The following is a 72,089-nucleotide window of genomic DNA, read 5'->3' as shown; positions in this document are numbered from 1 at the left end:
AATACTGGACCGGCCTGAACCTCCTCGAAGGCCGTCAAGTCATGAAAACTCAAAATTTTTTTTTTTATATTCTGTGACAGTAACGTTACTAACTTCAACCACATGGCGGAGAATGGAAATTTACAGAGACGCTGTACAACGTGTGACCGATTGTGAATTTCCGAGGAACACAAACACAGAACTACACGACGCAGAAATATTAATAACGTACAGAATAGAATTAATATCGAGCTTGAAAAGAAGAAGATGGATGAATAAAAAAAAAAAATTTATTTCTGACCAAAAAGAAAACAATGAGGTGAAATCGAGATTCGCGGCAGCGAATCGCCGCCAAGTTATATATATACTTTAAAGGCGAAAGCTAGCCGAGAATTATTTACCTGGCCTAACTACTTCCCTATCTTCCCGTGTATAAGCATATCGTTATATCGCAGGAACACGTGAATATTTTTGAATGAGATTCACACGGCTGGTACTCCCGGCCGATATAACGTCAGTGTCAGAGTCCGATCGACATCTGTCAAGTGGTTTCCGCAATATCAGCTGTCAAAGATGATGAAAATGAGAATTATTTTTCTTCTTCTTCTTCTTCTTCTCAACGCCAGAGCGCCTTGTAGACACGATTCCGCCCGAACGCATGCATGAATCGAATCTAAATTTTAAACACAGAATTTTGGCATCGAAATCTCGACCCCTATTGATTTTGGTATAGATCTGAATCCGTATTCGGCCGGTATAATATTATAAAGTTGCGAAGTGGGTCGATGACATATGAATAAAATAAAATGGCCGCTGGGTATAGCAGTTATTAATTAATAATGTAACAGCCAGATGGCGCTGCCCGCTCTTAACCAAAATGGCTGCCTCATGCCACTGCCACGCTGTCAATGTGAAATGTTTATGATAACTTATTATTTATTTACATCATCGAAACTTAAAATCAATTTGCAAAGTTCGTGAAAATCGGTTATGCCTATGGTGTTATGAAATAAGTGAGTGAGTGAATCCGTGATCGCGTGTCGTAAGAGGGAAACAGAGTGACGAACTGTGGTTTCAAGCAGATTGTTATCATTGACTTTTGGAGGGCTGGCATTTTTACCTTCAAATTCGATATTTTTTAGAGGTATGATTTGTGTATATAAATAGTCGACACATCTCGTGGAGTTTCCGAGTTATCCACTGACTCCTGAAAGAGCCAGTCCAGCCTTCTAAAGATGTACGTGTCTAAACCACTTCTGCCTGATACAATTTTTACCCATCTGCTGAGGGTTTGTGATGTGACAATTTTATTATGCGGTTTCCTAGTGGAAATGAACAATCTACTGATAGTACCACGGATATTCTCAGTCCTTGAGATATAAGTTTTTAATACGGATGCGACACAAATATTCGGGTTTTTATCAAAATTTGGTAGTTTTAGTACTGGTTGGACCTTATTCAGACCAGATGTCTTTTTTCGTTTCGTAATTCTTATTTCAATCATGTCAGTGAGTATATTGATATTGCTCAACTCTATAAGAGCAAATGTATGCATCCTATGACCGGTGACTAGGGCAAGTAGAGATACTAGTTTGAAGGTCAAATTTTCCAAAGTTAGTTTTTCGTTCGGGTATAGAGTAGAAATATATGTCAATACCACACTTGGGTCCCAAGTCACCTCATATTTTGGTTTACTAGGTTTTATATTGTGTATACCCTTGAAAAATCTCTTAATAAGCTGATTCTGGCCTAGATCTCCATTTCTGATTAGAGATATAGCTGAACGAAAGGAATTCAAAGAACCGTACGACGAGCCCGATTCAAATTGATAGGTGAGAAACTTGATAATGTTTGAAATTGAGCTATTATAGATATCAATTTTCTGCGCGATACAAAATGTATGCCATAGCTTTATCCCAGAATCGTACTGCCTCAGAGTCGATGGGCATATTGAAGCAGGCAAAATCTTGGCTGCCTCTTCGGGAATACCTCTCAATTTGTACGTCTGTTTGACAATATGCCGGCCACCAGGGTAAGTTTTCGATGAAGGGGATGTGGCTCTCTGTCGGAAGAGGAAAGTAAATTGATACCAGGTTTGAAAGTAATTAGTTCAGAATCCAGTAATAGGTTGAATAGCGGAAACCAAGGCTGGGATGGCCAGAAAGGTACAACTAAAATGCCTCTACATTGACTGTTTTGTATCTTTCGGAGAACCCTTAAAATCATTGAAAAGGGTGGAAAGGCGTAAAATAAAAAAGTTTCCCATGAAATGGTGAATGCATCGGCAGTCATAGAGTTTGGATCTCTGAACCACGATACATAAAGGTTGCACTTTTTATTATGTCTGCTAGCAAACAAGTCTATATCTGGGATACTGAATTTATTCAAAATTATTTTGAATGCAAAGTCACTCAGTTCCCATTCAGTTTCTTTCTCTAATCTTCTTGATTCTATATCTGCTTCAAAGTTATCTGATGAGCTAATGTATGATGCAAATACTAAGATGTTTCGCTCTTCGCACCACTGCCATAACCTTTTAGCTGTTTGACTGAGTTCTGAACACTGCATACCACCCATACGATTGATGTATGATATAGCGGTCGTATTATCTATTCTTAAAATAATATCGCAGTTCGATTTATTGGAAGCGAAACACTTCAATCCGAATAAGGCCGCGAATAATTCCAGAATGTTAATGTGTTTTTGTGTTTCTACATCATTCCAATAACCATGGGTCTTGTTATCTCCACACATGGCTCCCCAGCCAGTTACCGATGCGTCTGTGAAGATCTCTAATTCAAATTTGTTTAACCTGTTCAATGAGTTTTTAGCCACCAGTATATTATTTTTCCACCAGTCAAGGTCCTCTCTAATATAACTAGGGATTTTCATTGTGCAATCATAATTCCCCTTAATGATCTAATGCTAATAATTTTACTTTTTCGAAAGACTTCGTGTATGCCCAACCGTAAGTTAGTGCTGGACATGTTGCTGTAATTTTTCCCAAAAAACTTGCAAATTCTCGGATTTTACAGTTTTCAGTAATACTGATCTTTCTTAATTGTTTGATCAAATGAAGCCTTTTATCTGTGGGTATTTCAATAGTCATGTCATTAGAGTTAAAAACAAAACCCAAAAATTTTTTACTGCACGAAGGAATCAGCTGACTTTTTTGTTCGTTAATTAGAAAACCAAGTTTGAGTAGCAAATCTACAGTCTGTGACAGATTATCCTGACAAGACTGATAACTGTTGCCTAATAATAGAAAATCATCTATGTATGCGACTGACATCAGCCCCCTTTTTCTCAATTCGTTGAGGACCGGTCTCATAATCTTTGTGAATACGTAAGGAGCTGTCGAGAGTCCGAAGGGAAAGCAGGTGAACTCGTAAATCTGATTTTCAAACAAAAATCTCAAATATTTTCTATGTTCTGGATGGATAGAAATGAGAAAGTATGCATCTTGCAAATCTATAGTACTCGTGTAACATTTATGAGATATAAGCCTCCTAGCGGTTCTATAATCTTCCATTTTTAAATGTTCTGGAATAAGAAACTTATTTAGTTGTTTCAGATTCAAAATGAATCTATACGAGCCATTCGGTTTTGGAACCAGAAATATACCTGACAAAAACTGTCTAGGATTTGAGCTGCATCGTGTAATGGCTCCTAAGTCTAACAATTTGTTTATAGAAACTGTGATGTTTTGTTTTTCATTCGAAGACCAACGTTGCTCAGAATGTGAAGTTTTTTGAGACGGTAATGTATCAAACGGAATTTTATACCCGTCTATCCAAGATAACAGTTTTTTATCAGTGGATATTTGTTCCCAGGCTAATTTGAAAAACCTCAACCCTCCTGCCGGGTAACTTACGCTAGGAATTACTGTTTCCTGCGATAACTCTGGAATGATTGTTTGACATTGGTGTTGAATCTCTGGCCGCCTTGTGGTTTCGAACTCCTGCGGGTGTCCTGTTGACTGTAGTATGGTTGTTGTCTGCCCGACCTGGGAGTTCTGGTCGCTTGCTGATTCTTGCGATTGAAGTAAGGCAGACTCTTGGAGTTTAAAGAAAATTTCTTCATGTTTTCCGGTTTTTTATAGTCTGGTTTATTATTTTTCAAACCCAATGATATTTTTTCTATGGATTTTGCAGAGTTTACTCGCTCTTCCAAATTATTACCGAATGAAAACTTTCCGATTGGAGCCCCTGTCATTGTTTCCTTAGCTGACGGATTGACACTAGAGGTTATGAATAATCGTCGTGTTTCAGAGTGAGTATGATGTAGATCTGACAACATGCGACCTGCATCACTAACCCATTCAATCAGTTGTACGTTGTCCCCTGTCTAGTTATTTTCGATAAGGTGTGTCAATGCTTGACCCAAAGCTGATAAACAACAAACAATCTGGTTTTGGATTACTGCGAGTCTAACATCTCTCTGAATTGTGTTAGGTAACATCGCCGCCTTCGCTTCTGGGTTTAATACCGGGGCTTCCATAAGGGTGCAATTAGATGGAGCTGTGTACTTCGTATTCAATTCTGATTTTGAATCAGGGGAAAGTCCTTTTGTAAGAATCATTTCCCATCTGCAGGCAATATCTGGATGAACCTCCTTGCTCATAATTTTTTCCTCACTAACCTTGTTGCCCAGTATTTTCAATATGTTTTCACATAGCGGTTGAGTCTCGCTACCGGGTGCACTCGGCTGTTCCGGTTGAATTATTAGAGGTTGTGTTACGGTAGGGAGGTCGTTTTGAATTGGAACAACATCTAATTCTCGAGGTGTTGGTGATTTGGAACTAACTCGATGAGAGGTTGATCTGGATCGGCTCCGTCGCGGGGTTGATCTATACCGGCCTTGTCGTGAAGTTGATCTGGATCGTTCCCGTCGTGAGAAGTGTAACGACGCATCTTCGTAACCTGTTACGAAAATTTTTACTAAAAACAATTTTGACTCTACAGAACTTGTCTTATAAAAATATCGGCTTTATTGGTCAACTCGTGACTAATATCTCCCAAGAACTCGTCGAGGGAGAAACCAAAATGGCATTCGTGATCTTCAGAACTTGTCTGAGAATAGATCGGTTTTATTGGTCAACCAGTGACTAATATCTCCCAAGAACTCGTCTAGGGAGAAACCATACGGAAGACACAACTTGTCATCCAATGCGCCCAGGATTCCTGCAGCGGATCTGGTGTGAGCGTTGGTTTAATACAAATTTCAACCTACGATCATTCCTTGAATGTCGATGATGCCGATGGCGTCTTTGCGTCCGAAGTCGTTTCTCCAACTTCTCGAGACGCTTTAAGAGTTTCACATGTTGGTAATCCCCCCTTTCACTATCCTCTGATCGCGAATCACTATTGTGTCGGGACATAATCCGTTTCATTTATTAATTTTTTTTTTTTTTTTTTTTTGAATTCTCACAAATTCGTGGCGTGTAGCAACGCACCAAGAAAAGGAATGAAGTGAGCAGCCAACGTTACCGCATACATGGTGGCTGCAATTGTCTTTTTGCAGTATAATAACTTTAAAAGTGGTGGCACGTAGCCCATGAGATGGGAAACTACCTGGTGATCTAGAGGACGGGGCGGAAAATATAATTCAGCAAATGCCAAGAAGAAGGTTGTTCATTTGTCATAATTGCCATAAAACAATGCTAATCAAAGCTGTTGGAAGAATACTCACGATGCTTAATTCATATCGGACGGTACGTTACTTCGTTAATTCTCATTGGATTATATTTATACACAGAACATTTAATATATGAACAGCTTAGCCTCAACCTTTTCATCTCTATCAAATGCACAACCTGTTCGTTTATTAATTTTTATGTTTTGTACGTACTTGTTGAATACTTTACTTCAATTCATTGTCGCACGGTGTAGTACTTATCAGTGATAAAATGGAACCTTTTCTTTGCATGATTGTTCTTTCGTTTATTTCACAGTCATTTGGACCATTCCTATCCTGTTACGCATCCATTGGAACCTATAAATGTTACACTTCGGCAACGCAAGCCGACATTCCAAAGAGAAGGTAACCCACAGCTGTACAAAACTCAATATTCTACATATCTTATCGGAACAAAACGATTGTCATCAGACTACTAAGCGCTCACTTCGCTTATCTGTTGTTCAGCATCACTAACTACTCACCAAGAAGACTAATAGATATCTGTCAATACTTAGATCAACGGTATCCAATACATTTTCATATTAACCGAATTACCTAATCTCATATGATATCGACAAACACAATAATAAGATGTGGATGAAGTTAATAACGTTGCTGTAACGATGCATGTTTGAGAAAAATCTTGATTTTGCACCTCCGATAGTGTACGATATTTAATAAACCATGATAACCAAAACGTACTCCCACCTTTAAAAGCCAACTCTTTGAAAAGTCATTTTAAAACTGGGCAATAATAATTTTTCCCCGATGTTTGGTTACAACAACATTACTAACTTCAGTCGCATATACTAAGCTAAAATCAATTCCTTTGGTAAATAAAATCCTGATTGTTTTTCGATTTATGTTTCGCAGTCACCTGGCCCATTCTTATCTGACCGTTGATCTGTTCAACTCACTAACATTGTGCTGCGGCATAACTACGTCTCAACACAAAAGAGCGACGACTTAGAATTTGGCACTCTATGTGTCACTCATTGTCTTGAACCATCTTTCATTGACTTGCCTATCACTTACTTCATCTACCTATCCATCAGCACCATTGACTTTCCAGCAACAAGCGGTATGCACTAACCATAATACTATTACTAATAAACCACCTGTTACAATATGAAACAAACTAAAGACTTTATGAACAATAGTAGTACAAATGCTTGACTAATTGAATGTTTTTCGATTTGTATGTGATTGTTGTTCTGTTTGTTTTTTACGGATACTTCCATTATTCTTATTAACACGTTTGTGACAGAAATTGGGCTCCGTGTTAACGACAGTGAAAATTAGGATGTGAACTAACTGGATGCTTTGAATGAAAGAGTTGAACACCCATGAAATATGGTTAATGCCCCACTAAGAACTTCTGAATTTCTGTGCGGATTAGGAACTCTTGTATAATGATATCTTCCAAGTGTGTGTATCTACTTCGACTGTCAAAGTACACGCCGCTGCAGCTAGCAGCCAAAATTAGCCGCTAAACGTTCTAAGATTTATTCCAATGAGGTAGTGAAGTCCTAAAATCAAAACTTTGTGATATAACTTGAATCCTCAACACTATTATAGAATTATGAGGATAAAACTGAACTGCATCATTCTTCTTTCAGAAAGTTGAACACGTTTGACTGCTAACTTCACCTGATACCCTCAGCTTCATTTGAAGTACAAGTGTTGTATTAGAAAGTACAACACACAATTTGATAATCAGGCTGAAGATAGTAAAGTTATAGTGTAGCAAAATCTCAGACTAAAAAATCATCATTGTTAGACAATTTAAAAACTACTTTTGTGGAGTTAGCTTTTTAAAATTAAAGTTTCTTTTTTTTCATAATGGTTCCCTAAATCTCAGACATTTCTGCTGATGCAAACTGACGAGTTTACTTAAACATTCATTGTTACAGTAACGTCACTAACTTCATCGTCATAGTTGATACACTGGCAAATCAAAGACACAAGGAGTAGGATTTATCTCGTAACTGAACGAATATAAAATAAACTGTTGCGAGATTTAAATCATAAAGATTCTCACAGAATTGTTCGAATTGTTTTAAATATTTAAAACCTTGTCATATTTAGAATCTACCGATGGTTTTTGTATATGAAATAAAATTGTTCTATGAAAATGTTCTACATCACCGACAAACTTGAAAAATCGTTCAAAAATCATTTGAAACATCTGACATCTTTATAGTAGTTCAGCTACCTATGTGATCATTTTACATCAAATCGCTGGAAGTTGTTAAAAGCATTTGAAATAGCTGATATTTGTAAACCTGTGGAACTATTTAAAGAAGTATAATCAAAGCTAGAATCAATTTGAAAATGCTGAAATCATTCAGAGTGGTATGAAATCTTCTAAACTCTATGAAACTTCTCCAACCGGTTGAATTAGGTCCCGCAATACTTGCGAAGTAACACACCACATAGATTATACATATAATACGGACAGTACTCATTGTTATAGTACTTTACACATACATTAAATTGTCGGTTCACCATAGTATCTGGTTAAATATGTATTAGGTACTGTGTTACTTGTAAAGTTATTTTAACACTTGTGGTGTTGTACTTTAGACATACACTATCATGACTATTCACCGTAGTGTTCTAACAGAAAGATGGCAACCTTTACTACGATTTGTTGTTGTTTTATCAGGGCTATAGAAAAATTTATAAATGTAAATAAAAAAAACCTATGCTGCAGCGACATGTATTGTTAATTGGTAAATTAGTGTTAAGAATTTAAAACTGTATAAAACAGAATCATGTACTGAGATTGACAAATTTTAGCTATACTTGTTGTGTTCGGCGATTGAAAATATGAGATCACAAAAAAAAATTGTCATCTATCGTTTTCACTTCGCAGTGTATTCACTACTTATTAGAAAATCGAGGTAGATATTGTCACAGATTATGTCGTTCGGGTGCTGAGTCGAAGAGTTGAGGTTGAGGACTCGGTCTGTCAACAGTTAGGCAAGGATTCCTGTAATTTCCCTTGTTCCCAGTGCGAATATGGGTGTTTTTATTAAACATCTTCGAACGGACTGCAAATGCATAATGGTGGTCACTGAATAATTCGCTCGCTTGCCTCGTACAAGTCTCCGGAAGACTTTTTGGGAACATATCTTACCGGGTATTGGTGGTGGTTATTATTATTATTTACGTAATCATGCGCAAATTGGATCAGCCGCATTACTATTTCGGTTTCTCATGACGGATAAGTCATACAGTTATCAAGTACGAATGCTACATATCACAACAGGTATAAGAATTGAGGTTCGCTCATCATTAGTTCATTGGTTAGTACGGTACAGCAGTATCATTACCGCATACTTACAAAAAGTCATGAAATCTAGGCAAAAACATTTGAAATGTAAAAAAATCCGCCAAGTTACCCAAACCAAATCACAATAAAAATTCAAGAACAACTTAGATATGGCCAGTCTCTGTCGTGAAATCAGGAAAGAACCGCAAGCCCTACGATCTCTCAGTAAGTAGGTATACTTCGTCAAGTCGGACCTCGCTGTTTCGTGTAGTGATATCGAAACATCATTCCAAGCGCTACGTACTTGGCGGGCACATTTTTGTTGAAAATCAATCACGAATGATATAGCGACAAAGTAATCATGTAACTTAATCCATCGTATTGATTCGCGGAATAATTACATGGGGATATAAATTGTACATGATAAAAACTCGATGCGTCTCGATGCTGTATGGAAACAGTTTGCTTAAATACATTACGTGGCACAAGCGACCAAAGCTTCGATATGTACAATTTACCTGCTAATATCTTATTCTTGCTTGCTAGCTAAAAAAAAATTTAATTTTGACTAGCCATGATGCTTATAATAACATGATAAAAAGCAATCTGAGAACTGCATCGAAAGGAATTAATGGGTTTTCTGTGCGTAATGAGTACATGTCGAGTCGAAGAAATCTCACAGCAAAGAATATGTGTGAAAGAAGCGGATATATTTGGAATCGAAGAGCTTTTGTTAGAGTCTAGAGATTCACTACTATTATAATAATATTCACTGACGCCATGACGCGGCAACCTTATTTATTTGTAGACAAATGATTAAACATTTGACGATTGAACGTTATATCGACATCAGCCGTGCGAAGATGTATAAAGGGTGAGAACATAACTTCGTTATAATAACTATGCACTTTTCGAAAATAGTTGCGTACGAGTGTATGCGATCAATACACTGAATCGCATGAAGTCCTCAATTTTATAAAGTATGCAATTAAACTAGAAGTAGTAAAAAAAAGTAACAAATCCAATACGTTAGTAATATTAAACAATGTGTCATTAACCAGTTATTCCGATGCACAATTCCTTTAAAAAACAAAATTCAGTCCATTTATTGTTGGTAATGCATACTCTTCGAGACGGAATTATTGGACGGAATCACACACTTCAGAAACAAGTAGGACCGTTTCGATACGAAAAATGTCAAGCGAATGTGCCCGCCAAGTGCGTAGCGCTTGGAATGATGTTTCGATATCACTACACGAAACAGCGAGGTCCGACTCGACGAAGTATACCTACTTGCTGAGAGATCGTAGGGCTTGCGGTTCTTTCCTGATTTCACGACAGAGACTGGCCATATCTAAGTTGTTCTTGAATTTTTAATGTGATTTGGTTTGGGTAACTTGGCGGATTTTTTTACATTTCAAATGTTTTTGCCTAGATTATATTACCAGCTTCTCAGCAACACGGGAAACTCCGACTCTGCGCGTGGTTGGTGGAAAACGAATAACCGATAAACGTTCGAATTTCGAACTCCCACGCGGAGGGGCGCGGCGGCTGCCTGACGCGCGGGAACCGAGAACGGCGTGTCTTCGAAAACACCGCGTTCTTGCGTACACAAAGGCAGAGAATGAGAATTTACAAGACGCTGCACAACGTGTGACCGATTGTGAATTTCAGAACAAACACACAACTACGCGACGCGGTGATATTGATCACTCACGGAATAGGTTTGATATTGAGCTTAAAGAAAAATAGAATGAATGAGTACATGAAAATTTATGAATGATATAAAAAAAATAAAGGTTGGAATATTATTACCTGCTTCTCGGAAACTCGGGACACATAGAATCTGCGCGTCGTTGATGAGAAACGAATAACCGGTGAACGTTCGAATTACAAACTCCTACGTAAAGGGGTGCGGCGGCTGCCTGGCGCGCAGGAACAGAGAACGGCGTGGCTTTGAAAACACCGCGTTCTCGCGTACACAAAGGCGGGGAATAAAAATTAACAAGGACGCTGTACACTATGTTACCGATTGAGAATTTCAGAACAAACACAAAGATGTAACAACACGACGCGGAAATATTTATAACGCACGGAATAGAATAAATATATAGCATAAAGAAAGATAGGATAAATAAATATAAGAAAAAATTTATAAACGATAAAAAAAAGAAGAATAAGTTGGAATATTATGACCAGCTTTTTGAAAACACGGTAAACTCTGACTCTGCGCGTAGTTGATGAGATTCGAATAACCGGCGAAGGTTCGAATTTCGAACTCCGACGCGGAGGGGTGCGGCGGCTGCCTGACGCGCGGGAACCGTGAACGGCGTGGCTTCAAAAACACCGAGTTCTCGCGTACACGAAGGCGCAGAATGAAAATTCACAAGGACGCTGTACACTGTGTTTCCGATTGTGAATTTCAGAACGGAAACACAACTACGCGACGCGGTGATATTGATCACTCACGAAATAGGTTTGATATTGAGCTTAAAGAAAAATAGAATGAATGAGTATATGAGAATTTAAATGATAAAAAATAAAACAAAAAGTTGAAATATTATTAACTGCTTCTCGGAAACTCGGACACATAGAATCTGCGCGTCGTTGATGAGAAATGAATAACCGGTAAACGTTCGAATTACGAACTCCTTCGTGCAGAGGTGCGGCGGCTGCCTGGCGCGCAGAAATAGAGATCGGCGTGGCCTCAAAAACACCGCGTTATCGCGTGCGCAAAGGCAGAGTATGAAAATTTACGGAGACGCTGTACAATGTGTTACCGATGAGGAATTTCGGAACGGACACAAACAAAGAACAACGCGACACGGAATATTAATAACGCAAGGAATAAATTCAATATACAGCATAAAGAAAAATAGGATTAATGAATATAATATATAAAATTATACATTAAAAATAAGAGAACAATAAGTTGGAATATTATGACCAGCTTTTCAGAAACACGAGAAACTCTAACTCTGCGCGTGGTTGGTGTAAAACGAATAACCGGTAAGCGTTCGAATTTCGAACTCTCACGCGGAGGAATACAGCGGCTGCACGGCGCGGCGGTTGAGAACCGAGAACGGCGTGGCTTCGAAAACACCGCGTTCTCGCGTACGCAAAGGCAGAGTATGAAAATTTACAGAGACACTGTACAATGTGTTACTGATGGGGAATTTCAAAACGATTGGAAACACAGAACAACGCAACGCGAAATATTAATAAAGCACGGAATAAAATTAATAAAGGAATTCTTAAACCAACAGAATAAATTTTGTTGGGGTCCATTCACTTTGTTACGTCCCGACGTACCGCCTCGGCGAACCTTTTTCAAAATTAAAACATAATCACAGAATTGCTTCATCTTACTCAACAGCCACAGCGCTTGAGAGTTTCGTTTCGATGATTTTAACGCAAAATATCATATTGCTTCAACCGACGAGTTCCACCCCTCCTAGAGAAAGTCACGTACAGGCCCGCGTATTAGGTTTAACTTGGTGCCATATTTAACATTACCAAGAACGCAAAGCGTGAAGTGGTGAGATAAACCCCAACGAGTCTCAACCCAAAAGTATCTCTTCTTTTTTAAGTCAAAGTCATCATCAACAATCAGGCTAAACCATGCGTACAATATATACCAAATTAAAATAGGTTGTTCATTAAGATGTATGGATGAATGTGTGAGAATTGCATCTCAATATCTTTTACTCGTAATTATAGTATGTAACCGACGAGATTGAGAATCGTCGGAACACCGTCGGAGCACTCGAGTCAGGCCCGGAGTGACGCTGACCATGCCGATTCTGGCACCGGGAGGTCGCCCTCGCATCTCATTGGCTAATTACCGCTGTAACTTTGTTGCACCGAGGGCTCTTGGACCGTCAGGCCCAAGACGCCATGTCTTTCGTCTGTCAAGTCGCGAGGTGCGTGGACGTCAACCCGTATTAGCCCTTCTGGTCGATAGTAGTGTTCGGAAAATCTTCATTGTGACCGGCCTAAAGTACCGTGCTAATTCGTTAAACTCAAGCTTTCAATTTGTATTGTGAATTGCAAAGACTTACTATCACCTTATTTCAAATTCTTTCCTGTTCTGTACTGACTCTCTTATCTTCGCGAATAGACATTTTTATGACATTCATTTCCTTTAACAAAAATTAAATCAAGTTCTGCCCTGATTCTACCGAGTCAGGTAATTTTAAGTGATCAATGATAATAAGTCAATAACATTCAATTTCTTATTTAATTAGACCTCAACACTACCTAACTAGTAAACGGTGTTAATCAGTAGACTCTTTCGCAACTTAATTGACCAAATTTAACGTACTGCCCGAGTGACGGTAATCCGAATCTACGATCATCAACCCCCGAGTCTGCTTTGGTGGCTGATCTCGAGCTCCAACATCTATACGTAATCCATCTATTCGTACGACTCGAGGTGAGGCTCAGGTCCAGATTACTAAGACCCTGACCGACACGATCCGACGGAACTCAATCTCGACGCACCACTCTACAAAAGCTAAGTCAATTCGAATGTTTCACTCCAACATCAACCGAATCTAGATAATCACCAATTTGATAAATTTATATTCCTATTCAAATATTGCCTATTGGTAATTAACATTCTGTTCATTGGCCAGCATCTCTAGCCAAACGAAAAATCGTCTCTTTCAATAACTCATGTCTTGGTGGCAAGCTTCACTAGCCACTCCTTTAAACCACCACTAATTGTTCACCAATACCTACATTATATAAATTCAATAATTAAATCAAACAATAGAATTGGTGTCTAGCTAGAAGTCAATATCGTTTAGGTATTTCGAGAGGTATTCTCTGGCTTTCAGCTTGGCTCCTATCACCTTAGTTAATTAATTAGGAACTATATATTGTCACCTGTGTTTTTCGCTTAAATCAAAAGTATAAGAATAAGTATATACGTTCAATCCGATCGACGGAACCACACGCACAGGATTTGTCTAAACAAGGTTATCGTTCGTGGATCCTCCTGGACACACTGCAGAGTTACTCTCCTGACGATACCTTGATTATTAAATTTAGACATCGAAGATCCTAGATATCTTTGTCCTGTACGGTTATCGTTCGTGGATCCTCCTGGACACACTGCAGAGTTACTCTCCTGACGATACCATACACAATTAGGACTTTATTAATAGACAAACAAGTGTGTGTGTTTCCGAGATTAGGCGGAACGTAATATATATGTTGTAATTTAACTTGAGGATGCATAAATCTAAGAAGAGAGATACAAATTAATAAAACGACCAGTTATATTTAATGCGCACTCATTATAGATCTTGCGGCCTTAGTTTATCATTTTATGTATAACAACAAATTATATGTAACCTTTTTATAACTTCAACCCTTATCATTTTCTAAATCGTTTGAAGAATATATTCTATATTTTACCAGTTAAATCAAATAACCCGTTTATTTCGAACAACAACCTTTCTCAATTTCAGGATTAAGTTATTACTATTATAAATTAGCCTCAGCCTATTTAAATCAATCTCACAGACCTGTATAGGACTATAGCAACACGATCCTACATATACCGGCGTACCGAAAGGTAGGTCCTTCCTTAGTTTTTAAGTTTTATTCAGCGCTGTTACGTGGGTGCATAATCGATTATTATCCTTAATAGTCGTAAACTCTTACCGCTCTTCTCACGTCCACCCTCCCACGTAACAACTTCAATCAAGTATTCCTCACTTGTTGTAAGTACGGCGACTTCAATTCAACAACTTCGATTTAGTTATTTTGTCAAAATGATTTAGTCAAGCGTATTCTGTGATTCAGCCTTTCTTGTCGCAATCAAGTAAAGTGTTAATTCGAGTAAGCCTTTAGATGCGTTTCCAGAATTCAGTCAACTAAATATCATTTCATTTGAAGTTCAGGTATTATTCATTCAAGTTGCAGATTGGTTAACGGAAACAATTATGTACGTCAAATCAATTAATCACATGAGTCCAGCTAACAAAATTCACATCGATTGAATGCAGTACTTTGTTGATCTAACCGTTGTTTGTTTGGCGTAACTGGTTGAATCAGTAGTCCTTATTTCTTTACGAAGTAAAAGGAACACCACATGCTTTGAAACCGCCTTGGTGATGATCATTTCTACCTACGATGTTCTACGAATTCGTTGCAAATTCCTACAAATTGCAATATTTCGTACAATTTTCTACAAAAAATTGTTTCCGCACAAAATTGTAAATATGCATAGCTTCTCATAAAAACTTGTAAATTTTCATGAAAATTTGTATTTTTTTAGTAAACAATCGACAAGATACTATACAGTTTTTGAAAAAATTTAACGATTCCATATGAAAAATTATACATATTCACAATTTCGGACGAAATAATATGAAATGTCACAATTTCTGTAAAACTACGTAGTACTGAAAATTTTCACTACGGAAGTAAGGAATACATTCATCGTGAAAAAATACACGTCAGTTTAAATATAATCAACGAATACGAATTTTGTTTTGTAATGAACAATAAATTTTGTTTAATATCACTGTCATAAATAAACAACAAATCAACAACCTATATTACCTTGAAAGATAATTCCTTCTATCTTTCCTAAATTGATTCTATAATATTTGCATTATTTTTCATTCCTTCGAGATATCAATAATACCCTGGTGCAAAAAGAATAGATAACTCTTTGAGGCACAGATTTCTAGCTTTGAAGCCACATTTATATCCCTAGTAATTATTAATAAGCAAAATTGTATATTATAATGTATAAGACGGGACGCTGCCACGCGCGATATTATTTTTATTCACTACACTGAGTCTGTTCACTAGAACTCGGTTATCTTTATTTCGAGCCTACGCCCTAGGCATGAAAATTTGAATGAAATACCGCGCCATGAACTTGGTCCGGGTTCAGACTCCGGCACAGCCAATCACGTGCGACGGAAGCACTGCCATATGAAATGCGCGGGGTTTGGCCCGGACTGCGGAATAACTGTAACGAATACGTTGGTGTCGGCGAGCAAGATCCTGCAAGCACATGGCGTAGCACCGAAGCCGGCAGCATAGCGTCATTTGAGAATTCAAGACTGGGTAATTATAAACTAAAAAAAGTGTCGTGGGAGGTATGGCTGACGAAGCAGTTCAAAATCTTTTAAAATCGTGGGATTTAGACGTTCTAATTGACGATTTCAAAGGTAAGTTTATCTTCACTTTATACACTGTAAATATTTCGCGTGAGACCGCAGTTTCAAAGTTACGTAGCCATTCTAGTGAAGGCGTCATCCATGAGTCAATTTTTTTTAAATATTCTTATTTAATATTCACAAATTTGTTCTTCACACAGTAGATCAGTAAATAAAGTTTATGAAAGCGCAGGGGGGGGGGGGGAATATTCATTTGTAGCACAGTAATTTACCAGAACTTGACGAGCACGTGGGGAATGTGAAAAAACTCGTGTATAATTTTTCACAAAAGTCTACTTGCCTATGTGCACTTACACATATTATTCTAAACTAGTCATAAAAATAGTAACCTCAAAGTATTGATGTAAAGCATTTCCTTCTTCTCAAATATTCAACCTCAAATATTATTTTCTAATGCTTACACAGACAATCTAATAGACTCAACAGCATTAGAATGCTTAACGGAGGCCCTCATGAAAGAATTAATTCCGAAAATTGGATTGAGAATAAAGTTCTCGAAAAAATGGAACGAACACTTTCAGGACAAAGGTAGCCCAAATGTGCCGAGGAATGGTGACGACGGAGAGCAGAGTCTAGTATGCGTGCGATATTAATTTTTACACATGTGAAACAACATATTGGTCTCTGTATGTATATGTTTGCCGGACTAATTAGGTACGAGATCCCTGAAATCCCTGAGCCGCTTGTCATGTGGTTTTCTTAATTCTATAACATACACCGTATCTATTTTCAAAAACCTGCTAGTTAGTTACAGGGGAACATACGCAAGTCAGAGTCGCAGGTTGATACTGCAGCACTGTAGCACTACGAGGCAGGGCAGCAGGATGGTCGAGCTCAATCTGTGAGCAACTGTTAGGCTGCCCCAACCTCAAACTATTGAAATAAAAAAAAAAATTGATTATTAGAAGGTGATCAAAATTGAGAAAAATGTTAAGTTGTAAAATTAAATGACTTTCGTTCAGGTAATATGACAGTAAGACTTATTTGTTCATTTAATGCAGCGATTAGACAATGTTTTCTGTAGATCTTCTTAATATTAAGCTAGTCCCAGTTTCAAATTCTTATTGTGCTGATGATGGCCGAGGCTGCATTAAGTTGAAGAAAAATACATTGATTATTGGCAAGATTCTAAAATAGCTTTTTTTCTAAAAAGAACTGGTCGATTCGCTATTAAGCATAGTTCATTACGTCATTCTTCAACGGCAATCAGTACATTCTGTCATAGTTTGAGATGATTTTGATACCTACAATGAATCCCACTGAAAAGCCATCAATGAATTGTATTGCCGAAATTCATTAAGTTTCTTAAAGGGGTTGCAGTATGTTATTCCTATATTTTGATGCCAACATGGTATCTTCATTGGCATTGAATAAATTCGAAATCTGACTAGCATAATAATAATTCATTTATTTACTTCTTTATTGAGAAAATTACATTCCCACATTTTTTAACATTCCCTAGTAATCAGGTTATTTTATTTGGATAGTTTGCGATTGTGGTGAACTAACAATTGTTTAGATGTACAGCTACGACACACCGGATACTCATCAATTCCTGCATCGAATTGGCCTGCTTCCACAAAATTATTATACAGATTCTGGCTTGACTGAGACTACTCTCTGAACCTCGACACTTTTATTTTTATTTTTTTTTTTTACATAATTTTTGTTTATTGTTAAAGGATTTTATCAAGAATAAAAATAACATGATCCGTGGCATCTAAGAATTTTCTATGAATATCATGTCAGAGTTGTAAAATCATATTTAGAAAAATACAGGGGCGAATAGATTTGACGTCAATAATAAAACTTAGAACTAAAATGTACAAAGAAAATACCAATCTGTTGTCAGATATAGTTAATGTTACAATTAAAAAAATCATATGCTTACTGGTTACAACTTTTTTCACTTCAGATTAAAGAAGACGTCTCTACTGAAGTACAAAATATTGATACCACTAGCAGCACGGAGGATGAATGGAGCTCCTCATTCGACGTTGCTTCCCACACGTTAAAAGGACAGGATTATTTCATTGTACAATCTAAATTCAACAAAAAATGTTAAAATACCCGCACCAGCTTGAATGTGAAAGAACTATTGAAGAGTACAACAGCTGGAAGATGTATCTTGAAATACTCCCGCAATCAACTCTTGCCCATGACAGCACAAAAATACTTGTAGATTTAATTATAACGGAAGCTCTGCAAAATTTCAATGGGCATAGGTATGGTCGATACATTATGTTATAATCTCATTGAAAATTTAGCGATATTCATATTAATTTAAATTTGATTGCACTATTTTTTTTTTATCTCCAGGTGTCCAATGCAAGTGGACTTTAACGACATTGCAGACCAAATCACGAAAATATATCCAAAAGAAATTAAAATTACTTACTACATCCCTGCAGTAAGAAAGTGTTCTTCCGGAGTAAAAACGTCTGTTCCTTCCAAAGGGCAGCTGCCAGATAAATACCGGAACAAATTACAAACCTATCGGAGGCTCTCAGGATCCAACATATCTTACGAATCCTGTACTTCTGATAGTACTACGAGTGATGTTCTCTCTGGTTGGTACCACAAATGTAGTTCACTTGAAAAAAAATCTGTGACGTCATAATTCATTTTGTTAAATACAGGGCTGCTATGAAGATGTATATGTGTATATCGCAGTAAATTTGTTTTGGATTTCACTATAATACAGCCTCTAATTTTATATTTGCACCAAAAAGTTTGATTTACAATTTTCAACTATCGATGATTTGCAGTGTCTTTCATAATTAAGTGGTAACAATTGAATGCGAGGAGTACTTGCGAGTCTACGTTTCAAAGTGTTTCTACAATCTAGATTGCTCAACGTATCCTTCTTATTCATATACTAATTCATTATTGTTATTAGATGAAATAAAGAATAGTGAGCTTTGGCTTGAGCACAACGGTGAACCATGGGAGTTAGTTATACAGCATTGGAAAACCACAGCACCTCTTCGACTGGAAAACACGAGTCATATCGGAACAGTTCATAGTTATTTGGAGAAGTGGCCCGTCTTGAAGCAGAGTAATGGATACTCACTTCTTGAACTAGACTACAAGTACCTTCACGCACGTGAAAATAATGCTGTATTTTTGCACTGGGACAAATTCTTTACTCATATACAAAACTCTCGCCGTTTACCTAACGAAAACAACGCGAAATCTCTGTTTAGACTGTTGGAATTGGAAACATTGACTGTTGGTAAGAAAATACTATACGCTTCTCATCTTTTCATGTTATAGTCGTTTATAGACTTATAACCATATGCTTATTCTTAGATTGCAAGGTCGTCGTTCAGATAATGCTTCTCTCTTACTTGGTTGCTCCCCGAGATAGACTTCGTTTTGCAAAGAAACAATCAGGTTCCTCTGATACCCAATCTCAGAGAAGTCGAAAAAAGGAGCAGTGAAAATTTTCAATCATTGAATGTCAGAAAAGTATGATCCTGCATTTTAAGGTGAGTAGTTTGATAGGAATGATAATTTTCATATCATTAGCGTATAACCAATGTTTTAAAATTTGGAAACTTGCAGGTGGCAGGCGATTTACCGACAGCACAACGAAAACGAATTGATGAAGTTGCGGAACTGGGGCTAACAGTGCAACCTTACGTAATTGTTGTGGGACCTACTCTGACTTCGATTGAAACTTTTCATGTCTCACTGGACCGTACACTATATAAGGTATCGACAGCATTGAAAGCTTTTGATTTATGCTTTAAATGTTTCCACGCTGTAAATGCACTGTACCCACCGGAGAGCGAGCACTTATGGTACCTCATTCAGTACGGTTTATACAAAATTAGCACCAAGTGGGATAAGCAAATATCGTACATTGCCAACCTTATGAGCTCGATGCCCGATTTCATAAACTGAAAATTCAAATGCGATTAGCTGTTCCATAGACAATTTCAGAAATATCAACGAAAATGTATTATTGCCCGTTTTGTCAACACGGTTACCCGACTTCTAATCACCTCATGGCACATATGAAGTTGAAGCATAGTGTAAAATGGTGTAAAAAATTTCAATGCCAACAACCAAATTGTTGGAGGACCTTCAGTAATTCATCTTCATATATGAAGCACTTAGCCTTGAAACATCCATTACCCATGCAGTCCTTGACCATACCAAAACACAGAGCACCCGAAAATGTGACTGATTTTTTTTTTCGTGATGTAGACTCATGTGATTCATCTGGCACTTCTCCTGTAAAAGTGGATGTCTGTAATTCTGACAATCTTGAATGCAATATAACTGTTGAAGAGTTTCGGCAATTAGTGAGCGATGGCTGTGCTTCTTCTACAGCTAAACTGTATGCCAATAATACAATTAACCGAAGTGTTGTGCAGGACATTATTGCAAGTGTTGATGAATTATTTTCTTCATCTTGCATTGAATTAATTAGACGAAAATATAATTCCATTCACTCTAGTACCAAAAACAATGACGTGAACGACATGCTAGATATCTTGAGCAACGCCTTTAATAATCTTAAAACCGAGTACCAGAGAATGAAATTCTTTGACAGTTGCAGTACCTTAATAAAACCGATTCCGTTTGTCGTTGGCACCTCTATGGAACTGAAGACAATTAATCGATCTAAAGACCTTGGCATCGTTGATTTAACTGGCCAGTTGATACCGATGGGTGAAATTCTAACAAAGTTTCTCGAATTGCCAAATGTTTTTAATTACATAGTTTCCCATATAAACGAGTTGAAAGAAGATGAATGTTATTCTTTTGTGCACACGAAGCAGTAGATAGAAATCGAGCAGAAATTTAAAATTCACAATAACGTCGTTTTACCTTTGACAATATATTTTGATGATTTTGAAGTGAACAATCCACTGGGATCACACAAATGCATTAATAAACTTGGTGCTGTTTACTTTACTCTGGGCTGTATACCTCCCCAGTACAGCTCATTGCTTGAGAACATATTTTTAGCACAACTACACAACTCACAAGATCATAATACATTTGGCAATAAAGACGTTTTCAGAAAATTAATACTGGAAATTATTAACCTTGAGAAAAACGGTATCATTATTAATACGGGCACTGTAAAAAAGAAGGTATATTTCGTCTTGACCAAAATATTAGATGAAAATCTTGGGCTTCATTCGATTTTAAGCTTTACAGAAAGTTTCAATGCCAATTATGTGTGCAGATTTTGTCGAGTTGATAAGCTCACACTTCAAAGTCAAACATCTGAAGATATAAGTATGTTACGAACAAAAGTTAATTATGCTGATGATTTGTTGCGCTGTAAATATGGTATCAAAGGTAGATGCATTTTCAATGATATTCCAAGTTATGATCTAATAGATAATCCTACATGCGATAGTGCTTATGATATACTAGAGGGAGGTTTTTGGTATACCATGGGTAAAATTTGTCAGGTACTAATAAATGTAGACAAATTATTTTCTCTTGATCAGCTGAATGAAAGAGTCAGATTTTTTAAGTATGGCAGTACTATGGTAGGGAACAGTCCACCAACAATTACACATGATTTTTTAAGGAAACAAGTTATCGTGTTCTCAGCATCCGAAATGTTGTGCTTCGTCTACTACTTCGGTTTAATCATTGGCGATCTTGTTCCTAATGATAATGAAGTCTGGCAGTTATATATTGTCGTTAGAAAAATTCTGTCGGTGGTTATGGCTATATCATTCCGTAAGAAAACAACTGATTTACTTCGCACTTTAGTTAAACAACATCATTCTTTATATCTGCAGCTATTCAGAGAGCCGTTAAAACCCAAGCACCATTTTATGTTACATCACTCAACTTGTATTGAAAAATGTGGGCCTTTATGTGACATGTCGACTATTCGTTTCGAAGGCAACCATCGCGATTTCAAACAGAACGCCAAAGTAGTGACATCACGAATAAATATAGCGTATACCCTCGCTTAAAAAAATCAATTAAAATTAAACTACAGATTTATGGCAAAAAAAGGTTTCGAAAACCAGATCTCTATGGGTAGTGCTTACGAAGTCGATTTAACTAATTTGGACGACTATAACTTTTTCAAAAATAGCTTACCTGTTCATTTCAATTTCACTCAAAACTATCTCTGTGTACCATGGGTAAGTGTAGGTGGAACAACTTACAAAGCAGGCAATATATTGGTGTGGGGTACGGAAAATGAATTATTAAAATTTGTAGCTATCAAATACATCCTAGTTGACGAAGCACTTGAAATACATTTCATATTCTTATGTATACACAATGTGTGTTTTGTCGAACACATTCATGCCTTTGAAGTCGAAATGACAAATAAGTGGAACTACGTGTTGCAAAAAAATTTGTACACATATCTTACGTACAGCATTCATATTATGTCAGACGGAAAGTGGTATGTACCATGCGATTAATGCATTGGGAATTATGTGCAAAAACTCCAACATAAACTGATTACAAAAATATTTGACGGAGCTATTTCATTGATCTCGAAATTGTCTATGGCACGAGAATTAAACTTTAGAACAAGTGATCACACTCAAAGGACAACAACGCACCTCATAATTTTATACGAACCAATATTTGATACCACAGTGTTCACTTATTTTCAATTTATCATGTTTACTCAGTAGTTGTGTTCTATTTTTGAAGTTTACGCCACATTACGTTTTTTTTACTTAATCCTTGTTCGCTTATATATTTTTAAGCGCATTGTTGATCACTGCTATATCAATATTTTGCCAATAACACTATATTAGAGAGATATTGCGTGATTTGCAGGACATTTTAGCATGTATTTAAAAAAAAATCGTATTCTATATTTCTCTACTCTATTACTCGTTGATAAGATTTTATTATTGTTAGGCTGTGCTGACCTATGTATCAAGTTTGGTAGACGAAACCATATGTGAAAGATGCTGAACAATAATCGACATCCTAATTTCTACCATAATCTAACTCCGATGCACAGTTTCTGATAAAGTTTTACCTGTACGTACGGAACGAATTGATTTGATATTATACTTAGTTCTTGAGATTATAACTATATGATTGTATTGATGGTGATAGTTCCTGGATGAATTATCCTATTTTGTTATTCCTTGTGCAATGTGTAGATGTAAGTACAGATTCTGTGAGATAACTACTGTAGTAGGTTTAGTAGACAATACCGTATGTCAAAGATTAGTAAACTAGTCAAAGTACTAGCTCTTAGCTTAACGTATCTTTCGTTTACTTATATAATTTCTTACAATTATACCTGCGACTCGCTAATCAAATTATTTTATTTCAAGCCTCTCTTATCTCTGTGTACCATGCCTATACATCATATTCTAATTTAAATATAATTACCTTGTATGTTTTTGACATGCCGTAAATAAAGTTGATAAATTTCTTAAAATTCACAGGTGTTCCTTCATTGGACGAAACCTCAAAAATACTAGCTACATGTGACAAACTTCAGGCTACACTATATGACGAGACATAGTTTCCGCCGGACAAAATACGAATTTCATTCAATCAAATTATTATCATATCAACCTGGGTATAGTGTGGAAACGACGTAATGAATACTCAATCCTACAAAAGTTTGAGTCAGCTGAATTATCAATGATATTATTCAAAGAATAGGTTTTGTGGGCCTCAATATCTCTAATGTTCATTCAATACAGAAGATTTTTGTAACAACATATTTTATTGCCTATTTTACCCTTTGAACTCTCAACTCAACAAAAACATGAATTCAAAGAAGCTCAATTTGTTTTGATACAACAATTTCATATGATTGAAACAAAATGATCGAGGTCCGTTCAACCAAATTTTTAGTCATTTCAATAACACATTTTCTTGATACAAAATTCACATTATTGCAAGGAACCCGAGCCGTGTTATCTTGACTGAAGTTATAGTCGACATGATCATTCGAAGGGTTGATTCAGTTCTATATTACGTTATCATAAGTATTTCATCTGACAAATCTATTTTGTTGAATTAAGTGAGCATTGTGTTCGCCGTATTTAACTATAGCATTTAGTTGAATCAAACGAATATCAGTTAATTCAAACAATCCTTTCCCTCCGTGTGAGCTTGGAGGAAAATAGAATTAATAAATGAAATAGAATTTATACATGAAAAATAGGAAAACAGTAAGTTGGAATATTATGACAAGCTTCTCAGAAACACGGAAAACTCCGACTCTGCGGGTAGTTGGTGAAAAACGGATAACCGGTGAACGTAACGAAAAAAAAAAACAATTGGAATATCATGACCTGCTTCTCGGAAACTCGGGAAACATGGAATATGCGCGTCGTTGATGAGAAACGAATAACCGGTGAACGTTCGAATAACGAACTCCTCCGTAAAGGGGTGCAGCGGCTGTCTGGCGCGCAGGAACAGAGAACGGCGTGGCTTCGAAAACACCGCATTCTCGCGTACACAAAGGCGGGAAATAGAAATTGGAAAGGACGCTGTACACTGTGTTACCGATTGAGAATTTCAGAACAAATACAAAGATGTAACAACACGACGCGGAAATATTTATGACGCACGGAAAAAAATGAATATATAGCGAAAAAAAAGATAGGATGAATGAATATAGGTAAAAATTTATATACGATGAAAAAAAGACGAAAAAGTTGGAATATTATGACCAGCTTCTTAAAAACACGATGTACTCTGACTCTGTGCGTAGTTGATGAGAATCGAATAACCGGCGAAGGTTCGAATTTCGAACTCCCACGCGGAGAGGTTCGGCGGCTGCCTGACGCGCGGGAACCGAGAACGGCGTGGTTTCAGAATTACCGCGTTCTTGCGTACACAAAGGCAGAGAATGAAGATTCACAGAGGCGCTGTACAACGTGTGACCGATTGTGAATTTCCGAACAAACAAAAACAAAGAACAACACGACGCGGGAATATTAATAACGCACAGAATAGAATTATTATCAAGCTTAAAAAAAAAAGATAAATAGATGAAAAAAAAAAATTCATTTTTTATGAAAAAGATAAAAATGAGGTAAAATATTATTACCAGCTTCTGAGAAACACGAAAAACTCCAACTCTGCGCGTGTTTAATAAGGAACGAATAACCGGCGTACGTTCCAATTCCGAACTCCCACGCGGAGGGGTGCGGCGGCTGCCTGACGCGCGGGAACCGAGAACGGCGTGGTTTCGGAAACACCGCGTTTTTGCGTACACAAAGGCAGAGAATGAAAATTTACAGAGGCGCTGTACAACGTGTGAACGATTGTGAATTTCCGAACAAACACAAATACAGAACTACACGACGCGGGAATATTAATGACAAACAGAATAGAATTGATATCGAGCTCAAAAAAAAAGGATTAATGAATATAAAGAAAAGGTTATCGTCGATGAAAAAAAACAACTGGGTGAAATATTATTACCAGCTTTTCAGAAATACGAAAAACTCTGACTTTGCGCGTGGTTGATGAAATATGAATAACCGGCGAACGTTTGAATTTCGAACTCCCACGCGGAGAAATACAGCGACTGCGTGGCGGTTGAGAACCGAGAACGGCGTGGCTTCGAAAACACCGCGGTATGGCGTACGCAAAGGCGGAGTATTAAATTTACAGAGACGCTGTACAATGTGTGACCGATTGTGAATTTCCGAACAAACACAAACAAAGAACTACACGACGCGGGGATATTAATAACGCACGGAATAGAATTAATATCAAGCTTGAAAAAAAAGGATAGATGAATAATGAAAAAATTATCTATAATGAAACAGAAAACAATACGTTGAAATATTATTACCAGCTCCTCAGAAACACGAGAAACTCTAACTCTGCGCGAGGTTAATCGGAAACGAATAACCGGCGTACGTTCGAATTTCGAACTCCGACGCGGAGGGGTGCGACGGCTGCCTGACGCGCGGGAACCGAAAACGGCGTGGCTTCGTAAACACCGCGTCCTTGCGTACACAAAGGCAGAGAATGAAAATTTACAGAGGCGCTGTACAACGTGTGAACAATTGTGAATTTCCGAACAAACAAAGAACTACACGTCGCGGGAATATCAATAACATACAGAATAGAATTAATATCAAGCTCAAAAAAAAGGATTAATGAATATAAAAGAAAGGATTAATGAACGTAAAAAACAGTTTGTGGTCGATAAAAAAAAAAAACAATGGGTGAAATATTATTACCAGCTTCTCAGGAACACGGAAAACTCTGACTTTGCGCGTGGTTGATGAGAAACGAATAACCGGTAAACGTTTAAATTTCGAACTTCCACGCGGAGGGGTTTGGCGGCTGCCTGACGCGCGGGAACCGAGAACGGCGTGGCCTCGAAAACACCGCGGTATCGCGTACGCGAAGGCAGAGTATGAAAATTTACAGAGACGCTGTACAACGTGTGACCGATTGTGAATTTCAGAACGAGCACACAATTACGAGACGCGGTGATGTTGATCACTCACGAGAAAGGTTTAATATTGAGCTCAGAGAAAAATAGAATGGATAAGTATATGAAAATAAATAAATGATATGAAATGAAACAAAAAGTTGGAATATTATTACCTGCTTCTCAGAAACTCGGAAAACATAGAATCTGCGCGTCGTTGATGAGAAACGAATAACCGGTAAACGTTCGAATTGCCAACTCCGACGTAAAGGAGTGCGTCGGCTGACTGGCGCGCAGGAACAGAGAGCGGCGTGGCCACGAAGACAACGCGTTCTCGCGTACACAAAGGCGGGAAATCAGAATTCACAAAGACAATGTACACTGTGTCACCGATCAAGAATTTCAGAACAAACACGAACACAGAACTACACGACGCGGGAATATTAATAACGCACAAAATAGATTTAATATCGAGCTTGAAAAAAAGGATAAATAAGTTGAAAAGAAAATTTATATATGATGGAAAAAAAAACTACAAGTCGAAATATCATAACCAGCTTCTCAGGAACACGAAAAACTCTAACTCTGCGCGTAGTTATTGAGAAACGAATGACCGGCGTACGTTCGATTTTCGAACTCCCACGCGGAGGGGTGCCGCGGCTGCCTGACGCGCGGGAACCGAGAACGACGTGGTTTCGGAAACACCGCGTTCTTGCGTACACAAAGGCAGCGAATGAAAATTTGAAGAGGCGCTGTACAACGTCTGACCGATTGTGAATTTCAGAACAAGCACACAACTACGCGACGCGGTGATGTTGATCACTCACGAAAAAAGTTTGATATTGAGCTTAGAGAGAAATAGAATAAATGAGTATATAGAAATATATAAATGATATAAAATAAAACAAAAAGTTTGAATATTATTACTTGCTTCTCAGAAACTCGGAAAACATAGAATCTGCGCGTCGTTGATGAGGAACGAATAACCGGTAAACGTTCAAATTTCAAACTCCCGCGCGGAGGGGTTCGGCGGCTGCCTGACGCGCGGGAACCGCGAACGGCGTGGTTTCGGAAACACCGCGTTCATGCGTACACAAAGGTTAGGAATGAAAATTGTTAAAGACGCTGTACAACGTGTGACCGATTGTGCAATTCTGAGCAAACACAAACACAGAACTACACGACGGGGGAATATTGATAACGGACAGGATAGTATTAATATCGAGCTGAAGAAATGGATAAATGAATTAAAAAAAAAAATTTATTCATGATAAAAAAGAGAACTACAAGGTGAAATATTATTACTAGCTCCTGAGAAACACGGAAAACTCTAACTCTGCGCGTGGTTGATGAGAATCGAATAACCGGCGTACGTTCGAATTTCAAACTCCCGCCCGGAGGGGTTCGGCGGCTGCCTGACGCGCGGGAACCGGGAACGGCAAGCTTTCGGAAACACCGCGTTCATGCGTACACAAAAGCAGAGAATGAAGATTCACAGAGGGGCTGTACAACATGTGAACGATTGTGAATTTTCGAACAAACACAGAACTACAGGTCGCGGGAATATCAATAACATACAGAATACAATTATTATCGAGCTCGAAAAAAAAGGATTAATGAATATAAAAAAAAGTTTGTGGTCGATGAAAAAAAAAACTATGAGGTGAAATATTATTACCAGCTTCTCAGGAACACGGAGAACTCTGACTTTGCGCGTGGTTGATGAAAAACGAATGACCGGTAAACGTTCAAATTTCGAACTTCCACGCGGACGGGTTTGGCGGCTGCCTTACGCGCGGGAACCGAGAACGGCGTGGCTTCCGAAACACCGCGTTCTTGCGTACACATAGGCAGAGAATGAAAATCTACAGAGGCGCTGTACAACGTGTGAACGATCGTGAATTTTCGAACATACACAAACACAAAACTACACGACAAGGGAATATTAATAACGCACAGAATAGGATTATGATCGAGCTTAAAAGAATACGGATAAATGAAAGAAAAAAAATTGATCTACTATGAAAAAGAAAACAATAAGGTGAAATATTACGACCAGCTGCTCAGAAACGCGGAATACTCTGACTCTGCGCGTGGTTATTGAGAAACAAAAAACCGGCGATCGTTTGAATTTCTAACTCCCACGCGGAGGGGTGCGGCGGCTGCCTGACGCGCGGGAACCGAGAACGGCGTGGCCTCGAGAACAACGCGTCCTCGCGTACGCAAAGGCGAGGAATGAAAATTCACAAAGACGCTGTATAACGCGGACCGATTGTGAATTTCCGAACAAACACAAACACAGAACTACACGACGCGGGAATATTCATAACGCACAGGATAGAATTGATATCGAGCTCAAAAAAATGAGGATAAATGAATGAAAAAAAAATTATCTATTATGAGAGAGAAAACAATAACGTGAAATATTATTACTAGCTTCTCAGGAACACGGGAATCTCTGACTCTCAGCGTGGTGGGTGAAAAACGAATAACCGGTAAACGTTCGAAGTTCGAACTTACACGCGGAGGAATACATCGGCTACGCGGAGGTTGAGAACCTGTGACCATTGTATATGTATAATTGTATATGTACCCACACATACAGTCTATAAGGCTGAGCTGAGCGGTGAGAACGCTCAGCTGGTCAGTCGGTCATTAAACGTTCCAATATCAGGATCTCAGTCATACGCTTGGCCAAGCACTTCGTTAGTTTTTTAATTGTATTCTGACTGATCATTTATTGATTAACTAATAGATTGACGAACCCCGTTGGAAATTATAAAACAACAGAAAAAAGTAAATGTGAACGTGACCGACTAAACACAACGAAAAGATACGTAATCGACAATTTTATTGTATACCAATTTTTGTTATTCTATTTATTCATTTTTCATCATTTATTATGATCAAACTTTCGTTGTTATTTTCATGTGTATGTGTGAGTGCTTTTATTTTTACAACATATTCTTTTAATTTTGCTGCTCACACAAACTTAATATTGTTCTATCTCTACATACAACTATCTGCCTATTTTTATTCATTTATCGTTTCATTTATTCATTTTTTGTTTTGTCCTTGGTTGTGATTTGATATTTTATTATTCAAATTTTATGCAATAAATCCATTACATTGGCGCCCGAACAAAAGAGTAAAAAAAAAAAAGTGTATATAATTTCAAATTGAGTGAATGTATTATTATGTATATATGTGAATATTTTTTTTTTTTTTTTTCTATGAGCTTTTACATTCGCCTTTTTTCAATAGATCCAAAGACGAAAAGATCCAAGCAGAAGACAAAATTTCTGAGACGAACGACAAACAAAAACTAAGACTATCAAAGGAACTACAATGGAGGAAGAGGTAAAACAGTTAAAAAAAGAATTGGAAAAAATGAAACCGTTGGAGAGGATGATGGAGTAGATAGCTGCGCGGCGGCAACAAACGGAAAATGTTTCTGCGGAATTACAGGAATTACGTAAGCAGAATGATTTGCAAAAAAGAGAAATAGAAAATTTAAAATCGAATAATAGTCATAGTCAAATGAGTAATGAAAGTAGTATAATTAGCGGTTTACTAACAAATTTACAACAAATGCGCGTTGATATAAAGATACCTGAATTTTCTGAAGACTGTAAAATAAATCCAAAAGAGTTCATTGAAGATGTAAAAAATTATTTAAAATTCAAAAATATTCCATCTGAAGGCCAAATGTTTGTTGTAGAAGGCACATTAAAAGGTCGAGCGAAAGTGTGGCTTGAATCTTGTCGAGGACGATTTTCAGAATTTAAAGATTTTGAGAAAGCGTTTTTAGAAAAGTTTTATTCGGTACCTTTGCAAATTAAAGCAGAAGAAACTCGGAGATCACGTAGATATGGATCACATGATGGCACGTTACAAAATTATTATTATCAACAAATTAAACAATCCAGGTTTTGTCTTACGAACGTAGATCCTTATAGATTAAATTTTACAAGTATCCAACAAATGCCGATTAGAGTTAGAGAGACGCTTGCCTTAGCAAATTTCAATAATGAAAACGAAATTGTTCAAGCATTATCTATATTGGATGCGGGTTATGAAGCGAGGCATAAGGAAGACCAGAGGAGTAAAAAAAAATTTAGCGACAATACTAATCATGTAAACACGGGTCAAAGCATAGGATTTCAGACTAATCTTCTTCGAGTTAACGGTAACGGTTACCAAGCTAGAACATACCGGGACCATCTCTAGAAACTAAACAGAAACTGCGCATGCGCAAATTTAAATCCGCCGTCCGTGCAGTCTGGCCACCCCGAGACCTTGCTGTCAAACTCTGTTTCTGTCGGCGATGTAGTTCACATGCATTTTGGAGGTTAGAATCTCAAGTCATTGAGATAGTCACTCGGAAAGGCTTGGGAAGCATTTGTTATTGAAAATTGATTGTTCAAAGAACGGTCGGAATTTAATGCTGATGCTCTTTGAAAATTCGTCCTATTCGATTGAAACAAGAAATCTGTTTAAATGTTGGGCGCTTGGAAGAAACGAAGCAGGTAGGTGGGGACAATTTATTCAATCATTTTCATTACTTCGTACATTAGGAATAACAATGAAATTTTTTTCTTTCAACAGAAAATACAGCCAAAATAATAGCATCTCTGCTGTTCGCTGATGTCTTCTCTTCCCATTCAATTCATGACACATGCAGAGATCATCGGCCACTTTTGTTGGTTGGAAAAGGAAGTTGTAGATCTTACGGTTTCTTTCAATTTCAAATCTAATCTAAAAAAATCTAATCCGAAGAGTAAAACTCAGAAAAATTCTGTGACACAAGTTAAAAATCAACATTTTCAAAATGTGCCTCAGTGTCACAATTAACTTTGAGGATAATCATGTTTTAGAGTAATGTTCGGAACATTCATATGAAAATATTGACTTATCGGGTTCAACATTGTACCCCTTGTTCCTTTGAAACAAATGAATATCTAATTTTCACTGAGGTTCATAAAAATACTTACTTAAACCTAAATCCAATACAATATCTTGTTCATAGTGCTCCGAACATCATCCAGTAACATGAATATCCGGAAGGAATCCCTCTGTTGCAGAAACCGTTATAAGGTTCTTTGTTTTTAACTTGTGCCACTAGATAACTTTTGCATTGCAGATTCCATTTCCAATTTTAGGATGAGATTTTTTGTTTCGAATAGTGTTAACATGGGATGCAGAATTAATTGTAATAAATGGAGATTCACAAACTCTCAGTTTCAATGAAGGACCATTGTAAGAGTATAAAATTGAATCTGGTTTCAAGCTTTCAATAAGTTACCGGATAACTCCCTGATAAAGATTCATCATAAAAAAGTTAGCCAGCAAGTAAGTCCTATTGTAGACAAAGTGATCATTTGTAACGTGTACTAGTAAGTGAATGCATTCCTCAGACCTTGCTGGGGTTGAACGAGGCTCAAGCACGGATGATAGCTGCAACTAGCTAGTCAGATGATACTGTCGAATAATATTGACTTTAAAGACATTTTCAACTGAAGTTATCCAACATTTTTAGATTGAGATTGGTTCAGTTTACACATCAAAATTCATCCTTGGAATCTTATTTTAACACTTGAAACACTATTCATCTGAATTGAATACCAAGAGAGTGAAAAATAAAATATCAAAACTGCCGAAAATAAAATTTGAAAAATAATTCGGGCCAATAATACTGCTTGGATGACAATGGTGCACGGAATGATTGCTCTGTAAAATTAGTTAGCAGCAATTGTTGAATAACAAACTTATTACTATTGGCTCGATAGATCTAAAATGATGGAATATTCAAACACCATGATCTGTAGCGTGTCGTGCTCTTCAATTTTGCCACGACTGATGTTCAGAAGGTGGCGATGACCAGAAGAAATTCCTTCGGATACCTGTTGTCTAATGGAACAACGGAACAACCAGGTTCGATGGTTGGAACGGTGGCACCAATCGAGAAACTAGGGTCCTAGCCACCAAAACGTTTTGACCATCAGGTAAGGTATGATTTTCATCCTATTATCCAAATTTGAAACTTTAAATCTGTCAGAACAAACGAATTTTATCATTGAATACATGTGAAAATATTGTAATATGCAAATATCATAGTATCAGAAATTTACTCACACGCTTCGACGCCTGACAACTTTAGTCTCGCTTCGATGATGGTTGTTTCCCACCTGAAAATATTAAAAGATATTATCATCAGACAAGAGCTTCTAATTGTTCTGGATACCACTAACTATCAATAAATTGCGACAGAAAAACGAATTGCTACTTTTTGTACTCCTAAGCTTTGTGTTTCAAGATACACTATTTCTTTTATTCCTTGTTACTGATTTTATTTTAATATTTTATGTTCATCGGCACTGATTACTGGCTTCCGGAGCACTGCACTGTAACAAATCTACTCTGGAGCAACCTTCTGCTGGGTTTCAACAATCCATTTATTTTTAATTTCATGTAAATAAAGAATCTGTTTAAAATAAACAATATTTTTACTTACCTGCCTCAGTTTGCCTAGACTCCCACTCGTTGATGACGTTCCACATTTAATTTCAGATTTCTTCTTTCAATAAATAACTGATCCAATTTCTGTAGCTTTTGATATTTGTTTCTCCATTGACGCCTTTATTGTGTCGATTAAATATCTTCTAATATCAACTACGGTATTGCTGAATGACACTTTTCTTAGAAAATTCACGATAAGTAGGAATAAATATCAACATAACCTCAATACGCTACTTTACGCGCGAGATATTCAGAGCCTTGTCACATTTCGTGTACGTTGGTCGCCTTGGTTAGCTGACGAAAATTACTCCGCGGGGCAATTTCGCTGACCAATGAAATTGAATCATTTGGCGCATGCGCAGTTCCTGTTTAGTTTCTAGAGATGGTCCCGGTATAATAGTGGTGAGAGTTCAAGCGCGTATTCTAGTCAAAGTCAAAATAACGGTCTTCAATATATGTCAACAAATCAACGAAATGTTGTTACACAACCTTATGAAGAATGTCGATCGAGTCAAGTTTTTAGCCCAAATAGTCAAAATAGTTCAGTAAATAGTTATCCATACAATAATCAAATTGTTTTTCCAAATATGCAATATCCATCACCCCTAATTGTAGGTAATAATAATATGATACCAAATAATCAAAACAATAGACAAAATTTAAACCTATAAGCAACGCGATGAATATCGGTCCATCGTCGGGTTGCTGTTTGCAAGATTATAATTTGGACCTGATTCCAGACGTGGAAATGCAAAAAAGAAACACAATAGAAAATCCAAATCCTACGTATAGTTGTCCGTATATTTTAGCTACAGTAGAAGGTATTTCAGTTTCAATATTGGTTGACACAGGAAGTCAAATAACGTGTATATCTGAAAAATTGTTCAAATGCCTAGAAAGTCAGTGTAAAATTAGTGTTTCACCTGTAAGTAATATTTCAGTACTAACTGCAATAACAAAAAAATCAACTCCGGTTAAAAAACAAATACTCGTAGATGTCAAAATAGATGATATTGTTAATAAGTGTGCATTTTTAGTTGTACCAGGATTAACGAACGATTTAATATTTGGAAATGATTGGCTGTCAAAAAATAGGGTGGTGTTAGACTACAATAGTAAATCTATTGCGATTGGTGAGCGTTTGCTTTGTGCGTCATCAGTGTCGTACGGTTGGGCTTGCTCTGAAAGATTGCTGTCTTATTTAATGTACGGTCAAGATGAAAAGTTAACGATCGATAAAAATATCGAAAAACAGAGAAAAAATAATTGTCGTATAAATTCAAATGAAATAATCTCTACTAATAGTATAATTAATTGTAATGTTGTTGATCATAATTTTCGTATAAATTCAAATGAAATAATCTCTAATAATAGTATAATTAATTGTCATGTTGTTCATCATGATATTACGAAAGATAACGATGAGGTATGTATTGATAGAAATGATTGTGATGAAAATTCGAATGGTATAATCGCTAATAATAATATAATTGATGGTAGTGATATTGATAATGATGTTATGAGTGAAAAAAATTATGATAGTATTATTTGTGTTAATGATTTTATGGAAACTGTAAATGTTCGATCTGAAGATGATCAAAGACAAAATGTTTTGGAGATAAAAAACAAAGAAGATTTTTATGAAAGACATGATATGGGAGAAGACCATGACTTATGTAACGAAATGTTTGACAGCGTACCTTTAATGAATTTAAATGTAGACAACGAGACTGATAATTTTTTAGAACGGATTCAAACGATCGCGGGTAACATTACGACAATTGATGACAAACAAAAGCGATCACTTATTAATTTGCTCGTGAGTTATGAATCACTTTTCTCTAATAAAACAGGATGACTTTCAATATATGAACATGTTATTAGAGTTAAACGTGATAAGCCACACATAAAAAGATCATATCCGATTCCTTCAAAACTTAAAGATGCTGTATCAAAAGAAATCAAACTAATGTTAGATGCCGATATAATTGAAAGATCTCAGAGTCCTTTTTGCAACCCACTGAGAGTGGTACAAAAAAAGGATGGAAATGTTAGAATCTGTTTAGATGCCAGATTTTTTAATCAAATAATTGAATCTGATAACGAAACTCCACCTCAAATTGAAGAATTAATTCATAAACATCATGGAGTTAAATTCATGTCAACATCTGATTTAACTCAAGGCTACTGGCAGATACCATCGTCCCCAGAATCTCGAAAATATACAGCGTTTCTTCACAATACATCATTATACCAATTTAAAAGGATACCATTTGGTTTAAAAACTGCAGGAAGTGGTTTTATTCGAGCATTAAATTTAGCATTAGGTGAAGAATATTCAAAATTTTTAATTACACATATTGATGATCTTTTGATTACATCAACAAGTTTTCAAGACCATTTGAATCATTTAAAAAAAGTATTTGATCGTTTGTTAATGCATGGTTTTACATTACGGCTTGACAAATCATTGTTTCGTAGAGAATCTGTTCCTTTTCTCGGATTTATTTTATCGCCAAATGGAATCAAACCTAACCCAAAAAAACTTGAGGTAATACGTGATTTTCCTGAACCTACAAATATTCGACAATTGCAACAATTTTTCGGAGTGTGTAATTATTATCGACAGTTTGCAATTCAGCATGCAAATTTTGTTGATCCTTTCCGTAATTTACTCAGTAATCAAACATCTTGGGACTGGAAACCTATGCATTCAATAGCCTTCGAAAAGTTAAAAAGTAATTTTATGAATTGTGTAACGCTGCATCATTATTCACCGGATAAAAAATTTCAACTACAAACGGATGCAAGTAATGTAGGAATTAGTGGTGTACTATTTCAAACTGATGATGATAATAACCAGAAAATAATATCTTTAGTTAGTAGATGTTTGACGAAAGCGGAGCAAAAGTATTTTACTTGAGAGAAGGAGCTTTTAGCTATAATTTACTCCATAAACAAATTTAGAATATACCTGATAGGTGCAGAATTTGATATTTTTACTGACCATAAAGCATTAGAGTTCTTACAGACGACAACATGTAAAAATGAAAGATTAACGCGTTGGAGCTTGTTTTTGCAGCAATACTCGTTCCAAATAAAACACTGCAGAGGACAGAATAATATGGTGGCAGATTTTTTAAGTCGAAATATACAAGGATATTCGTTACCTCCTGAACCTAAAAACTTAGTTACTTCTTTTCTTACTGATATATGTGACAATCAAAATCTTATAAATAGCATATCGGTTTCTTCACTTAATCTAGAACCTGACCTTATTAAAAAAATTTTAAATTTAGAGCGACTACAAATTGAAGATCCCGAATTGAATAGTATTAAAAATGCAAGTAATTTTGACAAACAAAAATATAACATTTATCATGGTGTATTATTTCATAGAAGTCCAAAAAGTAAAGATTGGAGAGTAATTTTACCTATAGAAATCGTGCCTTAGTAGTCGAAGAATTGATCAAAAAACTAGGTCATGTAGGAGTTTTTAAAACATACTTATATTTCGCAGTTTTATTATTGGAAAAATATGCGAAAATACATAAAGAAGTATGTGATATCATGTGATCTATGTCAACGGGTGAAACCATTAACTTACAGTAGGTATGCAAGGAGAGTTTTGCCAAATATCAGCAGAAAAACCGAATCAACTTTTAACTATAGATTTTTATGGACCTTTGCCTAAGTCAATAGGGGGGGTACAGTACTTCTTAGTAATCATAGATGTATTTTCAAAATATGTCAAGTTATATGCATTAAAAAAAATTACCGCACAAATAACATTAAAGAAATTAATTGAGGATTATTTTGTCACAGTAGCAAAACCTAAAAAAAATTTATCTGACAATGGGAGTCAATTTACATCCGACAAATGGAGAACAGCTCTAGAAAAAGAAGGTGTGCAAGTAGGTTTTTCATCGATTAGACACCCTCAATCTAACCCGACCGAACGCGTAATGAAAGTGTTAGGTCGCTTTTTTAGAACTTTCTGTGCAGAGAAACACACAAAATGGGCCAAATATGTTAAAACAATAGAACAACTTTTAAATATGACGACACACCAAAGTACCAATTTTCCTGCAATTAAGTTACATTTTAATAAGAAAGTTGACGATAAAATTAAACAGCTAATCAAATTTCCTATGGCTGAAGACCAACCTATTGACATAAAAATAACGCTAGCAAAGGAAGCTTTGAGGAAGAATCTCAATAATCGTAAAAAAGAACAAAAAATTAAATCTAAAATGGTACTCGACAAAGACGACTTAGTTTTGATAAAAATCCCACACCAGTCAAGTGCTTTCGACAAAGTAACAAGCAAGTTTTTTCACATCTACCACGGGCCTTACATGATAGTTAAAAAAAATTGGTGACAACGCATTTCAACTTTCTGACGCGAATGAACCAAATAAAATTATAGGTGTGAATAATCGTTATAATCTGAGAAAATATCATCTGCCTGCTGAATCCCTGTAAGGTAAAAATACGAAAAAATCTGTTTTATCTCATACTCCATTGATGTTCTTTTGTGACAAATGATGATGAACTGTGAATTTCTTAGTTGTAATACTGTCATGCACATAATTAGTAAAACAAATAACTATGACAAATGTTTGAAAGACTAACAAAAGTACAAATTTAAGTAAACTGTGTAAATAAGACAATTGACATGTACACGACTTGACGTACAGTAAGCATACTGAAAGCAAAAAATGATTGTAACGTTTAGGTTAAGAATTAATGAATCGTGTGAATGAGAAGCGTGAAGTTAATATTACAAATGTCGATTCACCAATTTGAAAAATTATGTGTCTCAAAATTTGGGGGGGGGGGGGGGGATTGTGACGATTGTATATGTATAATTGTATATGTACCTACACATACAGTGTATAAGGCTGAGCTGAGCAGTGAGAACGCTCAGCTAGTCAGTCGGTCATTAAACGTTCCAATACCAGGATCTAAGTCATCCGCTTGGCCAAGCACTTCGTTTGTTATTTGATTGTATTCTGACTGATCATTTATTGATTAACTATTTGATTGACGAACCCCGTTGGGGATTATGAAACGACAGAAAGAAGTGAATGTGAACGTGACGGACTAAACACAACGAAAAGATACGTAATCGACAATTTTATTTCATACCAATTTTTGTTATTCTATTGATTTATTTTTGATTATTTATTATGATCAAACTTTTGTTGTTATTTTAATGACTATGTGTGAGTGCTTTTATTTTTACAACACATTCCTTTAATTTTGCGGCTTACACAAACTTATTATTGTTTTATCTCTACATACATCTATCTGGATATTGTTGTTCATTTATTCTTTGAATTATTTATTTTTTGATTTGTCCTTAGTGGTGATTTGATATTTTATTATTCAAATTTTATGCAATGAATCCATTACAAACCGAGAACAACGTGGTTTCAGAAACACCGCGTTCTTGCGTACACAAAGGCAGAGAATAAAAATTCACAGAGGCGCTGTGCAACGTGCGAACGATTGTGAATTTTCGAACAAACACAGAACCACACGTCGCGGGAATATTAATAACATACGGAATAGAATTAATATCAAGCTCGAAAAAAAAGGATTAATGAATATGAAAAAAAGAATGAATGAACGTGAAAAAAAGTTTGTGGTCGATGAAAAAAAAAACAATGAGGTGAAATATCATTACCAGCTTCTCAGAAACACGAGGAACTCAGACTCTGCGCGTGGTTGATGAAAAACAAATAACCGACGAACGTTCGAATTTCGAACTCCGTCGCGAAGGGGTTCGGCGGCTGCCTGACGCGCGGGAACCGCGAACGGCGTGGTTTCGGAAACACCGCGTTCATGCGTACACAAAGGCTAGGAATGAAAATTGTTAGAGACGCTGTACAACGTGTGACCGATTGTGCAATTCGGAGCAAACACAAACACCGAACTACACGACGGGGGAATATTATCAACGGACAGGATAGTATTAATATCGAGCTGAAGAAAAGGATGAATAAATAAGAAAAAAAAAATTTATCTATGATAAAAAAGAAAACTACAAGGTGAATTATCATTACTAGCTCCTGAGAAACACGGAAAACTCCAACTCTGCGCGTGGTTGATGAGAAACGAGTAACCGGCGTACGTTCGAATTTCAAACTCCCGCGCGGAGGGGTTCGGCGGCTGCCTGACGCGCGGGAACCGAGAACGGCAAGCTTTCGGAAACACCGCGTTCATGCGTACACAAAAGCAGAGAATGAAAATTCACAGAGGCGCTGTACAACGTGTGAACGATTGTGAATTTTCGAACAAACACAGAACCACACGTCGCGGGAATATTAATAACATACGGAATAGAATTAATATCAAGCTCGAAAAAAAAGGATCAATGAATATAAAAAAAAGTTTGTGGTCGATGAAAAAAAAAACAATGAGGTGAAATATCATTACCAGCTTCTCAGGAACACGGAAAACTCTGACTTTGCGCGTAGTTGATGAGAAACGAATAACCGGCAAACGTTCAAATTTCGAACTTCCACGCGGAGGGGTTTGGCGGCTGCCTTACGCGCGGGAACCAAGAACGGCGTGGCTTCCGAAACACCGCGTTCTTGCGTACACAAAGGCAGAGAATAAAAATTCACAGAGACGCTGTACAACGTCTGACCGATTGTGAATTTCAGAACAAGCACACAACTACGCGACGCGGTGATGTTGATCACTCACGAAAAAAGTTTGATATTGAGCTCAGAGAAAAATAGAATGAATAAGTATATGGAAATATATAAATGATACAAAATAAAACAAAAAGTTAGAATATTATTACCTGCTTCTCAGAAACTCGGAAAACATAGAATCTGCGCGTCGTTGATAAGGAACGAATAACCGGTAAACGTTCAAATTTCAAACTCCCGCGCGGTGGGGTTCGGCGGCTGCCTGACGCGCGGGAACCGAGAACGGCGTGGTTTCGAAAACACCGCGTTCTTGCGTACACAAAGGCAGAGAATGGAAATTTACAGAGGCGCCGTACAACGTGTGACCGATTGTGGATTCTCAAACAAACACAAACACAGAACTACACGAAGCGGGAATATTATTGACGCACAATATAGAATTGATATCAAGCTTAAAAAAAAAAGATAAATGGATGAAAAAAAAAAATTCAATTTTTATGAAAAAGATGAAAATGAGGTAAAATATTATTACCAGCTTCTGAGAAACACGGAAAACTCTAACTCTGCGCGTGTTTAATAAGGAACGAATAACCGGCGTACGTTCCAATTCCGAACTCCCACGCGGAGGGGTGCGGCGGCTGCCTGACGCGCGGGAACCGAGAACGGCGTGGTTTCGGAAACACCGCGTTCATGCGTACACAAAGGCTAGGAATGAAAATTGTTAGAGACGCTGTACAACGTGTGACCGATTGTGCAATTCTGAGCAAACACAAACACCGAACTACACGACGGGGGAATATTAATAACATACAGAATGGAATTATCAATGATCTCAAAAAAAAAAGGATTAATGAATATTAAAAAAAGTTTATCGTCGATGGAAAAAAAAACAACGAGGTGAAACATTATTACCGTCTTTTCAGAAACACGGAAAACTCTCACTTTGCGCGTAATTGATGAAAAATGAATGACCGGCGATCGTTTGAATTTCGAACTCCCACGCGGAGCAATACAGCGGCTGCGCGGCGGTTGAGAACCGAGAACGGCGTGGCTTTGAAAACGCCGCGGTATTGCGTACGCGAAGGCAAAGTAGGAAATTTACAGAGACACTGCACAACGTGTGACCGATTGTGAATCTCCGAACAAACACAAACAAAGAACTACACGACGCGGGGATATCAATAACGCACAGTATAGAATTCGTATCGAGGTTAAAAAAAAAAGGATGGATGAATGAAAAAAAAAATATCTATAATGAAAAAGATAACAATACCGTGAAATATTATTGCCAGCTTCTCAGAAACACGGAAAACTCTAACGGTACGCGTGGTTAATGAGAAACGAATAACCGGTAAACGTTCAAATTTCAAACTGCCGCGCGGAGGGGTTCGGCGGCTGCCTGACGCGCGGGAACCGAGAACGGCAAGCTTTCGGAAACACCGCGTTCATGCGTACACAAAAGCAGAGAATGAAAATTCACAGAGGCGCTGTACAACGTGTAAACGATTGTGAATTTTCGAACAAACACAGAACCACACGTCGCGGGAATATTAATAACATACGGAATAGAATTAATATCAAGCTCGAAAAAAAAGGATCAATGAATATAAAAAAAAGTTTGTGGTCGATGAAAAAAAAAACAATGAGGTGAAATATCATTACCAGCTTCTCAGAAACACGGGAAACTCGGTCTCTGCGCGTAATTGATGAGAAACAAATAACCGACGAACGTTCGAATTTCGAACTCCGTCGCGAAGGGGTTCGGCGGCTGCCTGACGCGCGGGAACCGCGAACGGCGTGGTTTCGGAAACACCGCGTTCATGCGTACACAAAGGCTAGGAATGAAAATTGTTAGAGACGCTGTACAACGTGTGACCGATTGTGCAATTCTGAGCAAACACAAACACCAAACTACACGACGGGGGAATATTAATAACATACAGAATGGAATTAATAATGATCTCAAAAAAAAAAGGATTGATGAATATTAAAAAAAGTTTATCGTCGATGGAAAAAAAAACAACGAGGTGAAACATTATTACCGTCTTTCAGAAACACGGAAAACTCTGACTTTGCGCGTAATTAATGGAAAATGAATGACCGGCGATCGTTTGAATTTCGAACTCCCACGCGGAGGGGTGCGGCGGCTGCCTGACGCGCGGGAACCGAGAACGGCGTGGTTTCGGAAACACCGCGTTCTTGCGTACACAAAGGCAAAGAATGAAAATTTACAGAGGCGCTGTACAACGTGTGAACGATTGTGAATTTCCGAACAAACACAAAACAACACGTCGCGGGAATATCAATAAGATACAGAATAGAATTAATATCAAGCTCAAAAAAAGAGGATTATTGGATATAAAAAAAAGGATTAATGAACGTAAAAAAAAGTTTGTGGTCGATGAAAATAAAAACAATGAGGTGAAATATCATTACCAGCTTCTCAGAAACACGGGAAACTCAGACTTTGCGCGTGGTTGATGAAGAACAAATAACCGACGAACGTTCGAATTCCGAATTCGTCGCAAAGGGGTTCGGCGGCTGCCTGACGCGCGGGAACCGCGAACGGCGTGGTTTCGGAAACACCGCGTTCATGCGTACACAAAGGCTAGGAATGAAAATTGTTAGAGACGCTGTACAACGTGTGACCGATTGTGCAATTCTGAGCAAACACAAACACCGAACTACACGACGGGGGAATATTAATAACATACAGAATGGAATTATCAATGATCTCAAAAAAAAAAGGATTAATGAATATTAAAAAAAGTTTATCGTCGATGGAAAAAAAAACAACGAGGTGAAACATTATTACCGTCTTTTCAGAAACACGGAAAACTCTCACTTTGCGCGTAATTGATGAAAAATGAATGACCGGCGATCGTTTGAATTTCGAACTCCCACGCGGAGCAATACAGCGGCTGCGCGGCGGTTGAGAACCGAGAACGGCGTGGCTTTGAAAACGCCGCGGTATTGCGTACGCGAAGGCAAAGTAGGAAATTTACAGAGACACTGCACAACGTGTGACCGATTGTGAATCTCCGAACAAACACAAACAAAGAACTACACGACGCGGGGATATCAATAACGCACAGTATAGAATTCGTATCGAGGTTAAAAAAAAAAGGATGGATGAATGAAAAAAAAAATATCTATAATGAAAAAGATAACAATACCGTGAAATATTATTGCCAGCTTCTCAGAAACACGGAAAACTCTAACGGTACGCGTGGTTAAAGAGAAACGAATAACCGGTAAACGTTCAAATTTCAAACTGCCGCGCGGAGGGGTTCGGCGGCTGCCTGACGCGCGGGAACCGAGAACGGCAAGCTTTCGGAAACACCGCGTTCATGCGTACACAAAAGCAGAGAATGAAAATTCACAGAGGCGCTGTACAACGTGTAAACGATTGTGAATTTTCGAACAAACACAGAACCACACGTCGCGGGAATATTAATAACATACGGAATAGAATTAATATCAAGCTCGAAAAAAAAGGATCAATGAATATAAAAAAAAGTTTGTGGTCGATGAAAAAAAAAACAATGAGGTGAAATATCATTACCAGCTTCTCAGAAACACGGGAAACTCGGTCTCTGCGCGTAATTGATGAGAAACAAATAACCGACGAACGTTCGAATTTCGAACTCCGTCGCGAAGGGGTTCGGCGGCTGCCTGACGCGCGGGAACCGCGAACGGCGTGGTTTCGGAAACACCGCGTTCATGCGTACACAAAGGCTAGGAATGAAAATTGTTAGAGACGCTGTACAACGTGTGACCGATTGTGCAATTCTGAGCAAACACAAACACCGAACTACACGACGGGGGAATATTAATAACATACAGAATGGAAATAATAATGATCTCAAAAAAAAAAGGATTAATGAATATTAAAAAAAGTTTATCGTCGATGGAAAAAAAAACAACGAGGTGAAACATTATTACCGTCTTTTCAGAAACACGGAAAACTCTGACTTTGCGCGTAATTAATGAAAAATGAATGACCGGCGATCGTTTGAATTTCGAACTCCCACGCGGAGGGGTGCGGCGGCTGCCTGACGCGCGGGAACCGAGAACGGCGTGGTTGCGGAAACACCGCGTTCTTGCGTACACAAAGGCAGAAAATGAAAATTTACAGAGGCGCTGTACAACGTGTGAACGATTGTGAATTTCCGAACAAACACAAAACAACACGTCGCGGGAATATCAATAAGATACAGAATAGAATTAATATCAAGCTCAAAAAAAGAGGATTATTGAATATAAAAAAAAGGATTAATGAACGTAAAAAAAAGTTTGTGGTCGATGAAAATAAAAACAATGAGGTGAAATATCATTACCAGCTTCTCAGAAACACGGGGAACTCTCACTTTGCGCGTAATTGATGAAAAATGAATGACCGGCGATCGTTTGAATTTCGAACTCCCACGCGAAGCAATACAGCGGCTGCGCGGCGGTTGAGAACCGAGAACGGCGTGGCTTTGAAAACGCCGCGGTATTGCGTACGCGAAGGCAGAGTAGAAAATTTACAGAGACACTGCACAACGTGTGACCGATTGTGAATCTCCGAACAAACACAAACAAAGAACTACACGACGCGGGGATATCAATAACGCACAGTATAGAATTCGTATCGAGGTTAAAAAAAAAAGGATGGATGAATGAAAAAAAAATTATCTATAACGAAAAAGAAAACAATACCGTGAAATATTATTGCCAGCTTCTCAGAAACACGGAAAACTCTAACGGTACGCGTGGTTAATGAGAAACGAATAACCGGTAAACGTTGAAAATTTCAAACTGCCGCGCGGAGGGGTTCGGCGGCTGCCTGACGCGCGGTAACCGCGAAAGGCGTGGTTTCGGGAACACCGCGTTGATGCGTACACAAAGGCTAGGAATGAAAATTGTTAGAGACGCTGTACAACGTGTGACCGATTGTGCAATTCTGAGCAAACTCAAACACAGAACTACACGACGGGGAAATATTAATGACGGACAGGATAGTATTATTATCGAGCTGAAGAAAAGGATAAATAAATGAGAAAAAAAAATTTCATCTATGATAAAAAAGAAAACTACACGGTGAAATATCATTACTAGCTCCTGAGAAACACGGAAAACTCTAACTCTGCGCGTGTTTGATGAGAAACGAGTAACCGGCGTACGTTCGAATTTCAAACTCCCGCGCGGAGGGGTTCGGCGGCTGCCTGACGCGCGGGAACCGAGAACAGCAAGCTTTCGGAAACACCGCGTTCATGCGTACACAAAAGCAGAGAATGAAAATTCACAGAGGCGCTGTACAACGTGTAAACGATTGTGAATTTTCGAACGAACACAGAACCACACGTCGCGGGAATATTAATAACATACGGAATAGAATTAATATCAAGCTCGAAAAAAAAGGATCAATGAATATAAAAAAAAGTTTGTGGTCGATGAAAAAAAAAACAATGAGGTGAAATATCATTACCAGCTTCTCAGAAACACGGGAAACTCGGTCTCTGCGCGTAATTGATGAGAAACAAATAACCGACGAACGTTCGAATTTCGAACTCCGTCGCGAAGGGGTTCGGCGGCTGCCTGACGCGCGGGAACCGCGAACGGCGTGGTTTCGGAAACACCGCGTTCATGCGTACACAAAGGCTAGGAATGAAAATTGTTAGAGACGCTGTACAACGTGTGACCGATTGTGCAATTCTGAGCAAACACAAACACCGAACTACACGACGGGGGAATATTAATAACATACAGAATGGAATCAATAATGATCTCAAAAAAAAAAGGATTGATAAATATTGAAAAAAGTTTATCGTCGATGGAAAAAAAACAACGAGGTGAAACATTATTACCGTCTTTTCAGAAACACGGAAAACTCTCACTTTGCGCGTAATTGATGAAAAATGAATGACCGGCGATCGTTTGAATTTCGAACTCCCACGCGGAGCAATACAGCGGCTGCGCGGCGGTTGAGAACCGAGGACGGCGTGGCTTTGAAAACGCCGCGGTATTGCGTACGCGAAGGCAGAGTAGAAAATTTACAGAGACACTGCACAACGTGTGACCGATTGTGAATCTCCGAACAAACACAAACAAAGAACTACACGACGCGGGGATATCAATAACGCACAGTATAAAATTCGTATCGAGGTTAAAAAAAAAAGGATGGATGAATGAAAAAAAAATTATCTATAACGAAAAAGAAAACAATACCGTGAAATATTATTGCCAGCTTCTCAGAAACACGGAAAACTCTAACGGTACGCGTGGTTAATGAGAAACGAATAACCGGTAAACGTTCAAATTTCAAACTGCCGCGCGGAGGGGTTCGGCGGCTGCCTGACGCGCGGTAACCGCGAAAGGCGTGGTTTCGGAAACACCGCGTTCATGCGTACACAAAGGCTAGGAATGAAAATTGTTAGAGACGCTGTACAACGTGTGACCGATTGTGCAATTCTGAGCAAACACAAACACCGAACTACACGACGAGGGAATATTAATAACATACAGAATGGAATTAATAATGATCTCAAAAAAAAAAAGGATTGATGAATATTAAGAAAAGTTTATCGTCGATGGAAAAAAAAACAACGAGGTGAAACATTATTACCGTCTTTTCGGAAACACGGAAAACTCTGACTTTGCGCGTAATTAATGAAAAATGAATGACCGGCGATCGTTTGAATTTCGAACTCCTACGCGGAGGGGTGCGGCGGCTGCCTGACGCGCGGGAACCGAGAACGGCGTGGTTTCGGAAACACCGCGTTCTTGCGTACACAAAGGCAGAGAATGAAAATTTACAGAGGCGCTGTACAACGTGTGAACGATTGTGAATTTCCGAACAAACACAAAACAACACGTCGCGGGAATATCAATAAGATACAGAATAGAATTAATATCAAGCTCAAAAAAAGAGGATTATTGAATATAAAAAAAAGGATGAATGAACGTAAAAAAAAGTTTGTGGTCGATGAAAATAAAAACAATGAGGTGAAATATCATTACCAGCTTCTCAGAAACACGGGGAACTCAGACTTTGCGCGTGGTTGATGAAAAACAAATAACCGACGAACGTTCGAATTCCGAATTCGTCGCAAAGGGGTTCGGCGGCTGCCTGAAGCGCGGGAACCGCGAACGGCGTGGTTTCGGAAACACCGCGTTCATGCGTACACAAAGGCAGAGAATGAAAATTTACAGAGGCGCTGTACAACGTGTCAACGATCGTGAATTTTTGAACATACACAAACACAAAACTACACGCAAGGGAATATTAATAACGCACAGAATAGAATTATTATCGAGCTTGAAGGAATACGGATCAATGAGAGAAAAAAAATTCATCTATTATGAAAAAGAAAACAATGAGCTGAAATATTATGACCAGCTGCTCAGAAACGCGGAATACTCTGACTCTGCGCGTGGTTATTGAGAAACAAAAAACCGGCGAAGGTTTGAATTCCTAACTCTCACGCGGAGGGGTGCGGCGGCTGCCTGACGCGCGGGAACCGAGAACGGCGTGGCCTCAAAAACAACGCGTCCTCGCGTACGCAAAGGCGAGGAATGAAAATTCACAAAGACGCTGTATAACGCGGACCGATTGTGAATTTCCAAACAAACACAAACACAGAACTACACGACGCGGGAATATTACTAACGGGCGGGATAGGAATAATATCGAACTGGGAAGAAAACGGATGAATAAATAAAATAAAACCTATCTATTATGAAAAAGAAAACAATAAGGTGAAATATTATTACCAGCTACTCGGAAACACGAGACACTCGAACTCTGCGCGTGGTTGGTGATAAACGAATGACCGGTAAACGTCCCAATTTTGAACTCCCACGCGGAGGAATACAGCGGCTGCGCGGCGGTTGAGAACCAAGAACGGCGTGGCTTCGAAAACACCGCGGTATCGCGTACACAAAGGCGCAGAATTAAAATCCAGAAGGACGCTGTACACTGCGTTACCGATCGCGAATTTCAAAATAAACACAGAACTACACGACGCGGAAATATTAATAACGCACAGAGTAGAATTAATATCGAGCTTGAAAAAATAAGGATAAATGAATGAGAAAAAAATGATCTATTATGAAAAAAGAAAAAATAAGGTGTAATATCATAAACAGCTTCTTAGAAACACGGAAAACTCTGACTCAGCGCGTGGTTGATGAGAAACGAATAACCGGTAAACGTTCAAATTTCGAACTTCCACGCGGAGGGGTTTGACGGCTGCCTTACGCGCGGGAACCGAGAACGGCGTGGCTCCAGAAACACCGCGTTCTTGCGTACACAAAGGCAAAGAATGAAAATTCACAGAGACGCTGTACAACGTCTGACCAATTGTGAATTTCAGATCAAGCACACAACTACGCGACGCGGTGATGTTAAGCACTCACGAAAAAAGTTTGCTATTGAGCTTAGAGAAAAATAGAATGAATGAGTATATGGAAATATATAAATGTTATAAAATAAAACAAAACGTTAGAATATTATTACCTGGTTCTCAGAAACTCGGAAAACATAGAATCTGCGCGTCGTTGATGAGGAACGAATAACCGGTAAACGTACAAATTTCAAACTTCCGCGCGGAGGGGTTCGGCGGCTGCCTGACGCGCGGGAACCGAGAACGGCAAGCTTTCGGCAACACCGCGTTCATGCGCACACAAAGGCAGAGAAAGAAAATTGTTAGAGACGCTGTACAACGTGTGACCGATTGTGCAATGCTGAACAAAGACAAACACAGAACTACTCGACGGGGAAATATCATTAACGGACAGGATAGTATTAATATCGAGCTGAAAAAAAGGATGAATAAATAAAAAAAAAAAAAAATTGATTTATGATGAAAAAGAAAACTACAAGGTGAAATATTATTACCAGCTCCTGAGAAACACGTGAAACGAATAACCGGCGTCCGTTCGAATTTCAAACTCCCACGCGAAGGGGTGTGGCGGCTGCCTGACGCGCGGGAACCGAGAACGGCGTGGTTTCGGAAACACCGCGTTCTTGCGTACACAAAGGCAGAGAATGAAAAGTTACAGAGGCGTCGTACAACGTGTGACCGATTTTGAATTTTCGAACAAACACAAACAAAGAACTACACGACGCGGGAATATTATTGACGCACAATATAGAATTAATATCGAGCTTAAAAGAAAAGACCAATGTATGGAAAAAAAAAAAATTGATCTCTCATGAAAAAAAAAAACAACGAGGTGAAATATTATTACCAGCTTCTGAGAAACACGGAAAACTCTCACTCTGCAGGTGGTTAATGGGAAACGAATAACCGGCGTACGTTCGAATTTCGAACTCCCACGCAGAGGGGTTCGGCGGCTGCCTGATGCGCGGGAACCGAGAACAACGTGGTTTCAGAAACACCGCGTTCTTGCGTACACAAAGGCAGAGAACAAAAATTCACGGAGGCGCTGTACAACGTGTGACCGATTGTGAATTTCTGAACAAACACAAACAAAGAACAACACACGCGGAAATATTATTAACGCACAGAATAGAATTATTATCAAGCTTAAAAAATAAAGACAAGTAATTGTGAGAAAAAAAATGTATCTATGATAAAAAAGAAAACGCCAAGGTGAAATATTAATACCAGCTTCTTAGGAACACAGAAAACTCTCACTCTGCAGGTGGTTAATGGGAAACGAATAACCGGCGTACGTTTGAATTTCTAACTCTCACGCGGAGGGGTGCGGCGGCTGCCTGACGCGCGGGAACCGAGAACGGCGTGGCCTCGAAAACAACGCGTCCTCGCGTACGCAAAGGCGAGGAATGAAAATTCACAAAGACGCTGTATAACGCGGACCGATTGTGAATTTCCGAACAAACACAAACACAGAACTACACGACGCGGTAATATTACTAACGGGCGGAATAGGAATAATATCGAACTGGGAAGAAAAGGGATGAATAAATAAAATAAAACCTATCTATTATGAAAAACAAAACAATAAGATGAAATATTATGACCAGCTGCTCAGAAACGCGGAATACTCTGACTCTGCGCGTGGTTATTGAGAAACAAAAAACCGGCGAACGTTTGAATTTCTAACTCTCACGCGGAGGGGTGCGGCGGCTGCCTGACGCGCGGGAACCGAGAACGGCGTGGCCTCGAAAACAACGCGTCCTCGCGTACGCAAAGGCGAGGAATGAAAATTCACAAAGACGCTGTATAACGCGGACCGATTGTGAATTTCCAAACAAACACAAACACAGAACTACACGACGCGGGAATATTACTAACGGGCCGAATAGGAATAATATCGAACTGGGAAGAAAACGGATGAATAAATAAAATAAAACCTATCTATTATGAAAAAGAAAACAATAAGGTGAAATATTATTACCAGCTACTCGGAAACACGAGACACTCGAACTTTGCGCGTGGTTGGTGAAAAACGAATAACCGGTAAACGTCCGAATTTTGAACTCCCACGCGGAGGAATACAGCGGCTGCGCGGCGGTTGAGAACCAAGAACGGCGTGGCTTCGAAAACACCGCGGTATCGCGTACACAAAGGCGCAGAATGAAAATCCACAAGGACGCTGTACACTGCGTTACCGATCGCGAATTTCAAAATAAACACAGAACTACACAACGCGGAAATATTATTAACGCACAGAGTGGAATTAATATCGAGCTTGAAAAAATTAGGATAAATGAATGAGAAAAAAATGATCTATTATGAAAAAAGGAAAAATAAAGTGTAATATTATAAACGGCTTCTTAGAAATACGGAAAACTCTGACTCTGCGCGTGGTTGATAAGAAACGAATAACCGGTAAACGTTCAAATTTCGAACTTCCACGCGTAGGGGTTTGACGGCTGCCTGACGCGCGGAAACCGAGAACGGCGTGTCTTCGAAAACACCGCGGTATCGCGTACGCGAAGGCAGAGTATGAAAATGTACAGAGACGCTGTACAACGTGAGACCGATAGTGAATTTTAGAACGTGCACACAATTACGCGACTCGGTGATGTTTATCACTCACGAAAAAGGTTCAATATTGAGCTCAGAGAAAAACAGAATGAATAAGTATATGAAAATAAATAAATGATATAAAATGAAACAAAGAGTTGGAATATTATTACCTGCTTCTCAGAAACTCGGGAAACATAGAATCTGCGCGTCGTTGATGAGAAACGAATATCCGGTAAACGTTCGAATTGCCAACTCCGACGTAAAGGAGTGCGTCGGCTGCCTGGCGCGCAGGAGCAGAGAGCGGCGTGGCCACGAAGACAACGCGTTTTCGCGTACACAAAGGCGGAAAATCAAAATTCACAAAGACAATGTATACTGTGTTACCGATCAAGAATTTCAGAACGAACACATACACAGATCTACACGACGCGGGAATATTAATAACGCACCAAATAGATTTAATATCGAGCTTGAAATAAAAGGATTGTTGAATGGAAAAAAAATTTATCTTTGATGAGAAAGAAAACAATAAGGTGAAATATTATTACCAGCTTCTCAGAAACACGGGGAACTCAGACTCTGCGCGTGGTTGATGAAAAACAAATAACCAACGAACGTTCGAATGTCGAACTCCGTCGCGAAGGGGTGCGGCGGCTGCCTGACGCGCGGGATCCGAGAACAGCGTGGCTTCCGAAACACCGCGTTCTTGCGTACACGAAGGCAGTGAATAAAAATTCACAGAGACGCTGTACAACGTCTGACCGATTGTGAATTCCAGAACAAGCACACAACTACGCGGCGCGGTGATGTTGATCACTCACGAAAAAAGTTTGATTTTGAGCTTAGAGAAAAATAGAATGAAAAAGTATATGGAAATATATAAATGATATAAAATAAAACAAAAAAATAGAATATGATTAAGTGCTTCTCAGAAACTCGGAAAACATAGAATCTGCGCGTCGTTGATGAGAAACGAATAACCGGTAAACGTACAAATTTCAAACTCCCACGCGGAGGGGTTCGGCGGCTGCCTGACGCGCGGGAACCGAGAACGGCGTGGTTCCGGAAACACCGCGTTCTTGCGTACACAAAGGCAGAGAATGAAAAGTTACAGAGGCGTCGTACAACGTGTGACCGATTGTGGATTTTCAAACAAACACAAACACAGAACTACACGAAGCGGGAATATTATTGACGCACAATATAGAATTGATATCAAGCTTAAAAAAAAAAGATAAATGGATGAAAAAAAAAAAATCATTTTTTATGAAAAAGATAAAAAATGAGGTAAAATATTATTACCAGCTTCTGAGAAACACGGAAAACTCTAACTCTGCGCGTGTTTGATAAGGAACGAATAACCGGCGTACGTTCCAATTCCGAACTCCCACAAGGAGGGGTTCGGTGACTGCCTGACGCGCGGGAACCGAGAACGGCGTGGTTTCGGAAACACCGCGTTCTTGCGTACACAAAGGCAGAGAATGAAAATTTACAGAGGCGCTGTACAACGTGTGAACGAACGTGAATTTTTGAACATACACAAACACAAAACTACACGCAAGGGAATATGAATAACGCACAGAATAGAATTATTATCGAGCTTGAAGGAATACGGATAAATCAAAGAAAAAAAATTTATCTATTATGAAAAAGAAAACAATACGATGAAATATTATGACCAGCTGCTCAGAAACGCGGAATACTCTGACTCTGCGCGTGGTTATTGAGAAACAAAAAACCGACGAACGTTTGAAATTCTAACTCTTACGCGGAGATGTGCGGCGGCTGCCTGACGCGCGGGAACCGAGAACGGAGTGGCCTCGAAAACAACGCGTCCTCGCGTACGCAAAGGCGAGGAATGAAAATTCACAAAGACGCTGTATAACGCGGACCGATTGTGAATTTCCGAACAAACACAAACACAGAACTACACGACGCGGGAATATTCATAACGCACAGGATAGAATTGATATCGACCTCAAAAAAACGAGGATAAATGAATAAAAAAAAAATTATGTATTATGAGAGAGAAAACAATAACGTGAAATATTATTACTAGCTTCTCAGGAACACGGGAATCTCTGACTCCAAGCGTGGTTGGTGAAAAACGAATAACCGGTAAACGTTCGAATTTCGGACTTACACGCGGAGGGGTTCGGCGGCTGCCTGACGCGCGGGAACCGAGAACGGCAAGCTTTCGGAAACACCGCGTTCATGCGTACACAAAAGCAGAGAATGAAAATTCACAGAGGCGCTGTACAACGTGTGAACGATTGTGAATTTTCGAACAAACACAGAACCACACGTCGCGGGAATATTAATAACATACGGAATAGAATTAATATCAAGCTCGAAAAAAAAGGATCAATGAATATAAAAAAAAGTTTGTGGTCGATGAAAAAAAAAACAATGAGGTGAAATATCATTACCAGCTTCTCAGGAACACGGAAAACTCTGACTTTGCGCGTAGTTGATGAGAAACGAATAACCGGCAAACGTTCAAATTTCGAACTTCCACGCGGAGGGGTTTGGCGGCTGCCTTACGCGCGGGAACCAAGAACGGCGTGGCTTCCGAAACACCGCGTTCTTGCGTACACAAAGGCAGAGAATAAAAATTCACAGAGACGCTGTACAACGTCTGACCGATTGTGAATTTCAGAACAAGCACACAACTACGCGACGCGGTGATGTTGATCACTCACGAAAAAAGTTTGATATTGAGCTCAGAGAAAAATAGAATGAATAAGTATATGGAAATATATAAATGATACAAAATAAAACAAAAAGTTAGAATATTATTACCTGCTTCTCAGAAACTCGGAAAACATAGAATCTGCGCGTCGTTGATAAGGAACGAATAACCGGTAAACGTTCAAATTTCAAACTCCCGCGCGGTGGGGTTCGGCGGCTGCCTGACGCGCGGGAACCGAGAACGGCGTGGTTTCGAAAACACCGCGTTCTTGCGTACACAAAGGCAGAGAATGGAAATTTACAGAGGCGCCGTACAACGTGTGACCGATTGTGGATTCTCAAACAAACACAAACACAGAACTACACGAAGCGGGAATATTATTGACGCACAATATAGAATTGATATCAAGCTTAAAAAAAAAAGATAAATGGATGAAAAAAAAAAATTCAATTTTTATGAAAAAGATGAAAATGAGGTAAAATATTATTACCAGCTTCTGAGAAACACGGAAAACTCTAACTCTGCGCGTGTTTAATAAGGAACGAATAACCGGCGTACGTTCCAATTCCGAACTCCCACGCGGAGGGGTGCGGCGGCTGCCTGACGCGCGGGAACCGAGAACGGCGTGGTTTCGGAAACACCGCGTTCATGCGTACACAAAGGCTAGGAATGAAAATTGTTAGAGACGCTGTACAACGTGTGACCGATTGTGCAATTCTGAGCAAACACAAACACCGAACTACACGACGGGGGAATATTAATAACATACAGAATGGAATTAATATCAAGCTCAAAAAAAAGGATTAATGAATATAAAAGAAAGGATTAATGAACGTAAAAAACAGTTTGTGGTCGATAAAAAAAAAAAACAATGGGTGAAATATTATTACCAGCTTCTCAGGAACACGGAAAACTCTGACTTTGCGCGTGGTTGATGAGAAACGAATAACCGGTAAACGTTTAAATTTCGAACTTCCACGCGGAGGGGTTTGGCGGCTGCCTGACGCGCGGGAACCGAGAACGGCGTGGCCTCGAAAACACCGCGGTATCGCGTACGCGAAGGCAGAGTATGAAAATTTACAGAGACGCTGTACAACGTGTGACCGATTGTGAATTTCAGAACGAGCACACAATTACGAGACGCGGTGATGTTGATCACTCACGAGAAAGGTTTAATATTGAGCTCAGAGAAAAATAGAATGGATAAGTATATGAAAATAAATAAATGATATGAAATGAAACAAAAAGTTGGAATATTATTACCTGCTTCTCAGAAACTCGGAAAACATAGAATCTGCGCGTCGTTGATGAGAAACGAATAACCGGTAAACGTTCGAATTGCCAACTCCGACGTAAAGGAGTGCGTCGGCTGACTGGCGCGCAGGAACAGAGAGCGGCGTGGCCACGAAGACAACGCGTTCTCGCGTACACAAAGGCGGGAAATCAGAATTCACAAAGACAATGTACACTGTGTCACCGATCAAGAATTTCAGAACAAACACGAACACAGAACTACACGACGCGGGAATATTAATAACGCACAAAATAGATTTAATATCGAGCTTGAAAAAAAGGATAAATAAGTTGAAAAGAAAATTTATATATGATGGAAAAAAAAACTACAAGTCGAAATATCATAACCAGCTTCTCAGGAACACGAAAAACTCTAACTCTGCGCGTAGTTATTGAGAAACGAATGACCGGCGTACGTTCGATTTTCGAACTCCCACGCGGAGGGGTGCCGCGGCTGCCTGACGCGCGGGAACCGAGAACGACGTGGTTTCGGAAACACCGCGTTCTTGCGTACACAAAGGCAGCGAATGAAAATTTGAAGAGGCGCTGTACAACGTCTGACCGATTGTGAATTTCAGAACAAGCACACAACTACGCGACGCGGTGATGTTGATCACTCACGAAAAAAGTTTGATATTGAGCTTAGAGAGAAATAGAATAAATGAGTATATAGAAATATATAAATGATATAAAATAAAACAAAAAGTTTGAATATTATTACTTGCTTCTCAGAAACTCGGAAAACATAGAATCTGCGCGTCGTTGATGAGGAACGAATAACCGGTAAACGTTCAAATTTCAAACTCCCGCGCGGAGGGGTTCGGCGGCTGCCTGACGCGCGGGAACCGCGAACGGCGTGGTTTCGGAAACACCGCGTTCATGCGTACACAAAGGTTAGGAATGAAAATTGTTAAAGACGCTGTACAACGTGTGACCGATTGTGCAATTCTGAGCAAACACAAACACAGAACTACACGACGGGGGAATATTGATAACGGACAGGATAGTATTAATATCGAGCTGAAGAAATGGATAAATGAATTAAAAAAAAAAATTTATTCATGATAAAAAAGAGAACTACAAGGTGAAATATTATTACTAGCTCCTGAGAAACACGGAAAACTCTAACTCTGCGCGTGGTTGATGAGAATCGAATAACCGGCGTACGTTCGAATTTCAAACTCCCGCCCGGAGGGGTTCGGCGGCTGCCTGACGCGCGGGAACCGGGAACGGCAAGCTTTCGGAAACACCGCGTTCATGCGTACACAAAAGCAGAGAATGAAGATTCACAGAGGGGCTGTACAACATGTGAACGATTGTGAATTTTCGAACAAACACAGAACTACAGGTCGCGGGAATATCAATAACATACAGAATACAATTATTATCGAGCTCGAAAAAAAAGGATTAATGAATATAAAAAAAAGTTTGTGGTCGATGAAAAAAAAAACTATGAGGTGAAATATTATTACCAGCTTCTCAGGAACACGGAGAACTCTGACTTTGCGCGTGGTTGATGAAAAACGAATGACCGGTAAACGTTCAAATTTCGAACTTCCACGCGGACGGGTTTGGCGGCTGCCTTACGCGCGGGAACCGAGAACGGCGTGGCTTCCGAAACACCGCGTTCTTGCGTACACATAGGCAGAGAATGAAAATCTACAGAGGCGCTGTACAACGTGTGAACGATCGTGAATTTTCGAACATACACAAACACAAAACTACACGACAAGGGAATATTAATAACGCACAGAATAGGATTATGATCGAGCTTAAAAGAATACGGATAAATGAAAGAAAAAAAATTGATCTACTATGAAAAAGAAAACAATAAGGTGAAATATTACGACCAGCTGCTCAGAAACGCGGAATACTCTGACTCTGCGCGTGGTTATTGAGAAACAAAAAACCGGCGATCGTTTGAATTTCTAACTCCCACGCGGAGGGGTGCGGCGGCTGCCTGACGCGCGGGAACCGAGAACGGCGTGGCCTCGAGAACAACGCGTCCTCGCGTACGCAAAGGCGAGGAATGAAAATTCACAAAGACGCTGTATAACGCGGACCGATTGTGAATTTCCGAACAAACACAAACACAGAACTACACGACGCGGGAATATTCATAACGCACAGGATAGAATTGATATCGAGCTCAAAAAAATGAGGATAAATGAATGAAAAAAAAATTATCTATTATGAGAGAGAAAACAATAACGTGAAATATTATTACTAGCTTCTCAGGAACACGGGAATCTCTGACTCTCAGCGTGGTGGGTGAAAAACGAATAACCGGTAAACGTTCGAAGTTCGAACTTACACGCGGAGGAATACATCGGCTACGCGGAGGTTGAGAACCTGTGACCATTGTATATGTATAATTGTATATGTACCCACACATACAGTCTATAAGGCTGAGCTGAGCGGTGAGAACGCTCAGCTGGTCAGTCGGTCATTAAACGTTCCAATATCAGGATCTCAGTCATACGCTTGGCCAAGCACTTCGTTAGTTTTTTAATTGTATTCTGACTGATCATTTATTGATTAACTAATAGATTGACGAACCCCGTTGGAAATTATAAAACAACAGAAAAAAGTAAATGTGAACGTGACCGACTAAACACAACGAAAAGATACGTAATCGACAATTTTATTGTATACCAATTTTTGTTATTCTATTTATTCATTTTTCATCATTTATTATGATCAAACTTTCGTTGTTATTTTCATGTGTATGTGTGAGTGCTTTTATTTTTACAACATATTCTTTTAATTTTGCTGCTCACACAAACTTAATATTGTTCGATCTCTACATACAACTATCTGCCTATTTTTATTCATTTATCGTTTCATTTATTCATTTTTTGTTTTGTCCTTGGTTGTGATTTGATATTTTATTATTCAAATTTTATGCAATAAATCCATTACATTGGCGCCCGAACAAAAGAGTAAAAAAAAAAAAGTGTATATAATTTCAAATTGAGTGAATGTATTATTATGTATATATGTGAATATTTTTTTTTTTTTTTTTCTATGAGCTTTTACATTCGCCTTTTTTCAATAGATCCAAAGACGAAAAGATCCAAGCAGAAGACAAAATTTCTGAGACGAACGACAAACAAAAACTAAGACTATCAAAGGAACTACAATGGAGGAAGAGGTAAAACAGTTAAAAAAAGAATTGGAAAAAATGAAACCGTTGGAGAGGATGATGGAGTAGATAGCTGCGCGGCGGCAACAAACGGAAAATGTTTCTGCGGAATTACAGGAATTACGTAAGCAGAATGATTTGCAAAAAAGAGAAATAGAAAATTTAAAATCGAATAATAGTCATAGTCAAATGAGTAATGAAAGTAGTATAATTAGCGGTTTACTAACAAATTTACAACAAATGCGCGTTGATATAAAGATACCTGAATTTTCTGAAGACTGTAAAATAAATCCAAAAGAGTTCATTGAAGATGTAAAAAATTATTTAAAATTCAAAAATATTCCATCTGAAGGCCAAATGTTTGTTGTAGAAGGCACATTAAAAGGTCGAGCGAAAGTGTGGCTTGAATCTTGTCGAGGACGATTTTCAGAATTTAAAGATTTTGAGAAAGCGTTTTTAGAAAAGTTTTATTCGGTACCTTTGCAAATTAAAGCAGAAGAAACTCGGAGATCACGTAGATATGGATCACATGATGGCACGTTACAAAATTATTATTATCAACAAATTAAACAATCCAGGTTTTGTCTTACGAACGTAGATCCTTATAGATTAAATTTTACAAGTATCCAACAAATGCCGATTAGAGTTAGAGAGACGCTTGCCTTAGCAAATTTCAATAATGAAAACGAAATTGTTCAAGCATTATCTATATTGGATGCGGGTTATGAAGCGAGGCATAAGGAAGACCAGAGGAGTAAAAAAAAATTTAGCGACAATACTAATCATGTAAACACGGGTCAAAGCATAGGATTTCAGACTAATCTTCTTCGAGTTAACGGTAACGGTTACCAAGCTAGAACATACCGGGACCATCTCTAGAAACTAAACAGAAACTGCGCATGCGCAAATTTAAATCCGCCGTCCGTGCAGTCTGGCCACCCCGAGACCTTGCTGTCAAACTCTGTTTCTGTCGGCGATGTAGTTCACATGCATTTTGGAGGTTAGAATCTCAAGTCATTGAGATAGTCACTCGGAAAGGCTTGGGAAGCATTTGTTATTGAAAATTGATTGTTCAAAGAACGGTCGGAATTTAATGCTGATGCTCTTTGAAAATTCGTCGTATTCGATTGAAACAAGAAATCTGTTTAAATGTTGGGCGCTTGGAAGAAACGAAGCAGGTAGGTGGGGACAATTTATTCAATCATTTTCATTACTTCGTACATTAGGAATAACAATGAAATTTTTTTCTTTCAACAGAAAATACAGCCAAAATAATAGCATCTCTGCTGTTCGCTGATGTCTTCTCTTCCCATTCAATTCATGACACATGCAGAGATCATCGGCCACTTTTGTTGGTTGGAAAAGGAAGTTGTAGATCTTACGGTTTCTTTCAATTTCAAATCTAATCTAAAAAAATCTAATCCGAAGAGTAAAACTCAGAAAAATTCTGTGACACAAGTTAAAAATCAACATTTTCAAAATGTGCCTCAGTGTCACAATTAACTTTGAGGATAATCATGTTTTAGAGTAATGTTCGGAACATTCATATGAAAATATTGACTTATCGGGTTCAACATTGTACCCCTTGTTCCTTTGAAACAAATGAATATCTAATTTTCACTGAGGTTCATAAAAATACTTACTTAAACCTAAATCCAATACAATATCTTGTTCATAGTGCTCCGAACATCATCCAGTAACATGAATATCCGGAAGGAATCCCTCTGTTGCAGAAACCGTTATAAGGTTCTTTGTTTTTAACTTGTGCCACTAGATAACTTTTGCATTGCAGATTCCATTTCCAATTTTAGGATGAGATTTTTTGTTTCGAATAGTGTTAACATGGGATGCAGAATTAATTGTAATAAATGGAGATTCACAAACTCTCAGTTTCAATGAAGGACCATTGTAAGAGTATAAAATTGAATCTGGTTTCAAGCTTTCAATAAGTTACCGGATAACTCCCTGATAAAGATTCATCATAAAAAAGTTAGCCAGCAAGTAAGTCCTATTGTAGACAAAGTGATCATTTGTAACGTGTACTAGTAAGTGAATGCATTCCTCAGACCTTGCTGGGGTTGAACGAGGCTCAAGCACGGATGATAGCTGCAACTAGCTAGTCAGATGATACTGTCGAATAATATTGACTTTAAAGACATTTTCAACTGAAGTTATCCAACATTTTTAGATTGAGATTGGTTCAGTTTACACATCAAAATTCATCCTTGGAATCTTATTTTAACACTTGAAACACTATTCATCTGAATTGAATACCAAGAGAGTGAAAAATAAAATATCAAAACTGCCGAAAATAAAATTTGAAAAATAATTCGGGCCAATAATACTGCTTGGATGACAATGGTGCACGGAATGATTGCTCTGTAAAATTAGTTAGCAGCAATTGTTGAATAACAAACTTATTACTATTGGCTCGATAGATCTAAAATGATGGAATATTCAAACACCATGATCTGTAGCGTGTCGTGCTCTTCAATTTTGCCACGACTGATGTTCAGAAGGTGGCGATGACCAGAAGAAATTCCTTCGGATACCTGTTGTCTAATGGAACAACGGAACAACCAGGTTCGATGGTTGGAACGGTGGCACCAATCGAGAAACTAGGGTCCTAGCCACCAAAACGTTTTGACCATCAGGTAAGGTATGATTTTCATCCTATTATCCAAATTTGAAACTTTAAATCTGTCAGAACAAACGAATTTTATCATTGAATACATGTGAAAATATTGTAATATGCAAATATCATAGTATCAGAAATTTACTCACACGCTTCGACGCCTGACAACTTTAGTCTCGCTTCGATGATGGTTGTTTCCCACCTGAAAATATTAAAAGATATTATCATCAGACAAGAGCTTCTAATTGTTCTGGATACCACTAACTATCAATAAATTGCGACAGAAAAACGAATTGCTACTTTTTGTACTCCTAAGCTTTGTGTTTCAAGATACACTATTTCTTTTATTCCTTGTTACTGATTTTATTTTAATATTTTATGTTCATCGGCACTGATTACTGGCTTCCGGAGCACTGCACTGTAACAAATCTACTCTGGAGCAACCTTCTGCTGGGTTTCAACAATCCATTTATTTTTAATTTCATGTAAATAAAGAATCTGTTTAAAATAAACAATATTTTTACTTACCTGCCTCAGTTTGCCTAGACTCCCACTCGTTGATGACGTTCCACATTTAATTTCAGATTTCTTCTTTCAATAAATAACTGATCCAATTTCTGTAGCTTTTGATATTTGTTTCTCCATTGACGCCTTTATTGTGTCGATTAAATATCTTCTAATATCAACTACGGTATTGCTGAATGACACTTTTCTTAGAAAATTCACGATAAGTAGGAATAAATATCAACATAACCTCAATACGCTACTTTACGCGCGAGATATTCAGAGCCTTGTCACATTTCGTGTACGTTGGTCGCCTTGGTTAGCTGACGAAAATTACTCCGCGGGGCAATTTCGCTGACCAATGAAATTGAATCATTTGGCGCATGCGCAGTTCCTGTTTAGTTTCTAGAGATGGTCCCGGTATAATAGTGGTGAGAGTTCAAGCGCGTATTCTAGTCAAAGTCAAAATAACGGTCTTCAATATATGTCAACAAATCAACGAAATGTTGTTACACAACCTTATGAAGAATGTCGATCGAGTCAAGTTTTTAGCCCAAATAGTCAAAATAGTTCAGTAAATAGTTATCCATACAATAATCAAATTGTTTTTCCAAATATGCAATATCCATCACCCCTAATTGTAGGTAATAATAATATGATACCAAATAATCAAAACAATAGACAAAATTTAAACCTATAAGCAACGCGATGAATATCGGTCCATCGTCGGGTTGCTGTTTGCAAGATTATAATTTGGACCTGATTCCAGACGTGGAAATGCAAAAAAGAAACACAATAGAAAATCCAAATCCTACGTATAGTTGTCCGTATATTTTAGCTACAGTAGAAGGTATTTCAGTTTCAATATTGGTTGACACAGGAAGTCAAATAACGTGTATATCTGAAAAATTGTTCAAATGCCTAGAAAGTCAGTGTAAAATTAGTGTTTCACCTGTAAGTAATATTTCAGTACTAACTGCAATAACAAAAAAATCAACTCCGGTTAAAAAACAAATACTCGTAGATGTCAAAATAGATGATATTGTTAATAAGTGTGCATTTTTAGTTGTACCAGGATTAACGAACGATTTAATATTTGGAAATGATTGGCTGTCAAAAAATAGGGTGGTGTTAGACTACAATAGTAAATCTATTGCGATTGGTGAGCGTTTGCTTTGTGCGTCATCAGTGTCGTACGGTTGGGCTTGCTCTGAAAGATTGCTGTCTTATTTAATGTACGGTCAAGATGAAAAGTTAACGATCGATAAAAATATCGAAAAACAGAGAAAAAATAATTGTCGTATAAATTCAAATGAAATAATCTCTACTAATAGTATAATTAATTGTAATGTTGTTGATCATAATTTTCGTATAAATTCAAATGAAATAATCTCTAATAATAGTATAATTAATTGTCATGTTGTTCATCATGATATTACGAAAGATAACGATGAGGTATGTATTGATAGAAATGATTGTGATGAAAATTCGAATGGTATAATCGCTAATAATAATATAATTGATGGTAGTGATATTGATAATGATGTTATGAGTGAAAAAAATTATGATAGTATTATTTGTGTTAATGATTTTATGGAAACTGTAAATGTTCGATCTGAAGATGATCAAAGACAAAATGTTTTGGAGATAAAAAACAAAGAAGATTTTTATGAAAGACATGATATGGGAGAAGACCATGACTTATGTAACGAAATGTTTGACAGCGTACCTTTAATGAATTTAAATGTAGACAACGAGACTGATAATTTTTTAGAACGGATTCAAACGATCGCGGGTAACATTACGACAATTGATGACAAACAAAAGCGATCACTTATTAATTTGCTCGTGAGTTATGAATCACTTTTCTCTAATAAAACAGGATGACTTTCAATATATGAACATGTTATTAGAGTTAAACGTGATAAGCCACACATAAAAAGATCATATCCGATTCCTTCAAAACTTAAAGATGCTGTATCAAAAGAAATCAAACTAATGTTAGATGCCGATATAATTGAAAGATCTCAGAGTCCTTTTTGCAACCCACTGAGAGTGGTACAAAAAAAGGATGGAAATGTTAGAATCTGTTTAGATGCCAGATTTTTTAATCAAATAATTGAATCTGATAACGAAACTCCACCTCAAATTGAAGAATTAATTCATAAACATCATGGAGTTAAATTCATGTCAACATCTGATTTAACTCAAGGCTACTGGCAGATACCATCGTCCCCAGAATCTCGAAAATATACAGCGTTTCTTCACAATACATCATTATACCAATTTAAAAGGATACCATTTGGTTTAAAAACTGCAGGAAGTGGTTTTATTCGAGCATTAAATTTAGCATTAGGTGAAGAATATTCAAAATTTTTAATTACACATATTGATGATCTTTTGATTACATCAACAAGTTTTCAAGACCATTTGAATCATTTAAAAAAAGTATTTGATCGTTTGTTAATGCATGGTTTTACATTACGGCTTGACAAATCATTGTTTCGTAGAGAATCTGTTCCTTTTCTCGGATTTATTTTATCGCCAAATGGAATCAAACCTAACCCAAAAAAACTTGAGGTAATACGTGATTTTCCTGAACCTACAAATATTCGACAATTGCAACAATTTTTCGGAGTGTGTAATTATTATCGACAGTTTGCAATTCAGCATGCAAATTTTGTTGATCCTTTCCGTAATTTACTCAGTAATCAAACATCTTGGGACTGGAAACCTATGCATTCAATAGCCTTCGAAAAGTTAAAAAGTAATTTTATGAATTGTGTAACGCTGCATCATTATTCACCGGATAAAAAATTTCAACTACAAACGGATGCAAGTAATGTAGGAATTAGTGGTGTACTATTTCAAACTGATGATGATAATAACCAGAAAATAATATCTTTAGTTAGTAGATGTTTGACGAAAGCGGAGCAAAAGTATTTTACTTGAGAGAAGGAGCTTTTAGCTATAATTTACTCCATAAACAAATTTAGAATATACCTGATAGGTGCAGAATTTGATATTTTTACTGACCATAAAGCATTAGAGTTCTTACAGACGACAACATGTAAAAATGAAAGATTAACGCGTTGGAGCTTGTTTTTGCAGCAATACTCGTTCCAAATAAAACACTGCAGAGGACAGAATAATATGGTGGCAGATTTTTTAAGTCGAAATATACAAGGATATTCGTTACCTCCTGAACCTAAAAACTTAGTTACTTCTTTTCTTACTGATATATGTGACAATCAAAATCTTATAAATAGCATATCGGTTTCTTCACTTAATCTAGAACCTGACCTTATTAAAAAAATTTTAAATTTAGAGCGACTACAAATTGAAGATCCCGAATTGAATAGTATTAAAAATGCAAGTAATTTTGACAAACAAAAATATAACATTTATCATGGTGTATTATTTCATAGAAGTCCAAAAAGTAAAGATTGGAGAGTAATTTTACCTATAGAAATCGTGCCTTAGTAGTCGAAGAATTGATCAAAAAACTAGGTCATGTAGGAGTTTTTAAAACATACTTATATTTCGCAGTTTTATTATTGGAAAAATATGCGAAAATACATAAAGAAGTATGTGATATCATGTGATCTATGTCAACGGGTGAAACCATTAACTTACAGTAGGTATGCAAGGAGAGTTTTGCCAAATATCAGCAGAAAAACCGAATCAACTTTTAACTATAGATTTTTATGGACCTTTGCCTAAGTCAATAGGGGGGGTACAGTACTTCTTAGTAATCATAGATGTATTTTCAAAATATGTCAAGTTATATGCATTAAAAAAAATTACCGCACAAATAACATTAAAGAAATTAATTGAGGATTATTTTGTCACAGTAGCAAAACCTAAAAAAAATTTATCTGACAATGGGAGTCAATTTACATCCGACAAATGGAGAACAGCTCTAGAAAAAGAAGGTGTGCAAGTAGGTTTTTCATCGATTAGACACCCTCAATCTAACCCGACCGAACGCGTAATGAAAGTGTTAGGTCGCTTTTTTAGAACTTTCTGTGCAGAGAAACACACAAAATGGGCCAAATATGTTAAAACAATAGAACAACTTTTAAATATGACGACACACCAAAGTACCAATTTTCCTGCAATTAAGTTACATTTTAATAAGAAAGTTGACGATAAAATTAAACAGCTAATCAAATTTCCTATGGCTGAAGACCAACCTATTGACATAAAAATAACGCTAGCAAAGGAAGCTTTGAGGAAGAATCTCAATAATCGTAAAAAAGAACAAAAAATTAAATCTAAAATGGTACTCGACAAAGACGACTTAGTTTTGATAAAAATCCCACACCAGTCAAGTGCTTTCGACAAAGTAACAAGCAAGTTTTTTCACATCTACCACGGGCCTTACATGATAGTTAAAAAAAATTGGTGACAACGCATTTCAACTTTCTGACGCGAATGAACCAAATAAAATTATAGGTGTGAATAATCGTTATAATCTGAGAAAATATCATCTGCCTGCTGAATCCCTGTAAGGTAAAAATACGAAAAAATCTGTTTTATCTCATACTCCATTGATGTTCTTTTGTGACAAATGATGATGAACTGTGAATTTCTTAGTTGTAATACTGTCATGCACATAATTAGTAAAACAAATAACTATGACAAATGTTTGAAAGACTAACAAAAGTACAAATTTAAGTAAACTGTGTAAATAAGACAATTGACATGTACACGACTTGACGTACAGTAAGCATACTGAAAGCAAAAAATGATTGTAACGTTTAGGTTAAGAATTAATGAATCGTGTGAATGAGAAGCGTGAAGTTAATATTACAAATGTCGATTCACCAATTTGAAAAATTATGTGTCTCAAAATTTGGGGGGGGGGGGGGGGATTGTGACGATTGTATATGTATAATTGTATATGTACCTACACATACAGTGTATAAGGCTGAGCTGAGCAGTGAGAACGCTCAGCTAGTCAGTCGGTCATTAAACGTTCCAATACCAGGATCTAAGTCATCCGCTTGGCCAAGCACTTCGTTTGTTATTTGATTGTATTCTGACTGATCATTTATTGATTAACTATTTGATTGACGAACCCCGTTGGGGATTATGAAACGACAGAAAGAAGTGAATGTGAACGTGACGGACTAAACACAACGAAAAGATACGTAATCGACAATTTTATTTCATACCAATTTTTGTTATTCTATTGATTTATTTTTGATTATTTATTATGATCAAACTTTTGTTGTTATTTTAATGACTATGTGTGAGTGCTTTTATTTTTACAACACATTCCTTTAATTTTGCGGCTTACACAAACTTATTATTGTTTTATCTCTACATACATCTATCTGGATATTGTTGTTCATTTATTCTTTGAATTATTTATTTTTTGATTTGTCCTTAGTGGTGATTTGATATTTTATTATTCAAATTTTATGCAATGAATCCATTACAAACCGAGAACAACGTGGTTTCAGAAACACCGCGTTCTTGCGTACACAAAGGCAGAGAATAAAAATTCACAGAGGCGCTGTGCAACGTGCGAACGATTGTGAATTTTCGAACAAACACAGAACCACACGTCGCGGGAATATTAATAACATACGGAATAGAATTAATATCAAGCTCGAAAAAAAAGGATTAATGAATATGAAAAAAAGAATGAATGAACGTGAAAAAAAGTTTGTGGTCGATGAAAAAAAAAACAATGAGGTGAAATATCATTACCAGCTTCTCAGAAACACGAGGAACTCAGACTCTGCGCGTGGTTGATGAAAAACAAATAACCGACGAACGTTCGAATTTCGAACTCCGTCGCGAAGGGGTTCGGCGGCTGCCTGACGCGCGGGAACCGCGAACGGCGTGGTTTCGGAAACACCGCGTTCATGCGTACACAAAGGCTAGGAATGAAAATTGTTAGAGACGCTGTACAACGTGTGACCGATTGTGCAATTCGGAGCAAACACAAACACCGAACTACACGACGGGGGAATATTATCAACGGACAGGATAGTATTAATATCGAGCTGAAGAAAAGGATGAATAAATAAGAAAAAAAAAATTTATCTATGATAAAAAAGAAAACTACAAGGTGAATTATCATTACTAGCTCCTGAGAAACACGGAAAACTCCAACTCTGCGCGTGGTTGATGAGAAACGAGTAACCGGCGTACGTTCGAATTTCAAACTCCCGCGCGGAGGGGTTCGGCGGCTGCCTGACGCGCGGGAACCGAGAACGGCAAGCTTTCGGAAACACCGCGTTCATGCGTACACAAAAGCAGAGAATGAAAATTCACAGAGGCGCTGTACAACGTGTGAACGATTGTGAATTTTCGAACAAACACAGAACCACACGTCGCGGGAATATTAATAACATACGGAATAGAATTAATATCAAGCTCGAAAAAAAAGGATCAATGAATATAAAAAAAAGTTTGTGGTCGATGAAAAAAAAAACAATGAGGTGAAATATCATTACCAGCTTCTCAGAAACACGGGAAACTCGGTCTCTGCGCGTAATTGATGAGAAACAAATAACCGACGAACGTTCGAATTTCGAACTCCGTCGCGAAGGGGTTCGGCGGCTGCCTGACGCGCGGGAACCGCGAACGGCGTGGTTTCGGAAACACCGCGTTCATGCGTACACAAAGGCTAGGAATGAAAATTGTTAGAGACGCTGTACAACGTGTGACCGATTGTGCAATTCTGAGCAAACACAAACACCGAACTACACGACGGGGGAATATTAATAACATACAGAATGGAATCAATAATGATCTCAAAAAAAAAAGGATTGATAAATATTGAAAAAAGTTTATCGTCGATGGAAAAAAAACAACGAGGTGAAACATTATTACCGTCTTTTCAGAAACACGGAAAACTCTCACTTTGCGCGTAATTGATGAAAAATGAATGACCGGCGATCGTTTGAATTTCGAACTCCCACGCGGAGCAATACAGCGGCTGCGCGGCGGTTGAGAACCGAGGACGGCGTGGCTTTGAAAACGCCGCGGTATTGCGTACGCGAAGGCAGAGTAGAAAATTTACAGAGACACTGCACAACGTGTGACCGATTGTGAATCTCCGAACAAACACAAACAAAGAACTACACGACGCGGGGATATCAATAACGCACAGTATAAAATTCGTATCGAGGTTAAAAAAAAAAGGATGGATGAATGAAAAAAAAATTATCTATAACGAAAAAGAAAACAATACCGTGAAATATTATTGCCAGCTTCTCAGAAACACGGAAAACTCTAACGGTACGCGTGGTTAATGAGAAACGAATAACCGGTAAACGTTCAAATTTCAAACTCCCGCGCGGTGGGGTTCGGCGGCTGCCTGACGCGCGGGAACCGAGAACGGCGTGGTTTCGGAAACACCGCGTTCTTGCGTACACAAAGGCAGAGAATGGAAATTTACAGAGGCGCCGTACAACGTGTGACCGATTGTGAATTTCCGAACAAACACAAAACAACACGTCGCGGGAATATCAATAAGATACAGAATAGAATTAATATCAAGCTCAAAAAAAAAGGATTAATGAATATAAAAAAAAGGATTATTGAATATAAAAAAAAGGATTAATTAACGTAAAAAAGAGTTTGTGGTCGACGAAAAAAAAAAACAATGAGGTGAAATATCATTACCAGCTTCTCAGAAACACGAGAAACTCAGACTCTGCGCGTAATTGATGAAAAACAAATAACCGACGAACGTTCGAATTTCGAACTCCGTCGCGAAGGGGTTCGGCGGCTGCCTGACGCGCGGGAACCGCGAACGGCGTGGTTTCGGAAACACCGCGTTCTCGCGTACACAAAGGCTAGGAATGAAAATTGTTATAGACGCTGTACAACGTGTGACCGATTGTGCAATTCTGAGCAAACTCAAACACAGAACTACACGACGGGGAAATATTAATGACGGACAGGATAGTATTAATATCGAGCTGAAGAAAAGGATGAATAAATAAAAAAAAAAAAATTCATCTATGATAAAAAAGAAAACTACAAGGTGAAATATTATGGCGAGCTCCTGAGAAACACGGAAAACTCTAACTCTGCGCGTGGTTATCGAGAAACGAATGACCAGCGTACGTTCGATTTTCGAATTCACACGCGGAGGGGTGCGGCGGCTGCCTGACGCGCGGGAACCGAAAACGGCGTGGTTTCGGAAACACCGCGTTCATGCGTACACAAAGGCAGAGAATGAAAATTTACAGAGGCGCTGTACAACGTGTGAACGATTGTGAATTTCCGAACGAACACAAAACAACACGTCGCGGGAATATCAATAAGATAAAGAATAGAATTAATATCAAGCTCAAAAAAAGAGGATTAATGAATATAAAAAAAAGGAATAATGAACGTAAAAAAAAGTTTGTGGTCGATGAAAAAAAAAACAATGAGGTGAAACATCATTACCAGCTTCTCAGAAACACGGGAAACTCAGACTCTGCGCGTGGTTGATGAAAAACAAATAACCGACGAACGTTCGAATTTCGAACTCCGTCGCGAAGGGGTTCGGCGGCTGCCTGACGCGCGGGAACCGCGAACGGCGTGGTTTCGGAAACACCGCGTTCATGCGTACACAAAGGCTAGGAATGAAAATTGTTAGAGACGCTGTACAACGTGTGACCGATTGTGCAATTCTGAGCAAACACAAACACCGAACTACACGACGGGGGAATATTAATAACATACAGAATGGAATTAATAATGAGCTCAAAAAAAAAAGGATTAATGAATATTAAAAAAAGTTTATCGTCGATGGAAAAAAAAACAACGAGGTGAAACATTATTACCATCTTTTCAGAAACACGGAAAACTCTGACTTTGCGCGTGGTTGATGAAAAATGAATGACCGGCGATCGTTTGAATTTCGAACTCCCACGCGGAGCAATACAGCGGCTGCGCGGCGGTTGAGAACCGAGAACGGCGTGGCTTTGGAAACGCCGCGGTATTGCGTACGCGAAGGCAGAGTAGAAAATTTACAGAGACACTGCACAACGTGTGACCGATTGTGAATCTCCCAACAAACACAAACAAAGAACTACACGACGCGGGGATATCAATAACGCACAGTATAGAATTCATATCGAGCTTAGAAAAAAAGGATGGATGAATGAAAAAACAATTATCTATAACGTAAAAGAAAACAATACCGTGAAATATTATTACCAGCTTCTCTGAAACACAGAAAACTCTAACTCTGCGCGTGGTTAATGAGAAACGAATAACCGGTAAACGTTCAAATTTCAAACTCCCGCGCGGAGGGGTTTGGCGGCTGCCTGACGCGCGGGAACCGCGAAAGGCGTGGTTTCGGAAACACCGCGTTCATGCGTACACAAAGGCTAGGAATGAAAATTGTTAGAGACGCTGTACAACGTGTGACCGATTGTGCAATTCTGAGCAAACTCAAACACAGAACTACACGACGGGGGAATATTAATGACGGACAGGATAGTATTAATATCGAGCTGAAGGAAAGGATGAATAGATAAGAAAAAAAAATTTATCTATGATAAAAAAGAAAACTACGAGGTGAAATATCATTACTAGCTCCTGAGAAACACGGAAAACTCTAACTCTGCGCGTGTTTGATGAGAAACGAGTAACCGGCGAACGTTTGAATTTCTAACTCTCACGCGGAGGGGTGCGGCGGCTGCCTGACGCGCGGGGACCGAGAACGGCGTAGCCTCGAAAACAACGCGTCCTCGCGTACGCAAAGGCGAGGAATGAAAATTCACAAAGACGCTGTATAACGCGGACCGATTGTGAATTTCCGAGCAAACACAAACACAGAACTACACGACGCGGGAATATTACCAACGGGCGGAATGGAAATAATATCGAACTGGGAAGAATACGGATGAATAAATAAAAAAAAACCTATCTATTATGAAAAAGAAAACAATAAGGTGAAATATTCTTACCAGCTACTCGGAAACACGAGACACTCGAACTCTGCGCGTGGTTGGTGAGAAACGAATAACCGGTAAACGTCCGAACTTTGAACTCCCACGCGGAGGAATACAGCGGCTGCGCGGCGGTTGAGAACCAAGAACGGCGTGGCTTCGAAAACACCGCGGTATCGCGTACACAAAGGCGCAGAATGAAAATCCACAAGGACGCTGTACACTGCGTTACCGATCGCGAATTTCAAAATAAACACAGAACTACACAACGCGGAAATATTAATAACGCATAGAGTAGAATTAATATCGAGCTTGAAAAAATTAGGGTAAATGAATGAGAAAAAAATGATCTATTATGAAAAAAGGAAAAATAAAGTGTAATATCATAAACAGCTTCTTAGAAACACGGAAAACTCTGACTCTGCGCGTGGTTGATAAGAAACGAATAACCGGTAAACGTTCAAATTTCGAACTTCCACGCGGAGGGGTTTGACGGCTGCCTGACGCGCGGAAACCGAGAACGGCGTGTCTTCGAAAACACCGCGGTATCGCGTACGCGAAGGCAGAGTATGAAAATGTACAGAGACGCTGTACAACGTGAGACCGATAGTGAATTTTAGAACGTGCACACAATTACGCGACTCGGTGATGTTTATCACTCACGAAAAAGGTTCAATATTGAGCTCAGAGAAAAACAGAATGAATAAGTATATGAAAAAAAATAAATGATATAAAATGAAACAAAAAGTTGGAATATTATTACCTGCTTCTCAGAAAATCGGGAAACATAGAATCTGCGCGTCGTTGATGAGAAACGAATATCCGGTGAACGTTCGAATTTCGAACTCCTATGGTGAGGGGTGCGGCGGCTGCCTGTCGCGCGGGAACCGAGAACGGCGTGGCTACGAAAACACCGCAGCCTCGCGACTACAATGACAGGGCACGACAATCATCGCCAACACAACACGGGATGGAATTATGACAATTATTTACAGAAAATTACCAAATCAGAAAAAGACTTGGTTGGAATATTCACGCTTCACGGAACGAAGTCGGTCTTGAGTTCTATGTAGTGACGAGACATAGTAAGACAAAGAAGCATAATAAAACTAACAAAAGTACGAGTCGTCGAAAAACACAGAAATCAAATCAGGTATCAATCTCAGACACGATCACTGTAATAAACAGAGAACACGAGGCGGGGAGTAATTATTAACGATGGCTCGAGAAAGGCACAAGATACACTTCGCCACATCGCGGT

General features: G+C 38.2%; 3 protein-coding genes across 3 annotated transcripts; 1 reads left to right on the top strand and 2 right to left on the bottom strand.

Moving 5' to 3' along the window:
• Window positions 1-1,971: 1,971 nt before the first annotated feature.
• LOC124407970 lies at window positions 1,972-2,871 on the bottom strand. Its single transcript, XM_046884581.1, has one exon. The coding sequence runs from the start codon at window positions 2,869-2,871 to the stop codon at window positions 1,972-1,974; it is 900 nt and encodes a 299-aa protein (XP_046740537.1).
• A 19-nt stretch (window positions 2,872-2,890) lies between these two features.
• Window positions 2,891-4,892, bottom strand: LOC124407969. The gene is made up of 6 exons (XM_046884579.1): window positions 4,835-4,892; window positions 4,402-4,751; window positions 3,866-4,326; window positions 3,604-3,629; window positions 3,148-3,522; window positions 2,891-3,066 (listed from the first exon to the last, which is right to left on the bottom strand). Exons 1-6 carry the CDS (start codon window positions 4,890-4,892, stop codon window positions 2,891-2,893), a joined length of 1,446 nt encoding a protein of 481 aa, XP_046740535.1.
• A 15,210-nt stretch (window positions 4,893-20,102) lies between these two features.
• LOC124407968 lies at window positions 20,103-22,097 on the top strand. Its single transcript, XM_046884578.1, has 2 exons — window positions 20,103-20,907; window positions 21,013-22,097. The coding sequence occupies exons 1-2, from the start codon at window positions 20,103-20,105 to the stop codon at window positions 22,095-22,097; spliced, it is 1,890 nt and encodes a 629-aa protein (XP_046740534.1).
• Window positions 22,098-72,089: the final 49,992 nt, after the last annotated feature.

Source organism: Diprion similis, chromosome 7 (genome assembly GCF_021155765.1).
Source record: "Diprion similis isolate iyDipSimi1 chromosome 7, iyDipSimi1.1, whole genome shotgun sequence".
In the NCBI taxonomy this organism is placed as follows: Eukaryota; Metazoa; Arthropoda; class Insecta; order Hymenoptera; family Diprionidae; genus Diprion; species Diprion similis.
The sequence above is the reverse complement of the archived record's forward strand: the minus strand, read 5'-3'. Positions and strand labels throughout refer to the sequence as shown.

Bases quoted from the DNA above. Each gene is read 5' to 3' on its own strand.
- LOC124407968 (XM_046884578.1), top strand. From the start codon at position 20,103: ATGTATTATTGCCCGTTTTGTCAACACGGTTACCCGACTTCTAATCAC. The intron at 20,908-21,012 runs GTTATTCTTTTG...ATGATTTTGAAG, and splicing joins CGAGTTGAAAGAAGATGAAT to TGAACAATCCACTGGGATCA.
- LOC124407970 (XM_046884581.1), bottom strand. From the start codon at position 2,871: ATGAAAATCCCTAGTTATATTAGAGAGGACCTTGACTGGTGGAAAAAT.
- LOC124407969 (XM_046884579.1), bottom strand. From the start codon at position 4,892: ATGCGTCGTTACACTTCTCACGACGGGAACGATCCAGATCAACTTCAC. The intron at 4,752-4,834 runs GTATAGATCAAC...CTCGAGAATTAG, and splicing joins TCAACTTCACGACAAGGCCG to ATGTTGTTCCAATTCAAAAC. The intron at 3,523-3,603 runs GTATATTTCTGG...TTCTTATTCCAG, and splicing joins TCCTAGACAGTTTTTGTCAG to AACATTTAAAAATGGAAGAT.